This window comes from Budorcas taxicolor, chromosome 16 (assembly GCF_023091745.1).
Source record: "Budorcas taxicolor isolate Tak-1 chromosome 16, Takin1.1, whole genome shotgun sequence".
NCBI classification, from domain to species: domain Eukaryota; kingdom Metazoa; phylum Chordata; class Mammalia; order Artiodactyla; family Bovidae; genus Budorcas; species Budorcas taxicolor.
The window spans coordinates 17,100,678-17,172,766 of record NC_068925.1 but is presented as its reverse complement, the minus strand read 5'-3'; positions in this window follow the sequence as shown (position 1 = coordinate 17,172,766).

Below are 72,089 nucleotides of genomic sequence, written 5' to 3'. Positions count from 1 at the left end.
TCCAAGCATCAGGGTCTTTTCAAATGAGTAAGATTTTCACATCAGGTGGCCAAAGTATTAGAGTTTCAGATTCAACATCAATCCTTCCAATGAATATCCAGGACTGATCTCCTTTAGGATGAACTGGTTGGATTTCCTTGCAGTCCAAGGGACTCTCAAGAGTCTTCTCCAACACCACAGTTCAAAAGCATCAATTCTTTGGTGCTCAGCTTTCTATATAGTCCAACTCTCACATCCATACATGACTACTGGAAAAACCATAGCCTTGACTAGATGGATCTTTGTTGACAAAGTAACATCTCTACTTTTTAATATGCTGTCTAGGTTGGTCATAACTTTCCTTCCAAGGAGCAAGTGTTTTTTTTTTTTTTAATTTCATGGCTGCAGTCACCATCTGCAGTGATTTTGGAGCCCAGGAAAATAAAGTCTGACACTGTTTCCACTGTTTCCCCATCTATTTCCCATGAAGTGATGGGACCAGATGCCATGATCTTCGTTTTCTGAATGTTGAGCTTTAAGCCAGCTTTTTCACTCTCCTCTTTCACTTTCATCAGAGGCTCTTTAGTTCTTCTTCACTTTCTGCCATAAGGGTGGTGTCATCTGCATATCTGAGGTTATTGATATTTCTCCCAGCAATCTTGATTCCACTTGTATTTCATCCAGCCCAGCATTCCTCACGATGTACTCTACATATAAGTTAAATAAGCAGGGTGACAATATACAGCCTTGACATACTCCTTTTCCTATTTGGAACCAGGCTCTTGTTCCATGTCCAGTTCTAACCATTGTCTCCTGACCTGCATAAAGATTTCTCAACAGGCAGATCAAGTGGTCTGGTATTCCCATCTCTTTCAGAATTTTCCACAATTTATTGTGATCCACACAGTCAAAGGCTTTGGCATAGTCAATAAAGCAGAAATAGCGGTTTTTTTCTGGAACTCTCTTGCTTTTTTGATGATCCAGAGGATATTGGCAATTTGATCTTTGGTCCCTCTGCCTTTTCTAAAACCAGCTTGAACATCTGGAAGTTCACAGTTCATGTATTGCTTAAGCCTGGCTTGGAGAATTTTGAGCATTTGAGAATTTACTAGCATGTGAGATGAGTACTATTGTGCGTCAGTTTGAGCATTCTTTGGCATTGCCTTTCTTTGGGATTGGAATGAAAGCTGATCTTTTCCAATCCTGTGGCCGCTGCTCAGTTTTCCAAATTTTCTGACATATTGAGTGCAGCACTTTCACAGCTTTTGCTCCTTTAAGTCTATTCTTAGGATTGTTCTATGATCATTAATTGCCCCTGTTTTCTTGTATCATTTAGTGGGTTAGCAAACATTTATTGAAGCTTATCACAGGAAACAATATACTCAATTTTAAGGGAATGCCAGCTCTACCCTGATGAGTTTATTTCTTATTGAGAGAGAAATGTATACAAATAGCACTTTCAATGTAATGTTATAAGTATAGTGATCAAAACAGATATAGCATTAATGAGTAACAACAGGTAAGCTTGGCTAGTCAGGAAGTATTGTAAAAGAATCAACCAATTCAATCTAGATCTTGAGTAACAAGAATGTTGAGCAGGATAAGAAATTTGAAAATGGCATTCTAAATTTAAAGATTATGAAAAAATGCTTCAAAATACACCATGACTGTAATAAATAAAGTAGTTCAACAGATCTGAATTCATTTGAACAAGCTGATCAGTGAGCATGTCTTCTAACTATGACAATGAAGTTGAGTACCTACGGTGAAGTTAGTTTCCTCAGCATCTGCTTACCTTATTAAATTGATTTGTTATGTTGTCTTAGCAGAATTTTAGCATATTCTACCACTTTTGTCAACCAAACATTCAAACTTGTTGTCTATCATCACTTTCACTGTAGCACTTCCTATTTTAATTTCAAAGAAATTGAATAATTTTCTGCATATCCTAAACTTGCATCACATATCATATAAGAATCACCTGAGGGAGACAGGTTCAATACATATTCCTGATTTTCTTCTTTTGTAACTTTTGATCACATAAGCTTGAATTTGTGCCAATTTATATTTGTTTATTGTGTATGAATTTATAAGAATTTTGTATAAATCTAATAGAATTAAACAACAAAGCAAAGTAGGGCATCACTGATTTTTTTATACATATCTGGTGACATTTGGTATATATGGTAATTACAAAACAAATTGAAGAGAAACTGCTTGCAAAAATATTATAATATATTTTAGTGCTTCGTATACTTGTAGTTCAACTTTACACTTGGTCTCCAGAATACTTAGATTTGCAGTGTACAGAAATAGAAAACAAATGAATGAAGCATGAAAGGAGTGGTAGAGAAAGAATACTGACTGCTATCTTGTAACAAGAACAAAAGAGAAAGGAAGTGTCATAGTTTTGTAAATGTAGTTGGCTGTATCTAAATTATAATCACCAATGATATTTCTAAAAAAAGCAACAACACAACTTTTCACAGGGGACGTTGCCAGTATTAATTTAATGGGAAAGGGCAGTATATTCTATTTTGTTGCATACAGGGAAACAGGCAAGAATAGGGGCATTTTTTAAGAAAGATAACTTATTTCTGCTGGAATATTTTAATCCTCTACCAGATCAAGCTACCATGAAACAAATAGAAAATAAAAAGGCTGAAAAGTTCTTAGGTTGAAAACAAAGTCCTCTGCTTTTAGCAGTACATTCAGGAACCTCATATATTTATTATATATCCACCTAATTTATACTTCATTTTAATGTTATCTGTGTTACATATGCACATATACAATTACCAGCAAATGTGAAAGAACTTGAAAAATTCTCCTTTCACCATAAGTTATCTTCATTGAGTTTTTCTTGTTTTTGTTGTTTTCTTTGCTATAATTTTTATGATCACTCAGTTCTAAAGTACTAAAGAAAAATCTGTTCACTAATCATGCTAGAGCCCTGCATGTGACTGAACCTCCACCAACTGGCAGGAATATGTGTATGTATTTATAAAGTTTATGTGACAGAGCTCATTAGAAATGAGAGCTTAAACTGTACTTCTTGATCATGCACTAGGTAGCTAATCCTTGGCAATTTCCAACAATCCAATCAGCATTATTTATTTAAATCTCCACCTCCTCCCCCATGGGCGTCCCTGGTGGCTTAGAGGGTTAAGAACCCGCCTACAGTGAGGAAGACCTCCGTTCAGTTCCTGGTTTGAGAAGCTCCCCTGGAGAAGAGCATGGCAACCTACTCCAGTATTCTTGCCTGGAGAATCCTCATGGACAAAGGAGCCTGGCGAGCTACAGTTCATGGGGTCACAAAGAGTCGGACACGACTGAGCGACTAAGCACAAGTACCCCTCCCCCATGGTCCAGAGGGTTGCAAAGAGTCTGACAGGACTGAAGCAATTTACCAAGCAGTTACACACGTGACATACAGTACAGATTTTGCTGTTCCATAATACTATTCATGTGTGTGTGTACATGCTCAGTCACGTCTAACTCTTCTGTGACCCCCATGGACTGTGGCCTGTCAGGCTCCTCTGTCCATGGGATTCTCCAAGCCAGAATACTGGAATGAGTAACCTTTCCCTCCTCCAGTAGGTCCTCCCAACCCAGGTATCGAACCCAGGTCTCTCGCATACTGGGCAGATGCTTTATCAGCTTAGCCACAAAGAAAGCCCAAGAATACTGGACTGGGTAGCCTATTCCTTTGCCAGCAGATCTTCCTGACCCAGGAATGGAACCGGGGTCTCCTGAATTGTAGGCAGATTCTTTACCAACTGAGCTATAAGGGAAAGCTTGGTATATCCCAAATCTTAGAATATAGTCTTCCCTAAAATTTCAACAAATGTTGGAATTTTGTTTCACAATCTAAGATTTAAAACCAGAAAGTTACTTATAAGAGTCATGCATGTAGCCTTTGTAGATGCTATGTCATATAATGAAAGCTCCAAAAGTTAAGAAAAGTTTATAATATGGTAAATATTGCTTTAAAAATTTCTCAGAAAGTTTCAGTAATAAGTTTAAGTGGAGTGCAATGTTTAATATTTCCCCATTTTGCATTTGTATTATTTTAAGGGAAATAATTTTATTGAATAATAATTTTTAAAAATGAATTATTTTGATGTTAGCCACTCACATTCTTCACATACCCTAGAAGAAAGGAGAAAATTCTGTCATAATCCAAAGAAACCCAAAGTATGTTCTGTAGAAGGCATTCTTGCAATGTTATCCTTTAGAAGAAACAGGGAATGGAGTAGGAGCAGGGAACTGGAGGAGAGTAGGAAGGGAAAGAAGATGAAGATAGAACAAGAGGAGTGGGGGAGCAGCAGGGGAAAGAGAAGGGAGAAATAAGATAAGAAGAAAGGTAGCAAAGAAATTACATGGCTTAAATAATTGGGAAATGATGTAAATAATTTCTATATGACCTTATCAATTAATAATTCTCATTCATAAGCATATTAAATCATTGAAATAATACAACAAAAATGTGTCCATTTCCAGAAAAAATAAATGTTTCAAGTATACATTATTTTTGCATACATATAATTGTATTTATTTTCTTTGTTTTTTGCTGTGCAAAGATTTTCAGTCTTTAAGTAGTTTTCACTCTTGATGTTAGGAAAAAGTTGTCATTTGATATTTTTATACTGTATACTTTTGGTCCTTAGCATAGTGAGCTTGAAATTATTTCATTGACTCATAAGTGTAATCGCTCATTTTTAAATTCATTTTTATTTGCATATAGTTGGTTTAGAATGTTGTGTTGGTTTCCAAATATGCATTATTTTTATTTTTTTATTTTATTTTATTTTAAATAGGCAAAAGATTTGGAAGACATTCACCACAGAACATATTTAAATGCAAATAAGCACATGAAAAGGATATGCAGCATCATTAGTTACTAGGGAAATACAAATTAAAGTCTCAATAATTTACCATTCCACACTGATTGAATGGCTGAAGTTAGAGTAGCAATACTGGCAAGGATGGGACAGAACTGAAGTTATCATATTTTGTTTGTGTGGGTGTAAAATGACACAGTCACTCTGGATAATAGTTTTAGATTCTTACAAAGCTAAATAAACAAAAATCAATAAGAAGATTATATAATCTCATTCCTAGGTAATTGTTCAGAAGAAATGAAAATATTTATCCACATAGAAATTAGTACCTGAATACTCACCACAGCTTCATTCATAACACCAGAAATAAGAAACAACTTAAAGGTTAGTCAACTGATGAAAAGATTACCAAATTGTGGTTCATCTTTAGTATGTTGTTGTTCAATTACTCAGCCATGTCTGACTCTTTGCCACCCCATGGAATGCAGCATGCCAGGCTTTCCTTCATCTCCCAGACTTTGCTCAAACTCATACCCATTGAGTCAGTGATGCTATCTAACCATCTCTTTCTCTGTCACCCCCTTCTCTTCCTGCCCTCAATCTTTCCCAGCATCAGGGTCTTTTCTAATGAGTTGACTCTTTGCATCAGGTAACCAAAGTATTGGAGCTTCAGCTTCAGTACCAGTCCTTCCAATGAATATTCTGAGTTGATTTCCTTTGGGATTGACTGGTTTGATCTCCTTTCAGTTCAAGGAACTCTCACTATAAGAAAGTTCATTACACGGGGACCCGTAACTGCAAACAGACACTTGGGAACTTTTTCTCATAATGAAAATATTCTGATTCTTAAATTGTAATGATGATTAATGACTGTTAAAATTTTCCACAACTCACTTAATTTTACTCCAATAATTAGTGAAGATTTCTGTATGGAAATTGAAATTTAGAAAAGCAGTCATATTAAAAAAAATAAAGCCCTCATGATATTAGCTCTGCCCTCTCTCTCCCATCTAGCTTTTAATTCTCTCTGTCTCACGTTTTTCTGTCTGTCTCTCTCAGTCATACACACCCCACAAGTACACACACACACACAAACACACACTCACACACAGGTTTCAACATCTGGCATGTATGAAAGCTGTCATCCTTATCTTTAAAATGCAGTAATTCCAAACGGTGTTTTCAAATGAACCTCTCACCCTCACTACTCAATAACTATACTGTAGATACTTCCCTTATCAGTGCAAAAGTCTACTACAGAAATTTCTTGGGGGAAATAACAAGAATTATTATAAAATCTTATTTCAAGGGATCTTCAAAATTACTCAGTAGCCATATTCAATCCTCATTCAACATTCTGTCAGTGCCTTTCTTTCAAATGAGTCTACACACAGCAACCAAAGTATGCAGTAAAAATTCTAAATCGTATCTTGACACAAGAACACAACATACTTCAATGACTTTCCACTCAAAGCATCTAATTTAACTTACAAAATCCAGTGTCTAGACCCCTATTAATTCTTTAATCTTTACAATCCCTGCCATTCTTTTTGACCTTCTATGTTTCTCTCACATTAGGCTTAAGCTCCAAGAAAATGGACAACTTTGCACTGGTTTTATCTCCAGGTGTTAAATTCATCTGGCAGATGGTAAGGGCTCAGTAAGTATTTTCAAATAAGTGAATTATTTAAAATATTTTCGTATGGTTGTGTCACTTTACTGTACACCTAAAACTACCACAATATTGTTAGTTAGCTACAATCTAATATAAAACTAAAGTTTAAATACTTTTATTTTTTCTTTGAATGTATATTAAAGGGTTTTAAAACTCATTCCTTTTATTCAAGAAAAAAGTTTGGCTTAGAGAATCTTTTTTGTTTTGAGTTTATTGACTTTAATTACATTAGCTCTGCCAGAGTAAATATTAATGTAGGAAACTGTAAGCATTTTCTAAATTTTAAAATAAAATGCATGGTTGGAAGAATCAATATAGTGAAAATGAGTACACTACTCAAAGCAAACTATAGATTCAATGCTATCCCTATCAAGCTACCAACGGCGTTTTTCACAGAGCTAGAACAAATAATTTCACAATTTGTATAGAAATACAAAAAACCTTGAATAGCCAAAGCAATCTTGAGAAAGAAGAATAGAACTGGAGGAATCAACCTGCCTGATTTCAGGCTCTACTACAATGCCACAGTCATCAAGACAGTATGGTACTGGCACAAAGACAGAAATATAGATGAATGGAACAAAATAGCCCAGAGATAAATCCACACACCTATGGACACCTTATCTTTAAAAAAGGAGGCAAGAATATACAGTGGAGAAAAGACAATCTCTTTAACAAGTGGTGCTGGGAAAACTGGTCAACCACTTGTAAAAGAATGAAACTAGAACACTTTCTAACACCATACACAAAAATAAACTCAAGATGGATTAAAGATCTAAATGTAAGACCAGAAACTGTACAACCCCTAGAGGAGAACATAGGCAAAACACTCTCCGACATAAATCACAGCAGGATCCTCTATGACCCACCTCCCAGAATATTGGAAATAAAAGCAAAATAAATAAATGGGACCTAATTAAAATTAAAAGCTTCTGCACAACAAAGGAAACTATAAGCAAGGTTAAAAGACAGCCTTTCAGAATGGGAGAAAATGATAGCAAATGAAGCAACTGACAAACAACTAATCTCAAAAATATACAAGCAACTTATGCAGCTCAATTCCAGAAAAATAAATGACCCAATCAAAAAATGGGCCAAAGAACTAAATAGACATTTCTCCAAGGAAGACATACAGATGGCTAACACATGAAAAGATGCTCAACATCACTCATTATCAGAGAAATGCAAATCAAAACCACAGTGAGGTACCATTTCATGCCAGTCAGTATGGCTGCTATTCAAAAGTCTACAAGCAATAAATGCTGGAGAGGGTGTGGAGAAAAGGGAACCCCCTTACACTCTTGGTGGAAATGCAAACTAGTACAGCCACTATGGAGAACAGTGTGGAGATTCCTTTAAAAACTGGAAATAGAACTGCCTTATGACCCAGCAATCCCACTGCTGGGCATACACACCAAGGAAACCAGAATTGAAAGAGACACGTGTACCCCAATGTTCATTGCAGCACTGTTTATAATAGCCAGTACAATGGAAACAACCTAGATGTCCATCAGCAGATGAATGGAAAAGAAAGCTGTGGTACATATACACAATGGAGTATTACTCAGCCATTAAAAAGAATACATTTGAATCAGTTCTAATGAGATGGATGAAACTGGAGCCGATTATACAGAGTGAAGTAAGCCAGAAAGAAAAACACCAATACAGTATACTGACACATATATATGGAATTTAGAAAGATGGTAACTGTAACCCTGTATGCAAGACAGCAAAAGAGACACAGATGTATAGAACAATCTTTTGGACTCTGTGGGAGAGGGAGAGGGTGGGATGATTTGGGAGAATGGCATTGAAACATGTATAATGTCATACAAGAAACGAATTCCCAGTCTAGGTTTGATGTAGGATACAGGATGCTTGGGGCTGGTGCACTGGGATGACCAAGAGGGATGGTATGGGGAGGGAAGTGGGAGGGGGGTTCAGGATTGGGAACACGTGTACACCCATGGCAGATTCATGTTGAAGTATGGCAAAACCAATACAATATTATAAAGTAAAGAAATAAATAATTTTTTAAAAAGGCAAAAAATAAATAAATAAAATAAAATGCATGAGATTCAAACTGCTCTTTTTATTCAAAGAAACAAAAGAAAGACAAATGTATCTTCCATTTTTAATTCTGCTTATATACATAATATGGAGTCTAATTTTTTCCCTCAATCCCTAAACAGCTAATCCTGAACGTTTTCTAAAGTCATTCTTCACTTTTATACGATTTTTTAATGATTCACTTCAAAGACAAAATTTGTAAATATATTTGCAATTGCTTTTAGATTACCTTGTGTACCAACAAATAACTTGCAAAATAACATCAGCAGTATAATTTTTTCATAAAAAGTCATTAATTTGATTTGCTGAATTTATTGATTTCTGTCTCTAAATCCATAATTGCATTTAAGTATAATAAATTTATACCACATCCTGTGAATCTGATTTGTTGACCATTGAGTCAGGAGTTTATACATGTACTTTTATTTAAATGGGTCTACAGAATTCTTTTTTTGGTTTGATCCTGTTGTTATGTTTTCATTAGTTTAGCTCTACTGTGTATTTTGATGTTAGAGGCTTCACAAATTTTATAAATTTAAAAATAAAATTGATAGAATTTAAATATCTATTTCACAAAATTTGGACAAAATGAGCATTTTTTTAAAGTAATTTAAGGGTATTTTCAATTTCTTCTTTTTTTTTAACTTATTTTTTCATTGAGATAATTCTTGATAACAGGAGGAAAATATTTAATTTTTCATTTGCAATAAAGGTGGTTAAGTTGAAAAGAAATATAGTTACTATAGCTTGATCACTTTTAAATTAAAAAAAAATAATAATGTAGGAAAAATAATGCTTGAAAGAGAACTAACCATGGGCATCTAGTGCAGAGTGGGAAAGGTCACCTTGTTTTGCCTGGAATAACACAGGTTTATGGACTCAGATTATTCCACAAAGTTACTTTTGATATATTAATATGCAAACACAGAAGGAGCATAAAAATGGACTTGTCATTGTCACTTTTGGGGGATGTTACATCAGACATAAACTAGCACAAAGAAAGAGAGTGTGAGGAATAAAACCATCTGGCTTAGAGTGGACAGGGTTGCACAGTCTGAGAACAACCTTGTGATTGTGCATTTTATATTAATAACATGCTATTATTACTGCGGCTTAAAATTTGTTATATTTTAAACAAAAATAATCTCAAATTTTAAGTAAAGAATTATCTTAGACAATTAAATTTCAGCATACACCACCATATATATGTGTATGTATATAAGTGTACTCCCTGGCGGCCCAGATGGTATAGTCTTCCTGCAACGAGGGAAACCTAGGTTCAATCCCTGGATCAGGTAGATCCCCTGGAGAAGGGAATGGCAACCCACTCCAGTATTCTTGCCTGGAAAATCCCATGGACAGTGAATGGTGGACTACTGTTCATAGGGCTGCAAAGAGTTGGACACAACTGAGCAACTTCACTTTCTTTCTTTCTTTCTTTCATGTGTATAAATATAGTGAGCCTCCCAAGTGGCACAGTGGTAAGGAATCTGCCTGCAGGAGACACATGTTCCATCCCTGTGTTGGGAAGATCACCTGGAGAAGGAAATGGCAACCCACTCCAGTATTCTGCCTGTGAAATTCCTAGGACAAAGGAACCTAGTGGGCCACAGTCCATAAGGTTGTAAAGAGTTAGACACAATTATATATATACTTGAACACATATGTATATATGAATATGTGTGTGTTCAGTTATGTTCAGTTCAGTCGCTCAGTCATGTCTGACTCTTTGCAACCCCATGGACAACAGCAGGTCAGGCCTCCCTGTCCACACACAAGTGTGTGTGTGTATATATATAAACATATATGTATTGATATATGTATTTCTATTGTGTAAATACTTCCCTCAGACAACCTAGCATTCTTCTCATATTTGTCATATAAATTCTCTCTATATTTGTGCTTGACACTTCTGATATTAGGCTATATATATAAATAATAAATGAAAAGTATTATGGCTTTTCTATGTTAATAAGGATGATTTGAAACTTTTCAGATAAAATAATCAAATCACTGTAAAAAAATTCATTTACAAAATCAAGGGAAAATGGTTACGATAACTTCTTCATTACCTTAAAATTTCTGCTTTCCATTATTTTAAATAAGTTTCATTTACTGCAATATTTTATTGAGAGCATAACCGCTCAATATATGAGTTTATTGGCATGAAAATAGTGAAGATTATTGATGTTGATGTTAATGTCACATGAAGCTATTAAACAGAGGAACAAAAGCACCAGCTGCTTCAGGGTCTTCTAAATGTTACAAGATCGGGTGAAAGATTACACAGAGATGATAGAGACAGATATTAACAATATTTGGAAAATGATTTTCATTTATATTATTATGAACTATTAAGGTATTAGTGGGCTTAGATATTATTTTCCATGGAGGACCACACCTTTTTGTGCGAAAAACAGGTGAGCATAGGGGGCTGGGGAAAAAGCACTACTATTATTCTTGGATAATTTAACTAGAGAAATACAAAGAGGACCAGAGAATGACAGCACACAAGTCACTTTTGAGGAAACAATCTCATAAATTCAGTTGTATAGTTTCCCTAAAATTATAAAGTACTTGATCTAAAGTCAAATGTGATTATTATTCAGTATAGCTTATTTTTTGTCTTTTACCAAGTTATATAAATCATCTCTAATAAGTTTCCTGTTTTGTTTCAAGTTGTTATTCTCCTAATAGGAATTTGTTTTCTCAAATCCAAGAATTTCCCTATAGAAATGTAAAGAACATCCCAAGCTTATCTAATCTATCAAACATGCACATAAAATCAGAGGAGAGGAGATGGGCCATCAATGTCAAACATCAAGGAGGAAGATAAGGGTCACATTGACATATTTTACATCCAGTTTGTGAGCAAAGATGCCAGTAAATTCTGACAGGAAGCAGCAGTACCTTTCCTAAATTGCTATAATAAATTGTTAAGCTCTTTTAAAAGCTGGGAGGTGTCGTGGGTGAGGGGATGTGTAATCTTCAACTTTATAACTCGTGAAAATTAGCTATAAATTTAAGGAATGAAAGGAACAGCAAGAGCAAAGGGTGTCTTTTTAAAATTTTTTAAAAACTACATTTAGAAAATATTTAATCTTCATTCATAAGTCCTTTAAAATAACATGCAATTAGCATGCATTCCAATAAAGGACAGCAGTGGAGTCCAAATATTTTTATGTGAGGTAATGTAACTTAATTTTTTCTTTGGCTTCAGGCCATCTCTAAATTGTGAAATAAATGAATGAATAATATAAATATGAATATTCTCATAACTAAAGCATACTATGAATACCACCTCAAATTTGTCTCTTTCTGTATATAGAGACCTTTGTAAGAAAAGATAATATATCCTATGTATTTGAATATTTGCTTGTAAAGTAGGGCCTAATATCTCAACACATATTTTATTAATTATTTGTATTAGGCCATACCAAAGGAATGCATCTGGTTAATTGACTATATGTGAGTCATTAATTTACCACACATAATGAATAATGGAATTAAAGAATATGGCATTTATAGACAAGGAAACTAAGTACTAAGGAAATTAACTGACTTTCCTAGTATAAAACTGAGTATTCTGAGAGCATAATGCCCATTTTTTAACTCAGAATTTTATTCTCATCTTTTAAATGAAAATTTGAATAATTTGAGTGCTATTTGAAAATTCTGTCAGTTCAGTTCAGTTGCTCGGTTGTGTACAACTTTTTGTGACCCCATGGACTGCGGCATGCCAGGCTTGCTTATCCATCACTAACTCCTGGAGCTGGCTCAAATTCATGTCCATTGAGTTGGTGATGACATCCAACTATCTAATTCTCTGTTGTCCCCTTCTCCTCCTGCGTTCAATCTTTCCCAGCATCAGGGTCTTTTCAAATGAGTCAGCTCTTCACATCAGGTGGCCAAAGTATTGGAGTTTCAGCTTCAATATCAGTCCTTCTGATGAACACCCAGAACTGATCTCCTTTAGGATGGACTGGTTGGATCTCCTTTCAATCCAAGGGACTCTCAAGAGTCTTCTCCACTACCACAGTTCGAAAACATCAATTCTTTGGGGTTCAGCTTTCTTGATGATCCACCTTTCACATCTATACATCACTACTGGAAAAACCATAGCTTTGACTAGACAGACCTTTGTTGGCCAAGTATTGTCTCTACTTTTTAATATACTGTCTAGGTTGGTCATAGCTTTTCTTCCAAGGAACAAGTGTCTTTTAATTTCATGGCTACATTCACAATCTGCATTGATTTTGGAGCCCAAGAAAATAAAATCTGCCATTGTTTCCTCATTTATTTGCCATGAAATGATGGGACTGGATGCCATGTAAAATTCTATACTTTAATATAATTCTTTACTAACTTAAAAAGTCATGCTGTAAACATTTTATATCATTTACTGTTTAAACATCTGGGGATAAGAACTAACTAGAAAATGAAACCATGAGGAAAATCAGTGGGTCATGGTATGCTAAAATCAAAGGTGAAAAGGTGTCCTTAGAAGTGTACAATCAATAGCAATAAATCCTACTCTCAAGGTGAAGTAAGATGAGAATAGATTCATATATTTAGTTTACAAATGTCATTGTGATTTTGAAGAATGAAGTTTTGATTGAGTATGGACAATATTGAAATTGACTAAAGAGGATGGTGGGAAAAGAGGAAGTTGACTGAGTCTAGACAATCCTTTGGATGACTCTTTTTTCCTGAAAAGGGGAATTAGATGGAAACAAAATGTGAAATTAGGGTTGAAATGGATTTTTTTTTAAAATGCAATGGCATTAAACCACACACATTTAAAGTACATAAGTTTCAAAAGAAGTATGCTCCATGCAAGGGTTTCCCAAGTGACTCAGTGGTAAAGAATTTGCCTGCCATGGAGATACAGGTTTGATTCTTGGGTCTGGGAGATCCCCTGGAGAAGGAAATGGCAATGAACTCAAGTATTCTTGTCTGGGAAATCCTGTGGATAGAGAAGCCTGGCAGGCTATCATCCATGGAGTCACAAGAGAGTTTGACATGACTTCAGTTCAATCGCTCAGCCGTGTCCGACTCTTTGCAACCCCATGGACTGCAGCACACCAGGCCTCCCTGAGTTTCCTCAAACTCATGTCCATTGAGTCGGTGATGACATGACTTAGGGACTAAAATAACAGCAAACATACTCCATAAAACAAAAACATAATCAAGAAAAGGAATCTATCCATCACCCCAAATGTATCTTTATAACTCAGTAATCTGTTTCTCCTACTTCTCTCAGGCTCTCTTTCATATCCCAGGCAACCATTGTTCTGCTTTCTGTTGCTATAAATTTGCTGAAATTTCCTACAATTTTATATAATGAATCACATCATGTGTATTTGCTTTTGTCTGGCTTCCTTCTTTCAGCACAATTATTTGATATTCATCAACACTGTAGAAATAAACAGTTCTTTCCATAGTAATGTTGGTTAACAATATATGACATCTTGATTTTCCTTTTATAAATTGATAGTTGGTTGGGTTCTTTTAAAATTTTGACAATTGTGAATAAAACTTCTATGGACTTTTTTTATGCATGGACTTGTGCTTTCTTTCCTTATGCTTATTAAATGCCAAAAAGTAAGATGTCTGGTGATTCATATGATAAGTATATGATTAGCTTTTTAAGAAACTGCCCAAATATTTTCTGAAATGGTTATGCCATTTTACATATTGATAAGCAATGCATGAGAATTCTGATTATCATATGTAGTTGCCATCACTAGATATGATCAGCCTCTAAAATTTCACCCATTATGATAGATGGGTAACAATATTTCATTGTAGTTTTAATCTGAATTTCTCTAAAGGCAAATTGGACTTCCCTGGTGTCTCAGTCTGTGAAGAAACTGCCTGCAATGCAGGAGACCTGGTTCCAGTCCCTGGGGCAGAAAGATCCCCTGGAGAAGAGAATGGCAGCCCACTCCAGTATTCTTGCCTGGAGAATTCCATGAACAAAAGAGTCTGGCAGACTACAGTCCACATGGTCGCAAAGAATCAGACATGGCTGAGCACTAACACTTTTCAAAGACAAGTTACACTGCACATCTTTTCATGTAATTATCTGCTAACTGTGAGAGTGTACCCTGAGAGGACACTTGTCATCCTCACCTCTTGCCTTCATGCATTAAAAATAAAATGTTTGTAAAACTCCTAGAAGAAAACATAGGTAGCAAGCTCCTTGACAATGGTATTGACAATGATGGGCTACCTTGATGGCTCAGTTGGTAAGAATCTGACTGCAATGTAGGAGACATGGGTTCGATCCCTGAGTCAGGAAGATCCCCTGGGGAAGCAGATAGCAATTCACTCCAGTATTCTTGTCTGGGAAATACCATGGACAGAGTAGCCTGGAGGGCTACAGTCCATATGGTCACAAGAATCAGATAGGACTTAGCAACTAAAGGACACAGAAAGCAAAGGCAACAAAAGCAAAAATAAACACATGAGACTACATCAAACTAAAATGCTTTTGCATAGCAAAGGAACTCATCAACAAAATGAAGAGGCAACCTATTGACTGGAAAATAATATTGGTGAATCATACATGTGACAAGGAGTTAAATACAAACTACCTTACAAAGAAGAAAGAAAAAATCTCATACAATACAATAGCAGAAAGCAAACAACCTGATTTTAAAATAGCTGAGTCTCTGACATTTTTCCAAGGAAGACATACAAACAGCTAAGAGGCACATAAGAAAGATGCTTGATATCACTAATCACCAGAGAAATGCAAAACAAAATCACAATGAATCATCTCACACCTGTTAAAATGTTTATTATAAAAAAGGTAAGAGATAACAAGTGTCATTGAGGTGGTGGAGAAAAAGAAGCTCTCTGTATTGTTGCTGAGAATGTAAATTGATGCAGCCATTATACAAAGCACTATGGAGATTCTTTGGAAAATTCAAAACAGAACTATCATATGTTATAGCAATTCTACTTTGGGTATTTATCTGAAGAATGTGAAACCACTAATTGGAAAAGATTAGTGTGCTCCAATGTTCATGAAGTAGTATTAGTTGCTCTGAAAGTGAAAGCTGAAAGTCGCTCAGTCATGTCCAACTCTGCGACCCCTTGGATTATATATATACAGTCCATGGAATTCTCCAGGCCAGAATACTGGAGTGGGTAGCCATTCCCTTCTCCAGGGGATCTTCCCAATCCAGGGAGCAAACCCAGGTCTCCCTTATTGCAGGCAGATTCTTTACCAGTTGAACCACAAGGGAAGCCCAAGAACACTGGAGTGTGTAACCTATTCCTTTTCCAGGGAATCTTCCCAGCTCAGGAATCGAACTGGGGTCTCCTGCATTGCAGGCAGATTCTTTACCAACTGAGCTATCAGGGAAGCCCTGATAAGTTAAACAGAGAAAGATACATAGGATCTCACCTTTATATTGAATCTAAACAAACAAAAATGTTCATAGCAGAACACTTTACAATTTTTACAATTGTCAAGACATGGATAAACACAGCCTAACTCCATTGACAGATGAAAGGGTAAAGAAGATAGATGAATGGGTAAAGTTGTGGTTTATGTGTATATAAGCATATATACTTTCACTCAACAAAATGCAATTAGCCATAAAAATGAATGACATCTTGCCATTTGTGAAAGCCTGAATGGACCTTAAGGGCATTATGTTATGTGAGGTAAGTGCGACAGAGAAAGAGAAATATAGAATCTCACCTTTATGTTGAATCTAAATAAATAAATAAACAAACAAACAAAAAAACAAAACAAGCTCATAGTTAGAGATAACAGTTTGATAGTTGCTCTGGTGGGGCTGGAAGTAGGAGGATTGATGGGCAAAACTGGTGCAGGGAGTCAAAATGTACAGACATCCAGCTACAAAATAAATGTCATGGGGATGTAATGCATAGCATGAATTTAATAATACTAGTACTTAATAATAATCTACTGTGTATTTAAAAGCTGCTAAGAGAATAAATCTTAATATCCTTAAAAAAAAATTCTATAGCTATATATTGTGACAAAAATGTTAACTAGATTTGTGGTAAACATGCTGCAATATAAACAAATATTGAATGCCATTCTCCCAAATCATCCCACCCTCTCCCTCTCCCTCACCAGTCTATGTCTGACGCAGGATACAGCATGCTTGGGGCTGGTGCATGGGGATGACCCAGAGAGATGTTATGGGGAGGGAGATGGGAGGGGGGTTCATGTTTGGGAACGCATGTAAGAATTAAAGAGTTTAAAATTTAAAAAAAGTAATAAAAAAATTTAAAAAAAAAACAAATATTGAGCCATTATGGTGTACAACTGAAACTAACACAATGCTGTATGTCAATTATACTTCAATAAAATTAATAAATAATAAAATAACATGTTTGCTGTTACTGTTGTTTGAATAGAAGAGACTATGCTAAATGATTTATCTTTATGTTTTTATATATTTTATTACAATTTCAGCAAAAACATCCATTGTAGATAATATTGTGAAGGTAAAAAAGGGTTTAGATTTTAGTCTTGACTAAGGAATAATTTATAAATTATCCCCTAAAATTTTGATGACAAGTACGTTGAAATATCTGAATGAAAATTTTCTTTGAAATCCTACAAATCACCAAAAATCTACCCCACAGGTAATGTGATTTCAGCTTCAGATTTATGTAATTATGAGTAATTTTTAGTATATTATTAAGTAAGACTATTTCACTTCAGTTCAGTCGCTCAGTTGCACCCGACTCTTGGACTACAGCACACCAGGCTTCCCTGTCCATCACCAACTCCTGTAGCTTGCTCAATCTCATGTCCATCGAGTTGGTGATGCCATCCAACCATCTCATCCTCTGTCATCCCCTTCTCTTCCTGAAAAGAACTGACTCCTTGGAAAAGGCCTGATGCTGGGAAATACTATTTACATTATCTTTAAGTATTGAAATATTAACTATTCTACCTTGATTGATTTTCTGACAAGTAATACAATGTTTCCCACAAGTAGATATTATTTATGAATCTATTAGACTTTATTATAGAAAAATGTGTTTTAAAATGGAGAATTATTTTTACAAATCATAAAATGGAACTATGTGCTCAGAAAATAATATAGTCCTAAATGTACTAGCTAATTCTTAAAAAAAAGAAATAATAATTTGGGGAGTGTACTTCCCTTAAAATAGTAGATTTAAAAATTAAGAAGCTGGTTTCATGTAATTATCTGTAAGATCTAACATGTCATTAACACATCTAGAGGACTTTAAAGATGTAAATACATTTTTAGCTATGTAATGAGAAAATTTTCAGATGTGAGTCTAAGGAAACTGTGAATAAACTTGTCACAGTTTATTCTATCAAAAACAAAAAGGTACTGCACTTGAAATTTCAAGAACAATGCTAGCTAATGGTGTTACTCCGGAGATCACTTTATTCTTTGATTGCTGTTTTTTTGTAGTAGGTAACCCTGCAACTCAAACCTTAGCTGGATGAGCAGTGAGTGGAAATGGCACCAAAGCAGCTAACCTATATAGCTCAGCAGTGGCTAAACCATTTTCTGGTAACTTGTTCTTGTTCATTTGTTAAGTCGTGTCTGACTTCTTGCGACCCCATGGACTGCAGCACATCAGGCTTTCCTGCCCTTCACTATCTCCCAGAACTTGCTCAAACTTATGTCCCTTGAGTCGGTGATGCCATCCAACCTTCTCATGCTCTGTCACCCTCTTTTCCTCCTGCACTCAATCTTTCCCAGCATCAGGGTCTTTTCCAATGAGTCAGGTCTTCGCATCAGGTGGCCAAAGTGTTGGAGCTTCAGCTTTCACATCAGTCCTTCCAATGAATATTCAGGGTGGATTTCATTTAGGATTGACTGGTTTGGTCTCTTTGTAGTTTGGTCTTCTTGTAACTATTTGATTATAAAAGGGGCCTATAATAGAAAAGAATTATTTTTTTAAAAATCCAGTCATAAAAGAGTTCAAATCACAAATAGGGAAGCAAGTAGATGATGTAAGAATGTAGAAGTGGAGAGAAAAAGTTAGCTGAAACCATGACTCATCAGAATCCATGAAACAAGCAGAAATGTAAGAACTTTAAAGGACTGAGGGCTGAATTCACTTAATTTTGGATGGTGCTAGGGGTGGACTTGTGTCTGGAGGTTTGCTAAAGCTACATTTTTTCTTTTTTTTTTTCTATTAATCTTCAAGCTCTTGAGAAATGTGTTCTATGTCTGGATAAATAGTGATTCAGACTGTTTGAAGGGATAACATTTTTTTTTTTTTCAATTTTTCTGTATATTTTTAGAGCAACTCTAAAAATTAAAGTCATCTGAGTATGTATCTTCAGTGCAGCTCCCAAAATCCCAAGTGACTTAGCCATCTACTTTGGGAATTGTCATTAGTTAGGTTACAAAAGTTTACTTATTTAGGACATTACCATGTTAAATTTGGACAAAAAGGAGGCAGCAAAAGTGGCTGTGATGCCAGGCCACTAATCATAATTTCTAGGATTGTTCAACTATACACTTATTTTTATTGTTAAAGGGGGACTTGAGAAAAGTAGATTGCACTTTTTTGCAGCTTGATGAAAAATACACTGTGTGAGTTCCTCAGTGCACCCAGAAGGCATCCATCCAGTTTTGACATCCAGTCATCTTTGTGTTTTGTAGTTGCCTTATTTTTCTTTCATTGTGAAAGTAAAAGTGCTAGTAAGTTGTGTCTGACCCTTTGCAATCCTGTGAACTGTAACCCTTCAGGCTCCTCTGTCGATGGGAATTCTCTAGACAAGAGTATTGAAGTGGGTTGCCATTTCCTCCTCCAGCGGATCTTCCTGACCTGGGTCTCCTGCAATGCAGGCAGATTCTTTACCACCTGAGCCACCAGGGAAGCCCCAAAATCTTCATTTTTCTTCATAGAATATTCTGTATGTTTAATTTAAACACCCATCCCTAACTGTAGAAATTTTATAATTAAAGCAAAATTCTACTCAAATTGGACTTTCCTGGTGGCTCAGCTGGTAGAGAATCCACCTGCAATGCGGGAGGCCTGGTTTCCATCCCTGCTTTGGGAGGATCCTCTGGAGAAGGGAACAGCTACCCACTCCAGTATTCTGGCCTGGAGAATTCCATGGACTGTATAGTCCATGGGGTTGCAAGGAGTTGAACACGACTGAATGACTTTCACTTTCACTACTCAAATCATTTTTTAATTCATATTTTGGGGAATATGTCTTTCAACTTGGCAACAAGAACTTAAAAGAATCCTCAGAAAAAGTTGCATTTCCCATATTTCTTATAACAGCAATAGCAGCCACACTAACACACCTGCTCCTCTGAGCTATTACCTTCTGGCCACCTCTGTGCACTCTGTGCCAAGGGCTTTATCAACATCGTCTTGCTTAATCTACACAAGCATCTTTGAAGTTAGGCATTATTATCAACATTTTACAGATGATGAATCTGAAACTTAGAGCAGTTAAATAGTGTGTTCGGCATAGAACAATTATTAAATGGCAGTGCTATCATTGAGCCCAGACTGGTTTGACCTCCAAGCTCATGCTCTTAACCACCTCATTATCCTGACTTCATGCTTTGTAAAGCATGATACGCTATGATGTATGTGTTCCTTCAGTTGGCTAATTCAAAATTATATGGAGTAGGTCTTCCTAGTGTTATCAGCATCTTACAGATAATAAAATCAAAACATAGAGATTGCACTAAAAACCCAAGATTATTTATTCAACTATATCAAGGAGTTTAAGAAAAAAAACTTCCATTACAGTGGTTTGTCATTGTACTCAGGTCACTCAGTCGTTTCCAACTCTTTGCAATCCTGTGATGGCAGCCCTCCAGGGTCCTCTGTCCATGAAATTTTCCAGTAAGAATACTGGAGTGAGTTTCCATTTCCTCCTCCAAAGGATCTTCCTGATTCAGGGACTGAACTTGTATGTCCTGCATCTCTTGAATTGGCAGGTGGATTCTTTACCATTGAGCCACCTGGAAAGCCCAGTTTGCTGTTTTTTTTTTTTTTTTTTTAATAATGTTGTCTACTAAGATGTGTTGTAGGGTAAAAATGAGGGACAATTCCAAAGTTTAGAGATAATGTGGTGAACCACTGTTTCATCATAGATTAAAAATAATAAGAGTAATTCAAAAGCTTCTATAAATTATTTGATGTATCTAAATACAATGATTTTGGTCTAGATGTTCCCTACCTCCGAATACTTGCATGTGGCCACATGTGGCTATTTACATTAATTTCAATCAAATTAAATTTAAAAATCAATTATTCAGTCATATTTCAAGTCCTCAAAAGGCACATGTGGGTAGTAGTTAGCATATTTTAAAGCACAAATAGAGAACACTTTCAGCATTAGAAAAATCTGTACTGCAAAATATTAGTCTAGACACATAAGCATACACAGATGTGCTAAATTGGGTTAAGATGTTATCCAAAGCTAATCCTCAGATTGCTGTCAGACAAATACATATGTTATCAATGTCCTGCTGATATAAGAATTGAGAACAAAATGCATGCTCCTGACTTAGGGGAAATAAACAGTTGGATCAATGATTACAAACATATAAATCTAAATTTTTATATTCAGTGATTTGGGATTTATTTTGACTGACAATTGAAAAGGGTCTCATTTCTAATTTCTTTATTAAAGATTTTTAAATGCTAGATTTACACAAACATTTAAAATCTGCTTGCAGGTAGAAAGCCATAATAGCAATCATCTGAGTATGTATTTTATTCCAAAAACATAGTATTGAATGATGTCAGTGCATTGCATCATTTAAGCTTTACAATAAAGGAGTTTTATCCTCAAATCTTAAAAAATAAATAGTAAACAATTGTTGCTGAGGAAAATGTCCATCATCTAGTCGACAGCTTGCAGTTCTAATAGTAAGAAATTAGACTCAGATCTTAAATATACTAAATATATTCTGAACTACAAAAGTATATGTGATATAAATCTAAGCTAAAGTACAAAAAAAGACAATGTTGTTCTGTGAGTTTGTAAATTAAGGATTAACTCAGTTAATATAAAATTATTTTCAGTGTTAATAATTATAAAGAATTAATGGCTAATACCTGGAAAAATGCCACAATAAATAACTAAATATTTAATCTTTTTGTAATTTTAATAATAACCAGCCAAACTGATGTGGAAAGAAAAATTGACACAAGTCAAAACATCAAAATGAAATTGGAGTTGTAAAATCAGCCTCAGAGGAAATTAGAAAAACCACAATGTTATATTTTCCTTGATTCTAAATATATTAGAAAACCTGGATAGGTAATTTTAAAACTGAACAAATCTATAACTATAGAAGCTACATAAAAAAGTCTAAAAGTCTCCAAACTTCTGCAGAAAAAACTGTGAACCTAGATAGAGCAAAGGTGAATTATTTTTCACTACAAATATAATTGAAAAGTTATTTTAATTTTCAAGGAAAGTATCCCAAATCGTCAATCAAATCAACATGAAATAAATACTAAAACCTCAGAGAAAGCATGAAAAAAAAATGCTTCCTAAAAAAGTAAATTGCTTCAGAATGTAGTTTAGCCTCAATATACCCATAAAATATTCTACATAAAATATGTACAAATATAACTATTAAAATGAAATAACAAAAATTTCACTAAGCATGAGCCAATGAAATTTATTCAAAGAATACAAACACTTAGATATTGAGAAATTTAGTAATATAAGGTGCATATGAAAAAGGATAAACATATTTTTATATCACTGGACTATGAACAGAGATTAGATAAAATTTGTTGTTCACTCACCAAGTTATATTCGACTGTTTGCATCATACCAGGCCTCCCTGTCTCTCAGCATCTCCCTGAGTTTGCCCAAGTTCACTTCCATTGCATCAGTGATGCCATCAAACCATCTCATCCTCTGTCACCTTATTTTCCTTCTGCCTTCAATCTTTCCTAGCATCAAATTCTTTTCCAGTGAGTTGACTCTTTGTATCAGGTGGCTGATTCAGCTTCAGCATCAGTCCTTCCAATGAGTATTCAGCGTTGATTTCCGTTAGGATTGAGTGGTTTGATCTCTTGCTGTCCAAGGGACTCTCAAGAGTCTTCTCCAGTACAGTTCGAAAACATCAATTCTTCGGCCCTCTGTCTTCTCTATAGTACAGCTCTTACATCTGTACCTGACAAATGGAAAGACCATAGTCTTGACTATACAGACCTTTGTCAGCAATGTGATATCATGGCTTTTTACCACACTGACTAGGTTTGTCATAGTTTTTTGGCCAAGAAGCAGTAATCTAATTTGATGACTGCAGTCACCATCCACAGTGATTTTAGAGTCCAAGAAGAAGAAATCTGTTATTGATTTCACATTTCCCCCTTCCATTTGCAATGAAGTGATGGGACTGGATGCCATGAGCTTAGCTGGTTTTGTTTTTTGTTTTTTTAATTCTGAGCTTTAAACCAGCTTTTTCACTCTCCTCCTTCATTCTCATCAAGAGGTTCTTTAGTTCCTCTTCACTTTCTGCTGTTAGAGTGGTATCATCTGCATATTTGAGGTTGTTAACATTTCTCCCAGCAATCTTGACTCCAGCTTGTAACTCATCCAGCCAAGCATTTCACATGATGCAGCCTGCATATAAGTTAAATAAAGAGGGTGACAATAAACAGCCTTGTTGAACTCCTGTCTCAATCCTGAACTATTCAGTTGTTCCATACAAGGTTCTAAATATTGCTTCTTAACCTGCGTACAGGTTTCTCAGGAGACAAGTAAAGTCTAGTCTAGATTAAAAAATTATTCTTAATGAAAAAGAATCAAAACTGTTAATGTGAAGTGTCTTTTCACATGATACATATATTTAAATACATATACATATATCAATAGCTATGCTTATATTTTCTTCTATCTGTATCAATAAATAATAGATGTGTGTGCCTGTGTGTGTATGCATGTGTCCTTGTGTATGTATATGAAGCCAGTAGCCATCCATTAACTAAGTAAGAATGATGTGCCAGATTGTATTGTCATCAAAATATTTGCTCACCCTTCTTTTCAGACCCCTCCCTATCCATATGACCATATGGTCAAATAACTTGTATTGACTAATGATATATGAGTGGAAATAACTGTGCCATTTCCAAGTAAAATATAGTTTTTAGAATTATCTTACAGTTGTTTCCTGCATTGGCAAGCAGATTCCTTACCACTGATCCACTGGGGAACTCCTAGAATTATCCTACCATTGTTATTTTAATGTCCACTCTGCTATGAGACCAATTTGAGCCAGATTTCAGCCTGGAATACAGTAGACAAACAGGATTCTCAGCTAAACTGAGAGGGACATGAGTATAAGAAGTCAGCAGGTAGGTCACTGACATTTTGTCATTTGTTACCACAGCATGTGTGTGAAAGTGAGAGTGTTAGTCAGGCAGTCATGTCCAGTTGTTTGCAACTGCATAAACTATAGCCTGTCAGACTCCTCTGTCCATGGAATTCTCCAGGCAAGAATATTGGAGAGGGTTGCTATTCCCTCCTCCAGGCAATCTTCTCAACTCAGAGATTGAACCTGGGTCTCGCACATTGCTGGCAGACTGTTTGCCATCTGAGCCACCAGGGAAGCCCATACCACAGCAGAACTTATACTAAATTGGCTGAAATAGAAGCTGAATGTCACTATTTGACATTGTTCTAGGAGCTGTGGACACTGCAATTAGATAAGCAAATAAATGAAAGTAATAAGGCACAAATGTAAACATACAGAGGCAATATCTTCATTATTTACAAGAAATACTAAAAATTAACAAAAATAGTAAAAATGAAAATATTTTAAAAGTGATTAGGAAATCCATAAATGTGGCTACATGAAAATGTAGGAAATGCTTGAAAAGCCATGAGAAATTATTTGTTTTCTTTTGCTTAGTCAATTTTTCAAGGAAGAGGAAGAGGGTAGTAAGATCTCTGAACACTTACCACAGGAATAAAATTTTATTTTTCATGGGAATAAAAAAATGATAATTTCTTCACTTCTATAAAAATTCCACATGATCTGTGGGAATGCATTCCAAAATTTTTCACTTTTTCACATATTCCTGAAAAGCTTCAGTTAAAATAAAATCTCAAAGTGTCCGATATTTTGCTTACCTATATTTGCTATTGCCAATAAAGAATGCAGATAAGGTTTAGTATTGAAATGTCAAATTAAGTGATACTTTGGCCACCTGATGCAAAGAGCCAACTCACTGGAAAAGAATCCGACGCTGGGAAAGATTGAAGGCAGAAGGAGAAGTGGGCAGCAGAGGATGGATGAGATGGTTAGATAGCATTGTCAATTCAACTGACAGAAATTTGAGCAAACTCCAGGACACAGTGAAGAACAGAGGAGCCTGGCATGCTGCAGTCCATGGGGTCACAAAGAGTAGGATACAATTTAAAGACTGAACAATAACAAAAAGACTGGGTCACAACCTTGCCAATCATCTCTGATCTGTGTGGGATAAATCAGCCACTTTGTGATAGGTAAAACCTTCTATGCTACTCTCTACCCAAAGAAGTATCCACTGTCCATGAACCACTTTCAGCCCGACAGGCATATGTAGGAGTCATTTCTGTGAAACTGGGAATCTGAGGGAGAGAAGGCTTTGCTCTCCTTTGCTTGGTGACCCAACAGTGCCCCTTCTGCATCTCTCTTTCCCTGCCCTGACTAAAGGAAAAGTTGGCTAGCTCTGCTTCTTTAGCAGAAAGCCAACAGAGTGTCTCCAAAAATTGGATTTCATAATCACTATGTGTACATGCTAAGTTGCTTCAGTCATGTCCAACTCTTTTGACTCTATGGACTGTAGCCCACCAGGCTCCTCTCTCCATGGGATTCCCCAGACAACAAAGAGTAGTGGAGTGGATTGCCATGCCCTCCTCCAGGGGATCTCCTTAACCCAGAGATTAAACCCACATCTCTTGAGTCACCAGCATTGGCAGGCAGGTTCTTCACCATTAGCACCACCTGGGAAGCCCTCATAATCACTGGTTTCTTTCAAATTAATTTCTTCTCTCCCAAGTACCTCCTTATACAGTAAGTCCTCTACATACAAACCTTCAAGTTGCAAACGACCAAAGATGGCAATGTGTATTCCCATATATAATTATGTAAGTTAGTTCACGTGCCTGGTGTACATTGTCACATGTGTGCATTCTCTACAATGGGTTGTGTTTTTGTGTGTACTTTGCTGTACAGTACTGTACAGAGTACAGTAAAATAGTATTTTTGCCCAGGATGTCTGGAAGTAAGTGTAAAAGCAACAGCAATATAGTACTGTACTTTTAAAGTACTATTCTGTAAGATTAAAAATGTTTTATTATTTGTTTTTATGTATTATCCGTGTAGAAAATATGATAAACATATTACAGTAGAGTGCTATATTGCTGATTGTGTTTTTTGGGTATCTAGGCTGACTTTATTGGACTTACAAACAAACAAATTTGACTATAAACATGCTCTAAGAACAGAACTTGATCGCATGTAGGGGGTTTACTGTACAATTTAGGCAACGATGATGTTGCTGATGGATTATTATCTGAATTAAGTCCTCAGAGTAACTCTGGAGGATAGATGTTAATCATGAGTTTCACTTTATTTCTAAATTTAAGATAAGAATTCAGCCTTTTCCTACCTCAAATCTGAGCATTAGCTTTAATTTGGGGACTACTGGCAGAACTTCTACTATTTCCTATTCCACTTGTATAAACTGTGATTAAGTATTTTAAAAATTATCATAAGAAGATGCTTTGAGCATTTAGAACTGAACACAACACAGGAACCAAATTCCTTTTTCATGGTGTTTCCTGAATATATTGGAAACCAGATCTTAATATTAAAAAATTCAGTGAAAAAATTTGAGTATTTCCTTTGTTTTATAGGATTAAATTCCTTTTTATATCCATATTCTTTAAGCAAAACATTTAAGTGTGATTGTGGTTGCTTTAATACTTATTTCATGGTAATAATTCATAACTATAGTGACTATAACTGCCTATAAACGTATGGCTATTCAGAAGCTTTTGCTTAAATATAAATCACCACAAAAACATTACACTACATAATTATCTGGTCACATACATTTGAGAACACATAATTTTCAGTAGATGAAGGCATACGCTCAGTTTCTATGTAGTATAATTTTTTAAATGTGTTTAGAAGAGCAATTTGTTGTCTGCATTTTGGTTTAAAAAACCTAAAACACTGCTAATTTCCACTTGCTTTCTTTCCAAATTGCCTTAGATAACTTATTTGCAGAATATTTTTAACCACAGAAGCTTTAAAATGGTTTTCAAGCAACCTGTAAATAAAGAGCTTTTCAATATTCTGGCTAAAACATAATAGGAAGCAAGAGTTACAGTGTATTAACTGAGATGAATTCAAGATTTTGTTGCTTAAAAATTGGGCTATCTTTGTATTTCTTAGCCATTTGTGATATTTTCTATATCTTCATGTACTTGAGGTTGTTTATTGGATGGCAAATTTTCAAAATTAAGAAAAAAAGAAAAAGGCAAACAGAAATCCAAAAACGTCATCACTAACAACGACAAAGGTGGATTCAAATCTTTCAGTTAGTAAGATCCATAGATTTATTAGAAAATAAGCATTCCAACCAAACATCACAGGTTTTAAATTTTTATTATTTTTAAAATCTTGTGAAGCTTTACATCTTCCTGAGTTTAAGATTGTGGAATAGTATGAAGAAGACACAGTGTTAAAATTAAAAATTTGGAAGGGGCAGGCATAGAGACACAGACATAAGAGGACTGACATGTGGACGCAGTGGGGAAGGGGAGGGTGAGATGAATTGGGAGATTGGGGCCAACTTTTACACACTGTATATTCTACACTGCTGTGTAAAGTAGATAGCTGGTGGGAATCTGCTGTATATTGCAGGTAGCTCAGTTTAGTGTTCTATGATGACATAGATGGGTGGGATGAGGGGTGAATGGGAGGTCCAAGAGGGAGGGGATAAATATAGCTGATTCACTTCATTGTACAGCAGAAACCAACACAATACTGTAAAGCAACTATACTCAAATTAAAAACAAAAAGATGAACTTGTGAAGTAGCTAATGCAAACTCTGTATCTAGAAAGTGGCATAAAGTTCTAGGGGACAAAAGGGTTTTAAGTTTTAATAATTTGGTAATTAAGACATTAATGTGAAGGGAATGAGCAAGTGCACATTAATGTATCATTACTGTAAGCATACACACAACCTGACATCACTGCTGATGTTAATGTTAATAGGGTGGCTGAGCTAGTGTTTGCTAGATTTCTATACTGTAAGTTTTATTCCTCTTGACACTTGATATTCTTTAGTAGAAAATCCAAGCTGCACCCACACTCAAGCCATGGAGAGTTATGCATCATTTCCTTGAGAGTAGACCATCTACAAAAATATATGGAGTTTTTCTGCATGTAAGATTTATTATTTTCATTTATTTATGTATTTATTAAATGATTTATTTATATCAGCATGGACTGAGGGACTTGGGGCATTTTAGACGTTGTATATGATCCAATATTATTTTCTTTATTTGGTTGCTTAAGTTATTTCAGCTTTGCCTAGAGTTCATCAGGAACTCTATGCCTCCATGTTTTCATTTATTGGAAATATAAGAGGTTTCATGCTCATCTTGTATATTTCCCACCTCAGTACTATAATCGATAATTGGGCCAAGTAATCCAAGTTACTTTGTTGAAAAGTGATATTTGAAACTAAGATCCAGGTGAAAGGTACAATTTTGCTACCAGAGTATAATTGTTCCTCTGATCTCTCAGTGGACAGAGAAAGAGGGTACATGTTCACACTAACTCAGGTATAAATATACACACACCTACATATATGTATGTGTGTATATATATGTACACACACATATATATGGTAACCATCTCTATGCAAATCAAATAGATAAATAGTGACAATCAGGATTACTGGATTCTATGATAAGATTATATTTAACTTTGCAAGAAACTTCAAAGCTGTCTTCAAAGTGGTTACACCATTTTGTACTCCCACCACCAATGAATGAGAGTTTCTATAGTTCTGTATTCTCACCAGCAATTAGTAGTGTCAGTTTTTTGGGTATTGTCCCTTTTAATAGATATGCAGTAGTATCTCATTGTTGTTATTAATTTGTATTTCCATAATGACAAATGATGTTGAGCATCTTTCTTATGTTTATTTGCCATGGGCTTTGTTTATTTGTATGGGCTTCCTTGGTGACTTAGCAGTAAAGAATACACCTGCCAATGCACAAGATATGGGTCTGATCCTTGGGTCAGGAAGGTCCCCTGGAGAATGAAATGACAACCCACTCCAGTATACTTGCCTGGGAAATCCCATGGACAGAGGAGCCTGGAGGGCTGAAGTCCATGGGGTGCCAAAAGAGTCAAACATGACTTAGCAAGTAAACAACATCAATAATGTCTTCTTTGGTAGGCTGTGTCTGTTCAGATCTTTTGCCTAATTTTGTAATAATTGCATTGTTTTCTCTCTTCATGTTAGACTTAAAAATTCTCTCTAAAAAGTCCCTGTCAGTCCAGTGGTTAAGACTCCGTGCTTCTACTATGGGAACATCCTTCGATCCCTGGTCAGGGAACCAAGATCCCAAATGCTAGGTGGCACAGCCATAAAAGGAAAATAAAATTATTATTTTCAAAAATTATTTGTATATATTGGATCCAAAGCCTTTAACAGATGTGTTTCTCAAATATTGTCTCCTGTTGTGTGACTTGTTCAAGATCTTAACATGTCTTTTGAGAAGTAGAAGGTTTCCATTTTAGTGAAGTGCAAATTACCTGTGATTTCTTTCATGGATATTGTTCTAATGTTTTATTCAAAAACTCATCCTTCTTAAGGGGAACCTTCTTGAATCTTAACCTGGAGAACCCAGTATGTTTCCTGACGGCAAACCCCATGAAAGTAAGGCAACTCCCCCAAGACTGCAGTCCAGGAGTTTTCTAACTTACAAGTTGGTTCTCATAGGCTCCAGGAGTTTATCAGTTACCATTTGAGTACTTTAGCTTCCCTCGTGGCTCAGATGGTAAAGAATCTGCCTGCAATGAAGGAGATCCAGATTCAATCCCTGAGTCAGGAAGATCCTGTGGAGAAGGGAATGGCTAACCACTTCAGTATTCTTGCCTGGAGAATTCCAGGCAGAAAGAAGCCTAGTGGGATCCATGGCGTCACAATTCAGACATGACCGAGTGACTAATGCTTTCACTTTTTCACTTTCATTTGAGTTCTTACCACTATGCCTTCAGCAGCTTCTGCTCTAGAAACGCAGAATTTTCCTGTGACTCTCTAAAGTTGACCATCTTTCCAGATTTTATGGTGGCCATTTCTGTTATCTCATTTATCTAATGGGTATAAGAAAATCCATTGATCTTTATTTTGAAATTTTGTTGTTGTAAGAACCTGAGAGACATCTTCTAAGTTCTTTACATGTCTGGACTGAAAATAAAGTAATAGTATCTTTGTATATAAGTTGTATCTCAGTAAACTTTATTTAAAAAGAAAATTTTAAAATATATTTTAAAATATATTATTACTTAATGAAAAACTATTAATAATGTATATTAAATTACTGGGAAATAAGAATTCTGTTCCTAACATGCCATCAAATTGCCATTATATGCTTGGTCAATTTAGAAAATGCATCATGATATGCATGAATGTCATATTTAATTTATTCCTTTTGTCAGGGGATTCCTTTTTGATTGATCATCTTAACAATCACCTCAAAACAACAACTGTTGCATAAATATTTAATAAATGAACAAACACACACACCAAGTATAAATTTATTATGAACATAGTTAATCAAATTTTCAGAATTCATCTGTCAGTGATGTCAGCATTGGTAAATAGAACAAAACTCGCTAAGAAAAAGGTTTTGTTAGCTCAAAAGTTTAAAAGCAAATCTGGCTGAGTTAGTGAATTCTTTAAGCAATTAGGAAACTTTTACTTTTACTATCACTCAAAAATATTGAACAATTTGTATTAGGAAGAAAATATTTTTGAGTTGTATATTGCATAGATTTTTTGATATTTGTTATGCAGAGGGGTCATGGATGCATATGAGGTAAGATTATACAATGAAGATGAAAATAGGTTTTTTGGAGGAAAAACTTAAAGGGGAAAAAATAACACAGCTACTGTTTCTTTCACTCATATTTATATAGCATGGGAAATCTGGCAGGCCAATGGGTAGGACTGTATGCTTCCACTGAGAAGGCATGGGTTCAGACTCTGGTCTGGGAACTAAGATCCCATAGGCTGAGCTCTCAGCCAGTAAATAGATATATAGATAAATAGATAGATAGATAGATAAGTAAACAAATAGCATGGACTATCCATAGCTGTCAGTGAGTACAATAGTCAAGATTCCAACAGGGATGGGCCTTTCTGGATAAGCACATTCCAGAGAAAGTAACCTCACTCTCAGCTTATACAAGACATTTTTTAGTTGCTCTCTAGGCCCAAGAACAAGAGTAGGGAGACTGCAGAAGAGGACTAACAACTCTTTTGACATTGATAATTATTTTTGGTAGGTGCCTGTAGTTGTATTCTTGGACTGATTTTCACACTTGTAGAGTGTTTAAACAGGAAGTGGTAGCTCTAGCTTCGTACCCATACCCATAATGTAGAGGTATGGAGTTCGGCCTAGAAGCCCTCCTCTATGTCCTGTGGTTGGTCCTGGAATTCAGGCTGGTCCAGTAATTTGTTGGCACAATATTTACAGTCATCTGCCTCTTAGGAAAACACCTGTCCCTAGTGGACTCCATTCAGCATCCCAGGTCTGCCTTTGATTCTCTGGAGAAGAATCTGAACTAGGTCCTGCTTGGGAGTCACGAGCCCAAGGCTCATGGTCTCCTAATGTTGCCCATTAAGGACCCAGGGAGTGGAACAACTCTCTGTAAATGGTGGATTCAGGGGCCAAGCCTAAGGACGTCCAAGGCTGAAGTTCTCAGAAGCCAAGAGCCAGGATAGGAAGAAAAGTCTGAGCAAGAAGCTACTAAAGCGTATACCATATAATTTTGCTTATAAGAATTTATAAACTGAAAGAAACTTACCTAACCTAAGCTGTCAATATCAGGTTAAATTTTTTTAAAATTCAGTCAAAGTAAGTACTTTATTTACTTCAGTAAAGTAAGACTGAATTATCTTTCTATGGTCTCTATAGGGAATTACAAAGTTCTGTTATATTTAGAGACAAGAGTGCTCATTTGAAAAATAGAGGAAAACTATTATAGAGTTCTTTTAGACAGTTAATTAAAATAATAATTCTAATTCTAATTAAATTGTATATTCTTTGAGCAATAATAGTTGAGCAAATTGTATATATATATATATATGTTACTGAATGCCTCTACAATTCTCCATAAATTTGAGAATTCATCATCTCTCCAAACCTAGAACTAATCTTTTACATAAAGGATAATCTATAATTAAATTTCTCACTTTGTGTAATTTACCTTTATCCATAGGATTTACTAATATAATGGAGATCTGTTTTTTTAAAAATAGAATTGAACAGTTATAATAAATAATTTTTCACACAATGTGTAATTAAACTAATAACTTACTTTAAAGGAATGAGTGTTAATGACCAGTTATTCTCCAAGAATATTTTGGGAACATTAGAAGGAAGTATTAAGTGTTCAATAAACTTTGAAACAAGAATGAAATGGATCTGTCGCTTGAGATTTGCAGTCAGCAGAATGAGGAAATGGGCTGGGAAATGGTGTTTATGTTAATAGTTTTACCGATCAATATCTAGAAACTTCAGGTTTAAGACTTTAGGAAGAGTTGTCACTGTCACATTTGGTAATAATAAGGATGACCCTTAAATATATGCATAGAAATCATTAAAATATGTTATCTATACCTGCATAGATTTACCTATTAAAAAAACTAAACATAAAAAGTTTTACAGGAGAAAAATTAAACATTTAAAAATAAGTAAAAACTTCAGTTAATATACTTAACGGAATGGCCTATTTTCTGGCTTGAATTCTTGTTCTAGGACTCTCTGATCATCCTCTAGAAGTCTCAAAATGTCTTTCTGGAATATCTACCTCTTAATTTAGAGTCCAGGTTAATTTCAAGAAATCATTAGTCTTTTCTGATAAAATTGCTCTAAGTTCACATTAAGAAATAAATCCTTTTCCATAGACTCTACAAAGGCTTTGCTTCATTCCAGTAACTTTGGAGAAGCATTGACTGCCTGGTTTACAAGATAATGAGAATTTCTCCATTCTGTTGCTCTAACCTTAAAGTTCCAACCTACCTACCTGTCTGCGTTCTCTGTTCCAGATGCTTTATCTCTGCCTCTAGCTTTAACAGTAAGACTCACTTCCTGATTAGCTTCGAAGTTCAAAATTTATTACTTCTTTTCAGTGCCAAGATACATTGAGAATGACACTATTAAATAAATATCATGCGGTAACTAGAACCTAAGAGAATCGTTATCAAGCATTTTATTATCCAATCTCTAATGACTTTACAATGTACCTAGAGTACAAAAAATAACCAAAGGAAAATGAAAATATGTGCATATATATGTATCATTTATAACTGCTAACAGACTATATAGTATACTGTGCAAATCCCTGCATATTAACTCATTTAACTTTGGCATTGCTATTAAAAAGTTATTGTTAAGACTATTTAAACAAAGACAAACCCAAGGCCCAAAATGAATAATCCAGTTTTCCCTTGTTTCTTTTTTCTTCCTTAAATATGAGTATAATTGCTTTATAATGTTGTGTTATTTTCTGCTGAATGCTGAAGATAACATGATTCTGATTCTGCAGAATGCTGGTTTTACTGTTTTTCCTTTGTTGTGTGTCAAAGAGGGGGCATTGGGAGAATTATTTTCAAAATAGAAAACACAAATGAGAATAAAGTGCTCCAACTGAAACAAAGATAAATTAAAGGCTTGCATGGGGACCTCCCTGGTTGTCCATTGGTTAACAATCTGGGACTCAGTCCCTGGTCTAGGAACTAAGATCCCACCTGCCCAGAACAACTAAGCCTGCACACCTCGACACAAGATCCTGCGTGCTGCAACTAAGACCTGCTGCAGCCAAATAAATAATTTTTTTTAAAAAAATTAATAGAGGAGAAAAGATATATTCTAGGTAATTACAACATAAAGAAGTGTTGAGTGATGGAGGAGGCAGTCCATTTAGAATGACATGTGCTGTCAGACATGCCCTGCTGTAGACTCCTGTCTTCATGAGGAGTTGGGTGGCATGGAGCTGGATTGTGAATGTCAGATAAGCTTAGAACTTTTGGAGTTAAGGGAGATAGACTTTCCAGAAGGTGGGAGCAAGGTTTGGAGAGTGCAAGGCGGGGTTCTATGTCTAAGAATGTGTATGTTTATGTTCTTGAGCTGGAGGGTTAGAGAGTCAGAGAGGCAGCTAAGGCATGAATCATCATTCATGAATCAACCACAGGTATGCATATATTCCCTCCTTCTTGGACCTCCCTCCCACTCTCCATCCCACCCCTCTAGGTTGTCAGAGAGCACCTAGCAGAGCATAGTGTATATGTGTCAATTTTAATCTCCCAATTCTTGATAACACTTTACTTTTAATGTGGTATATTTGGCTTGTAAAACTCATAGAGTTATAAACTTTAAGCCATGTTCTTAATACATGACATCACTACCTATTAAATCTAACATGGTACAGATTTTTATGATTTACTCATTTTGAAGTTTATTTATTTTAGACATTAATCGTGTATCTACTATGCACTCAGTAGTAGATTGCAGTAATTTTCTAGCATTTGAAAACATTCACTAGGCTGCCATTTTGAAAACAAACTGATCACGATAAGGATAGAAGCAAGATAGATGCTAACAGTTCAGAAAGGAGATAACGATGCTAGGTAGTAAAACTAACCTTTGCTGGTGATGAGATATAGTCAGGTGGCTCAGAGGTAAAGAATCCACCTGCAATGCAGGGGACTCGGGTTTGGTCCCTGGGTCAGGAAGATTTCCTGGAGAAGGAAATGGCAACCTGCTCCATTATTCTTGCCTGGGAAATTCCATGGACAGAGGAGCCTGGCAGACTATAGCCCATGGGGTTGCAAAAGAGTCAGACACAACTTAGTGACTAAACAACAATAAATATTTATATATAACATAACAAATATTTTTATATAATAAATGTATATGTAATGATGATGTCTTATTTCTATACCTTAGGCCTGAGATATTGGAATGATGGACTTCATTTATGGAGTTTAGGGAAGACTGGGAAAGATATGAATAGGTAGAGATCAGAATGTTTGATTTTTATATGTATTGTTAAATACCCCTAATTTAATGTCTAAGTGGAGATATTTACCAACCAGTTAGACTGCAAGATGCCTTCAGAAGAGGTCAGAGATAGAGATACATATTTGGAAACCATCAGTTTATAATTAATTTTATATATCATTTTATTCCATGGTAAAATGAAGATAAATACAAAATAAAATCTCATACTATAATACTCTTGTGATGTTACAATAATATATTTGAATGATGACATCAGAAATAATGCATGTAAAATAACACATATAATTAATCAATTTAAAAATCTCTCATGATTACTATTTTTCAACTAGTTGTTCACTCTAAATTAAGGTTTTATTATTTCATTGCCTATTGTTAACAGTTATAATATGTTAAGATGATGAATATTGCCATTTCTTTTATCTGGCATCCTACCTTTTAGCCATAACATTTTAACTAGAAAATGTAAAACTAAGGGACCAGAACAACTTTTTTTTTAAGGAAAAGTTTTCATCCACTGAATGTAACCATGCATTTATGCAAAATAAGAACTGATTATAGTTATCAAAAATAGCTAAATCACTATATGGGCATTTACTATTAACAAGAAAATCTTTATTCTAGCCTTTTTATTTTTTTAAGCTTTTTAAAATTTGAGATATAATTTACAGTGTTGTGGTAGTATTAAGAGTATAGCAAAGTGATTCAGTTATATGTGGGCTCCATTGCCCATTCCTTTCAACTCTGCAACCCCATGGACTGTAGTCTGTCAGGCTTCTCTGTCCATGGGATTTTCCATGCAAGAATACAAGAGTGGGCTGTCATTTTCTTCTCCAGGAGATCTTCCGAGCCCAGGGATCAAACGTCCATCTCCTGTGTTTCCTGCATTGGCAGGAAGATTCTTTATCACTGAGCCCCTGGGAAACCCATATATATATACACACACACACACACACACATATATATAGTTATTGGAGAAGGCAATGGCAGCCCACTCCAGTATTCTTGCCTGGAAAATCCCATGGACGGAGGAACCTGGTAAGCTACGTACAGTCCATGGGGTCTCAGACTCGGCCATGACTGAGTGACTTCACTTTGACTTTGCACTTCCATGCATTGGAGAAGGGAATGGCAACCCACTCCAGTGTTCTTGCCTGGAGAACCCCAGGGGTGAAGGAGCCTGGTGGGCTGCCGTCTATGTGGTTGCACAGAGTCAGACACAACTGACGTGACTTAGCAGCAGTATATATAGTTATGTGTCTAAAATAGATTATTTTCCATTATAGATTATTGCAAGATATTTAATATAGTTCCCTGTACAATACAATAGGTTTCTGTTGTTTACCTATTTTATATATAGTAGGGTGGCATGCATGAATCCCAAACTCCTAATTTACCTCCCTGCCCTCACTCTGCTATCTCCTTTGGTCACCATAAGTCTGTTTTCTGTTTCTGCAAATCTATTTCTGTTTTGTAAATAAGTTAAATTCTGTAATTTTTATATGCTGCAAATAAGTGATGTCATGTGATATCTGTCTTTCTCTGACCGACTTCACTTAATGTGAGAGCATCTAGATCCATCTATATATCTGCAAATGGCAATATTTCTACAAATGGCAATACATCATTCTTTCTATTCTAGCCTCTTTCTAATAAAAATAGCTACAGTTTTTACCAAAACATGTAGAGAACTAGCTGCATGCAGCACCACAAAAGGGTGGGCAAATCGCCACCCCATCCCTCCAGTCCAACCTCTGCACACACCGTACCCTCACCTCATATTAGAAATGAGCTTGCCCCGCCTCAGGGAGCAAACCAGGAAACCTGTTACTTGTTTTCACTGCCTCCTACAGCTAGCACAGGAACCCAATAAAGCCTTGCCTGAAATAAATAAATAAATAAATAAATAAATAAAGCTATTTAATCAGTGATTTTGAATTCAAACCTTATAAAGACCCTGAAAAAAAAAAAAAAGCATTATCAAGTAATGATACCCTTAGCCATTCTGCATTCTGACCACATTTTATGTTATGCTGTCACCACAGGAGGATGTGATATACTAAGAACTCTCTAACTCACTCCTTTAGCCTGTTCATTTTGCATAATTAAGACAAGTGGAAAGTGTTAGTCACTCAGTTCTTTCCGACTCTTTGTGACTCCATGATCTGTAACCCACCAGGCTCCTCTGTCTGTGGGATTCTCCAGGCAAGAATACTAGAGTGGGTTGCCATTCCCTTTTCCAGGGGATCTTCCCAACCCAGGGACTGACACTGGGTCTCCTGCATTGCAGGCAGATTCTTTACCTTCTTGAGCCACCAGGGAAACCCCAGTTAAGATAAGATACCTCAGATCAACCAGTGTCCTATATGAAATGTATAGTTTTCCCCAACAGGGAAACTACCTAACATGTTTCCTATTTTAATAGGAAAACCACATTATTTACGAAAAAACACTTGAAAATGTTTATTTTCCTATCTGTAGCACAACTGGAGATTACTTAATTTGGAGTATTAACTTGAATGAAAAATGCTACCCTTTAGCATTTTTATATACTACAAATATTGCATATATTGTCATACATTGTGAAAGTCGCTCAGTCATGTCCAACTCTTTGTGACCCCACGAACTCTAGTCTGACAGGGTCCTCTGTCTGTGGAATTCTCTAGGCAAGAATACTGGAGTGGATTGCCATTCCCCTCTCCAGGGGATCTTCCTGACCTAGAGATTGAACCTGGGTCTTCTGCATTCCTGGCGGTTTCTTTACCATCTGAGTTACTAGGGATGCCCTGTCCTATATTACTTTACGTTAACATTATATTATGTCATTTGCATTGTGTTGTTTGACTATACAGACCTTTGTCGGCAAAGTGATGTCTCTAGGTTTAATATGCTGTATAGATTTGTCATAGCTTTCCTTGGAGGAGCAGTGTTAAAGTGTTAATCGCTCAGTCATATCCAGCTCTGCAACTCCATGGACTAGAGCCTGCTAGGGTCATCTGTCCACGGAATTTTCTAGGCAAAAATCCTGGAGTGGGTTGCTGTCCCCTTCTCCAGGTCTGAGGGGCAAGCACCTTTTAATTTCATGGTTGTAGTCACCATTCACAGTGATTATCGAGCCCAAGAAAATAAAATCTGTCACTCTTTCCACTTTTTCTTCATCTATTTGCCATGAAGTGATGGAACCAGATTCCATGATCATAGTTTGTTTGAATGTTGAATTCCAAACCAGCTTTTTCTCTCTCCTCTTTAACTCTCATCAAGAGATTCTTTAGTTCCTCTTCACTTTCTGCCACTAGAGTGTATCATCTGCTTATCTGAGGTTGTTGAGTGTGGATGTGAGGCTAAACCATAATGAAGGCTGAGTGCCGAATTGATGCCTTTGAACTGTGGTGCTGGTGAAGACTTCAGAGTCCCTTGGACTGCACGGAGATCAAACCAATCAATCCTAAAGGAAAGTGAAAGAAAGTGAAGTCACTCAGTCATGTCCGACTCTTTGCAAGCCCATGGGCTGTAGCCTACCAGGCTCCTCCCTCCATGGGATTCTCCAGGCAAGAGTACTGGAATGGGTTGCCATTTCCTTCTCCAGGGGATCTTCCAGACTCAGGGATCGAACCCAGGTTTCCCGCATTCCAGGCAGATGCTTTAGCCTCTGAGCCACCAGGGAAGCCCAAATCCACCTCAAATATTCATAGGAAGAACAGTTGCTTAAGCTGAAGCTCCAATACTTTGGTCACCTGATACCAAGAGCTGACTCATTGGAAAAGACATTGATGTTGGAAAAGATTGAAGGCAAAAGAAGAAGGGGGTAACTGGAGATGAGATGGTTAGATGGCATCTCTGCTTCAACGAACCTGAATTTGAGCAAACTCTACGAGATAGTAAAGGACAGAGGAGCCTGGCATGCTGCAGTCCATAGGGTCACAAAGTGTAGGATATGACTTAGCGACTGAATAAAATTACGTTGTTATATGTTATGTGCTATGTTGTACTATATTATTTTGTATTGCAATTAGATGGTTAGAATTAATGCTATCATGACAAGTTACAGGCTCTTTAAAACATTAAATTTCTATCATTGATATTCATTTAACTTATAGTGTTGCATTGCATCAACCACATGTAGGAAAGAGCTTGATTTATTATTAGGTAAACAAAATATAAATAAAAGCTATGTCTTATTCACCAATTGATTTGACATCAATGCAACTTTAATGTGGAGAGTACTGAAAAATTCATGTATCCATCTACACAGAAAGGATATGTCTCCATTTAAAGGATGTTGTCCAAAGAACTCTGCTAGAAATGGCACTGTCAAGTTTTGTTTTGGTAACTATTGTAGAAAATCTCAAGTTTCTTCATGTCCAAGCCTGGAACAGCATTATGCATTATTTATTTCAGATACACTACTTCCAGGAAAACTCCATGTGATAACTTTTCTGGCTTATATAACTGCATATTTTTGACCCAAAATACTAAATATTTAAAATAGAGATTCTCTCAAAGACCTGATTGTTTCCTCTTTTTCTAGATCCTTGACATCTCCATGTCCCAAGTGTCTATCAGCAAAACTGAAAATATAGCTAGCTTTCTTTTTGTTCAATCCTTGTATCATTGGGACACATGGCTATGCATAAAGTCATTGACCAAAACAAATGAATAATCTACTTACTCCTATTTGTAGTTGTAACTGATTGAGTTTATAGTATAAAATAACTTCAGTAGCTCATGTTCAGTTCATGTGTCTATTAGATTAAGTTCATGCCATACCAGAAATCTGTTACCTCTCAAAGTAAGGCAAAATTAATAGAATTACTTAATAGAATTAATCATTGAAAATAATTTTTAATGTTTAAAATATATTTAAATGTTTAAATATTAATTAATACAATTAAAAATTAAGAGAATATCCATATAAGGATATTGGTGATTAAGAAAGGTGATATAGACGATGTAATATGAAAAATCTTACAACAGCATTATTCTTATTATAGTTGTCTTTTTCTTTAATAAAGCTTTAAAAATGTACTCTGTAGAGATAGCCTATTTATCCTTACCCAACCTTGTAGGGGGAAAAGCGCTGTGAGGCGGGAATAGTTTTTTAGAAGCTATTAACAGTGTTTTCTGTAAAATAGCAACTTAAAGAGGCTTCCCATTGCTCTTTGAAGCCATTAAAAGGAATATCTGGACTTCTTATGCAAAATTAAATTTATCCTATGTGATGTGCATGTATGTGCATGCTAAGTCACTTCAGTTGCGTTCAACTCTTTGTGACCCTATGGGCTATAGCCCATCAGGCTCCTCAGTCCATAGTATTCTCCAGGCAGGAATACTGCCATGCCCTCCTCCAGGGGATCTTCCTGATCCAGGGGTCAAATCTGCGTCTCTTGCAGTTGCTGCATTGCAGGTGGATTCTTTACCACTGAGTCACCAAGGAAACCCTCTTCTGTGGTATAGTAATACAAAACTTAATTAAGTGTTCAGTTCAGTTCAGTTCAGTCACTCAGTTGTGTCTGACTCTTTGTGATCCCTTGAACCACAGCACACCATGCCTCCCTGTCCATCACCATAGTAGTGCAAAACTTAATTCAGAAAACTTTAAAAATTATTGTTTCAACTTTTGTAACATTTTTGGGAAGAAAATTATAGGTAGTTTTATAAAAATTACATTCACAAAAGCATACTGTCTTTATAAGAAAATGTTATACTTGTGAAAGTCATTTTAAATTGAAGTGTTTACATTGTGCAATAGGGATGGTAAACACCACTTACATGGTTTTATACCTTAATTAACCCTAACTGGTATTATTTGAGCAGAATTCTTGTTAAGTGGCATATTATGATTATGTAGTTTCACTAAAGTAAATATGCCTGATACTTCAGTTCTTCTCTTTTGCCTTTAGTATTCTTTCTCTGAGCAGTAATATTCCATATGCATGACATTTTAATGGTCTCTTTTCATAGAAATTGATGAAGTGTATATTCAAAAAGGATAACTGTCTTAAAATCAGGCAGTTTAGAATTGTGTTTAGAAAGATAAATGAGCAATGATCCTTACTTATTTTCTAAGATCAATATGAAAAGCCCTAAAATTTGAGTTTAGTTTGTATGAATATACTTAACAGAATATACAAGGAGTGCCATTATTGTAAGGATACATTTTGAAGGGTGACTTTTCAAAAAATAATGATAGAGAATAGAAAGAGTGGCAGGTAGATAGCACACTGACTGATACCATAATGCTATTTTTTATCAGCAGAGTCAATAAAAAATTCAGTCAACATTTGCTTATTTTTTGACATCTTGCCAACAGTAGGTTAGACTGAAATTTTTTGCACTGAATAAGCGAAAAGGAATATTTTGTGCCACTGTCTATAGGGAAAGCATGATCTCTGTTATGACTCTTGCAAATTGAAAAAGGAAAGGGGAAGGCTAGTTTGAATAAGCTTTATTGATTGATTTTTTGATTGATTGATTTTATATGAGGCTGACTGCTATAATCATGTCTTTCAGATAGGCTGTAGACCCAAAATAGCTTCAGAAAATCATTTCTTCCCCTACAGCAATGAGAAAATATAGACAACCAGGGGTTCCTGTGTGTTGAGGTGACCCAGGTGACAACCTGGCAGAAGGCAGATATACCTCCAGCTACACTCTTGTTTCGGTGTCTAATTCCTCCTAAAAGAGCAGACCTTTAAGGAAGAAAGAGAGGTTTTGACATGGATTCTGAATGTCATATCACATGTTTCCAAATTTATTGAGGGAAAAGCATCTAGCTGAGACTCATTTCTTATATGTTTGAGAATTTAAGCATAAGACCGTGATTTGAGAATTTTCCCTTTGAAATAAAATTAACTTGACATGGTTTTGTTTGGTGTGTTTTATCTGTTTCATTTTTGACAAAGAGTGTTCCAGGAATGAAATTTCAGTCATAAAAATTCTTCTTTGAACGCTGAAAAAAGAGCATAATTCCTCTTGCCATGATTATTTGTAAAGTCCCATGGTCAAAGATGTCTTTGTTGTTGTTCAGTTGGTAAGTTACATCCAACTCTTTGGACTGCAGCATGCCAGGTTCCTCTGTCCTCCACTATCTCCCAGAGTTTGCTGAAATTCATGTGTACTGAGTCTGTGATACTGTCTATTAATAACCATCTCAAAGATGTCGAGCAGGTCAGAATCAAGGATTTTGTGACTGTCTTAATGAAGTCTCCCAGCAGAGGAATACTCATTTCTTCTTGTCCTCTCCCCATGTTTATCTAGGGGCCTGAGTGTCTGTGTACATGTGGGTGGGTAGGAATTTAACAGAGTATTTCCCTGTGTCCTGATCACATTTATGAAATCATCTCTAAGCTGAGATTGTCAATGAGCAGCAACAAGATGGCCATTCTTGAGCTGAGTAGAAAATCATTTTATTTGATATTCAACTAACGGGCTATGGTCTTTGAAAATAAGTTTTCAATAGATGAGGAAATGAGGAAATATTAAAAGCACTATGTTTTGCTCAAATTATTGCATCCAGCTGCAATGGGTCATAAATATCAATTCAGTAAATACAATATCATTGTATTCATGTGTGCATTCCCTTCCGATTTTCTTCATTCTAATAAATAAATATGAATAATTACATGAACATAATCTGATATTGTTTGAAAACATTTTAATAGGTTTCATTGGAAAAAATGTATAATGAGGAGATGAAATATGTTTGCTCTGTTCAATACTGAATTTCCAATTCTAAACATTGTGCCTGACATGTGAAAAAATTGTTTTGCCTTGTTTTAAATTTTATTGCTTTTTAAAATAAATTGTTAGCAAATGAGGGTAAAAATTAGAGAGATTCTTATGTTATATTTTAGACATATGAAATAGAAATTTTGGAAGAGATTTTGTTTTGCAAGTGCTGCAGATTTTATTTAGAATCTATAGAAAAAGACAAATGAAGTAAATCTTTATTAAATAGAATAGTCTGTTTTGAGAACACGGCTGGATGTCTTTTTGAGTGTTTTCTAATCCAAAATGATTTACTTTTGAGAAGCGATTTAAATTAGATAGATGAGGAATATAAAATTTGCAATGCAGTAAAATCAAGTGAGTATAAGACAAAACTCTGTTTATATAGATGAATTAAGCTAAATATGTCAATGTATCATAGATATCAACTAGGAATAGATGAATACATGTACTTTCATAGGCTCATGGCTTCTGCTTATTAACTTTAAAGGATCATAAAAGAAAGAATAACTCATTTGGCAGGTCAATATGAGGATTTTGTTGATCTCATAATGTCATGTCATAGATCTCCAAAACTGTCCATATATGTTCTGCTTATGAATCTTGGAAAAATATGCATTTACTGTCAACATTAGCTATCTTAAAGGTGAAATTGTATTTCATACCTAGTTTCCTTCTTTTCCCTTAGCATGCTAGATTAATTCCCCTAGGGTGGCTCAGGACTAAAAGAACCCACCTGCCAATGCAGGAAATTCAGGTTTAATCCCTGTGTCAGGAAGATCCCCTGGAGAAGAAAACGGCAACCAACTTCAGTATTCTTAGCTAGGAAATCCCATGGACAGAGAAGCCTGGAAAGCTACAGTCCATGGGGTCGCAAGAGTCGGACACAACTAGGTGACTGAGAATATGAGCACAAGTCACAACTTCTAAGTCACTTCAGTCGTGTCCAACTCTGTGCGACCCCATAGACGGCAGCCCACCAGGCTCCCCCGTCCCTGAGATTCTCCAGGCAAGAACACTGGAGTGGGTTGCCATTGCCTTCTCCAATGCATGAAAGTGAAAAGTGAAAGTGAAGTCGCTCAGTCGTGTCCGACCCTCAGCGATCCCATGGACTGCAGCCCACCAGGCTCCTCTGTCCATGGGATTTGCCAGGCAAGAGTACTGCTGGAGTGGGGTGCCATTGCCTTCTCCGACGAGCCACAACAAATGACCACAAAGTGAGTGGCTTAAGACGGTAGACATTTGTTCTCTCACAGTTCAAGACGCCAGAGTCCAAAGTCAAGGTGACAGCACGATTGGTTTCCTCTGGAAATTCTTGTCGAGAAACCTCCTAATTAATTGTCTCCTCCCTAGCTTCTGGTGGTTTCTAGGCATCTTTTGTATCCTTGACTTCAGGCAGCATAACCCCAAACTCTGCATCTTGGAAAGGTCTTTGAAACACACTTTAAAGATTTAAGATTTTGGCAAAAATCATTACTGTAAGCATAGCAATCCTTGTATAGGGGAGTGTATATTACTTTTAAAAGATCCAATAAATTGATATGTGTATAAATTGAGAATTTTCTTTAATTCAATTAACTAAATTAATTCAGTTTAACTAACCCATACAAATTTAGATATCCTTAGTAGAAAGCACAAAGAAGCTTAAGCTGTATTTTTCGTTTTGTTTTTTAGTACAATTTTAAGTTTATAGCCAGAACTTATAGATAATGCAATGTTTTGCTTCATTTCCTTTTATGTAAAATATATATGAAATTTAAAATTTGCTTCCTTATTTTGGTATTTAGAAATTCACAGAAATTTGCATGTACTAATATGTATACTTGACTTTGCCATAAAATCTCAATTTATGGATAATAACACATATATTATTGTATATGTGCTTAAACATATATATATATAAATTGAGAATATAAATTCACCTTGTACTAACATTGTCATACAGTCTTTCAGCCTTTTCTTGTTTTATACTCTAATTTCAAATCCTGGAATATTTATTGATATCTAATTTCCTGATGACAAGAATGCAGACTATTATATAGAATTTCCAAGCAGATGTCTGTATAGAACATAAGATAAATACAGAAATTAAGCAAAAAAAAAAAAAAATGTATCTTACTCTACTAAATTGAAAGCTCTCTTTACACTTGGAAAGCAAAATGAAGATTTGATGCACTCACATAGAAAACAAGTTTCTTCATTTCTGAAAGGGTTTGCTTACAGCACACATTCATTCATTCTGTCATATAGTTGGTTAACATGTTTTAGCAGCTTCTATGAGGCAGGCACCAAAATCAGTACACTTACTTCAGATTGCCCAAACTCTTCACATCTGCTATGCTGAGGGATACAGATAATTTCATGCACTTCATATTTTGAATTTAATATTGCATACTATCATTCACCTTCTCAAATATACTTGTTAACATTGCTCTTAAATACTATCAACTGGATGTTTACTACACTTACTCAGCGTGTAAATGTCTGTAAATATTAATGTATTATCCATATGTAATACATATACTAACTTTGTAGCCCAGTTTAACAGTTGCTAAGTATTTTTATGTTTCACATAGTTGTTTTTGTTTGAAATAAAAAGTTACAATGCATCAGAGGCTTGGGGTTGTTTTTTTTTTTTTTTTGTATCATTTTTACTGCTAAATGGATAAAGATTCTAGAAGGATGAATATGCATTACTTCTCTGATGAAACAGTAAAGGAAACTCTAATTTCCAGCTTCTGATTTACAAGCTATGGTTATTTAATCATCAGGCAGCAGTAATTTTTTGGAACATTAAACAGGAAGTTGTATTTCAAGTCATCTTTAGTCACTGATGGTCCATATGTGCAATTTAACAGTGTATGCCCCTATGTAAGGGGCTTCCCAGGTGGCTCAGTGTTAAAGAATCCATTTGCCAATGCAGGAGACGCAGGAGGTAGAAGTTTGATACCTGGATTGGGAAGATCCCCAGGAGAAGGAACTGGCAACCCACTTCAGTATTCTTGTCTAGAAAATTCCATGGACACAAGAGCCTGTAGGGCTATCATCTGTGGGGTCGCAAAGAGTCGGACACAGTGGAGAAAATGAGCACTCACTCATCCCTGTATAAGCAGAATGGTGATATTTGGATTGGGTTTTCAAGACAAATTATACCATTTTGCACTCTGCAGGCAAAAAAAAAAAAGAAAACTATAGAATATCTCTATATTCTATACATGCTGTTGTTTCAGCCGGTAAGTCATGTCTGACCCTTTTGTGACCTCATGGACTGTAGCCTACCAGACTCCTCTGTCGATGGGATTTCCCAGGCAAGTATACTGGAGTGGGTTGCCATTTCCTTCTCTGGTATTCTCTATATATAAACTATCTATAATAGCTTCAGGGAACAATGCTTCGTAAAAAGAAAATGAAGGAAGAACCGTTTTATATATATATATATACATATATAGTTGTTATGGAAACAATGTCACATAAAAATGATGACAGGAAATCTGTATCAACATGAAATGAGATCTTTTGAGGGATATTGAATACTTCATTATCATAGAAACAGGACAAGGTTATTTAGCACAGGTGTTTCTGTAATTGTGATGCATTAGCAAAATTAGTCGTGTTCAATGGCCCTCACACTTCCTTTGCCACCTGTACTTGAGTTGGTGTACTGTTACTACCAAGAGATTGAAACATGTACTGTAGAACTAAGTTCATAACTACAAAAATAACCTATTTGTGGTTTTATCACCTTCTTTTGGTAAATAAAACTGTTTTTCCAACATTATCTTCTTTTGTATTTCTGAAAGAGGAGAAAATAGAAAAAACAAACAACCTTGGAAAATGAGCACAGTGTGATAAATTCTGAACCAAGTTGGAGAGAGAAAACTCCCAGGAAAAACAAAGCACTTGTGTAGGTCACAATGAAAGTTGAAGAGTTTTTTCATGCTGAACAATGACCAAGAATTTAAAGTTGCTTTCATATTGAGATACTACTTATCCATTAATCTCTGAGGATGCTAGATAAAAATTTGAAGACCCTGGGCCCAGCCCAGCCTATTAAATGAGACTCTGACAGTATCCCAGCGATTTGGCTTCACAATCAACTTTTCCAACCATTGATCAGATGGTTAAGATGCATGAAAGATACATGATTCTTTTAAAGCAAGATAATATTTGATATACCAGTGTACCATGCTTGCATTTGCAGGGAACATAAATATTAGATGATACAGAGAACATTCCTTAATAATTAGTAGCTGTAAATGCATTATTGTTTTCCCAATTTTGAAAAAAAAATGTAGAAGGTGCTGTGAAGTCATGAATATTTTACCTAAACTTGTTTCCAAACCACTGAATTCAAAAGCAGGACTGCCAAAGTCATTGGCGTTTGATGCTTTGGGATTGACAGCCTTGAATTTTTATAAATCAAATGAATGCATAGTGTAAACTACTATATTCATTTATTTCATTAGAAATTAAATGCATATACAAGCAATATTTGAAATATTATTTCCCAATTAAATGCTTTGTCATCATTAAGATAAATCTTAATGATGAATTTGACTGCTTTTTTAAAATTTCAGGTATGATATAATTTGCATGTAATGAAACTGATAATTATAATTTGATTTTTATAGAAATAGCCTAAATGATTATAGGAAACTGTTTTAATATGTCAAATTAGTTCAATGATAACAACAGTTACATAAATTATATATTAGTACTTGGGCATGTGTCTGTGGCCTCTTTTTTAAATGTCAAGCTCCAGTTGATCATTGGCAAATAGTCAGTTAATTCTGATTCCTTTCATTGGGACCACAGGAATGTATTGGAAGCACAAATTTCATTCCTGTTTCTATTACTGGATAAACCTAGGAAAACCTCCCATAGTAACTGAGTCTTTTGCCAGCTCATATATTAATATTTCAGGGAAACAGCTGCCCTGATAGGTATATCTTATTTGGAGTTGTGATATTATATCTTGTTATCTGAGTCATTTTGTAAATCAGCAGTGTTATGGAAATGTGACTTCATATTTTATTTTAAACTTATTCAATTCAAAAAATAAATAGCAAGTATTATTTGCTGTTGACTTAAGAATCCAAGATAGTTGACATATCTGACATAATAAATACTGTGCAAGCCCTTCATAAAACATGATACTCTTCTTCTAGACTCCAAAATGCATGTGTCTTTGACCAAATAATGACTCTATTCTATGAACAGATGTCCTGGACAATCACAACCTGCTTACTCAGAACATTAAGCCTCCTACATCCATGAAATTTTCGAATTGTATTTGTCCAGTTCTTTTGGGTTCTTCTACCTCACTGTGGGCTTCTAGAAGCAAACATTATGGATCATAAGAGTTAACTTTAAGCTATTTTGGCCCCTGATACTACCTGAAAAGTCTTTTATCTCTGCATTATTGCATCATCTTTTATCTGAGGATTAAGTGACCCCATATTATTAGCCATAAATCAGTCACCATAGTTCATACCTTGAAGTAACCTTTAAAGCATCTCTTGATTTCTTAATATCAAGGATACAACTTTGTTATTACAGTTTCCATCATATTCATTATCTTCTTATCTTCATTAAGTAACATTTATATCATCAATTCTATGTTTGGTGTAAAGTAGGGACTAAACATGTATAATGAGCAATTCAGTAAAGAATGAATGTGTCAGTCTCTACATCCAGACCACTTTTTCAAGTCTTTTTACTGGAGTGAGAGTACCCTGCCCGACCTAGACTAATAACTCTTTCTCCCTAAGCTTGTAATGATAAGAGAATAACATCACAGTCTGAGTTGTTTCCAAGATGTCTGAAATAGCCAGAACTACATTTAACAATTTCTGAAGATATCGGAGTTTATATGTATTAGATCCCACTTCCTTTCCTTTTTTTTTACATAACTCTTTTCTTTTATGAAAAAAAAAAAGTCAAGGCTTCATGTGTATAAATATGCTGCTGCTAAGTCGCTTCAGTCGTGTCCAACTCTGTACGACACCATAGACGGCAGCCCATCAGGCTCCACCGTCCCTGGGATTCTCCAGGCAAGAACACTGGAGTGGGTTGCCATTTCCTTCTCCAATGCATGAAAGTGAAAAGTGAAAGTGAAGTTGCTCAGTCATGTCCGACTCTTAGCGACCCCATGGATTGCAGCCTACCAGGCTCCTTGCAGTATATAATACATTCAGCATCTAATTTGAATGTGTATCTTATATGCAGTATATAATACATTCAAATTAGATGCTGGGATATACATACAGACAAATATTACAATTTTTCTTTTACCACATGGATACTCAGCACTACTTTGTAATGTGGATATAAGATACTTTTTAATTCCTTTTATCTAACAGATAAAAGTTTCAAGAGTGACACAAAGAAACAAATGTTTTTTCCTTGTTCTAATGAAATGATATTGTCAGACATAATCAAGCACATTTTAAAAGATGTTTTTATGAGGTTGTCAGGAGTTTGGCTAGTCTGCTCTATGGAATTATGGCCTTGGCATTCTTTTCATTGACTGAGCAAGCAGCCTGGAGTGACTTTAAGCTGACATGATCCCCTCAAATAAGCAAATATCTTAGATAGCATTCTACAGAGTCACAAGAAAATGTAATTTCCTGATACGTTTGCTTCAATAGCCCTTGTGATCAACAATTTCTCTTGTCTCCCAGACCCCATTCTTTTAGTTTGAATTAAAGAGCTCTGCCTTAACCCATGAACCCCAAAGCACTTAACCCACCAAACCTAGTAAAGGCATGTTTTCTATGTCCTGTCTTTCTCTGCCTTGATGTCCCCATGTGGCCACTCAAGACATGCTGGCTACATCTTCCAGGGAATGTAAATGATCAATTTCTTGATTTCCATGTCTTTTGTGGTCTGTTGTTGAACTGCAGCTCACTATTGGGCACCCTGTGTTCCACTTAACAAGCATCACTTTAACAAATTCAAAACAGGTCAAGGACAAAAGAATTCACAAAGGAGAAGAAGTCTCAAGTAGCATTTTGTGTGGTGAATAAAGGTCATTCTTACATTTCTCATCATGGCAGAGTACATATTTTAGAATAATCAAACTAGATTTCACATATAATTGAAAAGAAAGTCCAAAATTGCCAGGCTATGATCTAGGAGAGAAATAAAATCTAGCGACAAGGGCTGCAAACGCCCGGGAGCATTTGTTATTCAGGATGGGAGCAACCAGCTAGTTGGTACAATTTTGCTGATCTTGAAGGATTCAGTTCAGTTCAGTTCAGTCGCTCAGTCGTGTCCGACTCTTTGAGACCCCATGAATCGCAGCACGCCAGGCCTCCCTCTCCATCATCAAATCCCGGAGTTCACTCAGACTCGCGTCTATCCAGTCAGTGATGTCATCCAGCCATCTCATCCTCTGTCGTCCCCTTCTCCTCCTGCCCCCAATCCCTCCCAGCATCAAAGTCTTTTCCAAGGAGTCACCTCTTCGCAGGAGGTGGCCAAAGTACTGGAGCTTCAGCTTTAGCATCACTCCTTCCAAAGAAATCCCAGAGCTGATCTCCTTCAGAATGGACTGGTTGGATCTCCTTGCATTCCAAGGGACTCTCAAGAGTCTTCTTCAACACCACAGTTCAAAAGCATCAGTTCTTCAGCGCTCAGCTTTCTTCACCTTCCAACTCTCACATCCATACATGACCACTGGAAAAACCATAGCCTTAACTAAATGGACCTTTGTTGGCAAAGTAATATCTCTGCTTTTCAATATGCTATCTAGGTTGGATTAATGTCTTGAAGGATTAATGAAGCAAAATTTGGCAATTAGGACCCACAAATTCCGAGAATCTATTTTGGACCTGGACAATAATGGCTGTTGATATACTAAAGTAGTAAAAAGGAAACAGAATTAAACCACAGGAGACACGGGTTCAATCCCTGGGTCAGGAACACCCCCTGGAGGAGGGAATAGCAACTCATTTCTGTAGCCTCACCTAGAAATTCCCTTGGACAGCAGAACCTGGAAGACTAGAGTCAATGGGGTCTCAAAGAGTCAGACACGACTGAGAGACTAAGTATCAACATGAAGTGGCAGTGTGAAAGGGGATCAGCAGACACAAGATTAAAAACACTTTTAAAAAGAAATCAAAGTATATTTACTATATCTGAGGAGATGAAGTAAGCTTGGAAAATTCAACAAGAAAGTGATATCTATAAAAAGTGACATGTGACAAATTAAAAACACAGAGAAACTCAAAGACAAAAATGTGAAGCAACCCCTCAATAGTTTCCTGTAATAGCAGTTAGACATAGTGAGGTAAAGAAGTGGAGATTTACAAGTGGTACCATAAAAAAACAACCAGAAAGTAGCACTCCAATGGGCAGAAACAGTCTGTTTTGTTTCTGATTAAAACTTGTAGCTGCATTCAAATTTAATCTAGCACATAATAAATACGTTGTACGTTTTAGAAGTTTTTGTTGGCGTATAGTTGCTTTAAATTGCTGTTTGTTTCTGCTGTACAGCAAAGTGAATCAGTAATACATATACATATATCCCCTCTTCTTTGGATTTCCTTCCCAGTTAGGTCATCACAGAGCATTGAGTAGAGTTGCCTGTGCTTTACAGTGGGTTCTCATTAGTTGTTTATTTTATGCATAGTATCAGTAGTGTAAATATGTCCATTCCAATCTCTCAATTCACCTCATTTTCCCCCTTTGTTGTCCATATGTTTATTTCCTTCCTCTGTGTCTCCATTCCTGCTTCACAAATGGGTTCATCTATACCTTTTTCTAACTCCACATATATGCACTAATAAATATTTTTTTTTCTCTTTTCTGACTTGCTTCACTCTGTATGACTGGCTCTAGATCCATCCATGTCTCTGCAAATGGTGTAATTTCCTTTCTTTTCACAGCTGAGTAATCTTTCATTTTACTCAAGGAGGCCTATAGTGCTGCCGTCCATGGGATTGAAAAGAGTCAGACACAACTTCGTGCCTGAACAACAAATATTTCATTTTTGTGTGCTTTGTAAACACTATTTAAATGACTAGCTAGATGAATGGAGGATTTATTTTCTCCAAAAACTGTGATTCAGATACATTAAGTAACTTAAAGAAGTGTTTCATGAAAGTCAGAAGTTTAAGGGGGCTTGCCAGGTGGCGCTAGTGATAAAGAACCTGCCTACCAATGCAGGAGATGTAAGAGAGGTGGGTTCAATCCCTGGGTTGGGACCATCCCCTGGAGGAGGGCATGGCCACCCACTCCAGTACTCTTGCCTGGAAAATCCCATGGACAGAGTAACCTGGCAGGCTACAGTCCATAGTGTCCCACAGAGTTAAACATGACTGAAGTGACTTACCCTGCATGCATGCAGGAGTTTAAGCTCTTCAGAGAGAAAACGTGGATTTAAATCTAGATTTTGCTTCTTACATATGTCATTAGGTATATTTCTTAAGTACTCAGTAACCATTTCAATTTCATTTTTGTTAAATATTTATTAGTAGACCCTTGAACCAAGTGATTTTGATAGTTCTATATTTTAGAAGCAAATACCAATAAGCTAATCAATAGTCCTAGAGAAATATTATTGATATAAAAATTTTAAAAACAGAAAAACATTACTGGTGTCCACTGTTACACAGGGAAAATAAAGGTATTGTGCAATTATCTCTTTAATTCAAATTACATGTGTATGTGCCAGTAGAAAGTGTTCTCAAGTACTAAATTATAGCTACAAACAGATTAATTAAAGAATGACTATATTCAGTGTGAAACAATCCCTCAAAAAATTAATTTAGTTGAAATTCCCCTTTTATTTTAAATTATCTATTTACTAGCAAGTAAATCCTAAAAAAAAAAGACTAAGACAAAAATACTGAAACACATTTATGTGTTAGCTACATTTGTAAAAATAAATACAACTAAGATTATACCCTAAGTTCATGGTATACATGTACTGGTGATTACAAAAATTAGTATTAACCTAGGAAATCTCTAAACATGAGGGCACAAACACGGATCTGTTTTATTTTTCTAATTTGATTTCCTGATGATGCTATGGAGAATCTTTGTTTTTTCTCATTCAATAGAATGTCTAATAACAAGTGGATATTCCTTTATAAGTTTACAGTTAATTTTAATAGAACAGTTTTATTTCATGATCAAAGTTTCAGTTTGATTTGTCTTAAAGCATTCTCAAATTCTACTCAAAATTTAGCTCACTTGCTTCTATTTCAGTGGGCTTGTAGTGGAGGAGAAAAGTTTCTCCATGTGTTTCAGCTCTGGTGTTGGAAAAGAAAAAAGAGAGAGGAGGTGGATCTCTGTAAGGGGATTTGTGGTGACCAGCTGTCTTATCTAAGGGTGCCTTACTGACACACTCTCTTCAGCTTCACAGTTGACTTTTGTGATGGGGTGTACTGAGGAGATTCTCCTGAACTCTAGGGGAGTCACCCCTCCTGCTGTTCCCTGATATGATAAAAGGAATTCTATCTAGACTCTGTGTTCCTCTTCTCTTCGTTGTCCTCTTCTCACCAAATAACATGCACTTCATTTGCTTATCTGTACACCACATACAATAAGTTATACCCCCCTTGTGAGTGCCTCTTCTGGAAGTGACAACAAGGTAGCTCAAGCCCAGCTACTGACTTGGTGAGCCCTCACACCTTGAGGGACTGAAAACATGGAAGAGTATGGGTTTTGACTGCAGCAAAATCTCTGACTGCTTTTCCTCTGCACAGGTTGGTACAGGTACTGAAGAGCAGAGACCACTGTGCAGACACGCATGAGCTCAGGGATTTGACCTTTCCTACTTTAGAGAGACTCTTCTGGAGTCTCTATCTGTTGGCTTTGGGAAAGAGAAGAATCCCTCCTTTACAAAGAGGAGAAAATAACCTCTTTACAAGGCATTCCAATCGATTCAAAGATCAATATAATTTCTGCTCTCTTCTCTGGCTGTTGATGAGAACAGTGATCATGAAACTTGGGAAAATGGATTGTTCAGAGAGAGTGCTGTAAGGAGGGGGCAGATCTTGACTGTTAAAAGTTTAGTTGCTCAGTTGTGTCCAACTCTTTGCAACCCCATGTAAACTACCAGGCTCTTCCCTCCATGGAATTTTTCAGGCAAGAGTGCTAGAGTGGGTTGCTATTTCCTTCTCCAGGGGATCTTCCCAGCCCAAGAATCAAACCTGGGTCTCCCACATTGCGGGCAGATGCTTTACCATCTGAGCAACAAGGGAAGCCGTTCAAAATGACGGTTAGAAATAGGTCTTATCACTTAAAAGGTAGGTTAAATTGAGGTTCAGGTCTCAATTCCAGAATTACAGGAAAATTTCATCTCTCTTTCTCTGTCTCTTCATGAAATATTTAGTTTTAATTATTACTCCATTAGATCGTTAGATCTGTATCTGTACCTATAATAGCTATATTTGTCATCTGGCCTATTTGAATATATAAGTGTGTGTATATGAATATATATACACACACACATATAGTTTTACTAGAAGACAGCAGACAACTATGGAATTAGTACACCTAGTAATAATTTTAATGAAAGAAGCAACATTCTGATCTCCATCTTCAGGAATTCAAAAATAGATTATTTTATTTTTTTAGAGTATAATTGCTTTACAATTTTGTGTTAATTTCTGCTGTATAACAAAGTGAATCAATTATACATATACATTATCCCCTCCTTCTTGGATTTCCCTCCCCCTACCCCATCCCATTGTTGCAGATCATCACAGAGCACTAAGCTGACCTCCCTGTGCTATATAACAGATTCCCACTAGCTATCTATTTTACATATGGTAGTGTATATATGTCAATCCCCATCTTCCAATTTATCCTACTCAACTTTCCCTCCATGGTGTCTATACAGTTGTTCTCTAGGTCTGTCTCTCTATTTCTGTTTTGGAGATAAGAGCATCTATATCATTTTTCTAGGTTCCACCTATATGTGTTAACGTATGATATTCGCTTTTATCTTCTGATTTCCTTCATTCCGTATGACAGAAAGAACAAGAGACAGGAGTCCCTTAGCTCAATATTCTCTCATGCTTTTGATAATATTCCCCTTTGCTGGTGGTTGACAACAAAGCAGCTTCAGAAATATTTATTTTAATAGTTACCATCAGTGAAAATAACTCTTTATAGGTGCACAGTTTCTCTGGTTATCATTTTTAGATAATTCACCACAAATTCCAGGAGCAGTAGTTTTCAGCACAAAAATGAGAAGGCTAATTACACTGGCTGACAGAAATCAAATTCATTTAGAATATCTTGTGACTCTAAACAGTAACTGAAGCTTTCACTTAGCATCTTTGGAAACACTGTCTCCTTTTTTAAAAATATACTTAATATATGTTTAATTTCAATAGCACAGAAAACTAAGAAGTAGGAACTTTTGACATAGAAAACACATGGTTGGCTTGATTTTTTAATTTTACAAGCTTTCTGGAAATTTGCCTTAAATCTATTTAAACTTTCAAATATTTGTGTATTATTAAATGCAAAATGTGATTTTTTCCATGTGTACTAATAAAACAATATTTTCTGGAATGAAAGAACATATGTTAGAAATGACTACTAATGGTTAAAATTAGCATAAATCTTACTGTTTTAAATGTACTCAAATAGTTGCATATAATTTTTAAGAGTAGGAAATATATTAATATAAAATTATGTGTAATATGTGAACTGTCTTTTGAACTAAACACTTTGAACTTCAAAACAGAAAGGGCAGTGTGTCTACTCATTTTATTTTATTTCATATACATCCACTATTAGTAATAATGTTAATTTCATAAATATCACAAAGTAATAAAAAGCCAAATATTAATCTATGTTCAAAAAGCAAGATAATCTACATTTAGTATATAGAAAGATCTTGGTTGGGAAATTTGTAATTGCCTATAAAAAATAGCCTAATGATCTTTCTGTCAATAAAGAAGCTTAAAAAGGGAAAGCCAAAAGAGAACTAGAAAAGCTCAGATAATCACTTTGATTACTTAAGTGAATTTTGATTAAATGGACATTTGATTAGGCATATTGAATGGGACATTGAATGGATATTTGATTACTTAAATGGATATGAAATACAAGTGTGTAGAAATGGAAAAAGTATAGATTTGTGGAAAATAGTTTCATGATATCCTTCATGATCTGATACCTCTGCAGCAGCTACAATCTCAAGGCACTTGGTTTTGCCATGTAATTTGCAATACTGTCTTATTTACTGACACTAAATCTCTATACGGTGAGGATGAGATGAGAGTTTAGGGGATATTGAACTTGGTGACTTTTTCAATGAATGTCAATTGGAGAAACACCTGTGGTCAGGGGCTTTGGGCCAGTCTCCTGGGAGACTGGGGGATAAATCACTCCAATTCAAGACAGGCTTTTATTTTGTTTTGCACATGGCATCTAAGTCTTACAGATTCAAAAGATTTTTTTTTTGTATGTTCAATACAACCTCAAACATTTAATATACTAGATATCTATATGTGTGTGTCTTCTAATATTAAACTATAATTTTAAATATAAAACTGAATATACTAAACTTTATAAAATAATTCATCACATACAAAACATGGACTACTGAATATTAATAGGAGTTCTTCCAAATGAAGGGAAGTATAGCCAGGTTTAACTTAAATTCAAAGGAAAGTATGAAAATTGTGGGTAACTATGAAAAGAACAGAATGGGAAAGACTAGAGATCTCTTCAAGAAAATTAGAGATACCAAGGGAAAATTTCATGCAAAGATAGGCTCAATAAAGGACAGAAATGGTATGGACCTAACAGAAGCAGAAGATATTAAGAAGAGGTGGCAAGAATACACAGAAGAACTGTACAAAAAAGATCTTCATGACCCAGATAATCACGATGGTGTGATCACTCACCTAGAGCCAGACATCCTGGAATGTGAAGTCAAGTGGGCCTTAGAAAGCATCACTATGAACAAAGCTAGTGGAGTGATGGAATTCCAATAAAGCTATTTCAAATCCTGAAAGATGATGCTGTGAAAGTGCTGCACTCACTATGCCAGCAAATTTGAAAAACTCAGCAGTGGCCACAGGTCTGCAAAAGGTCAGTTTTCATTCCAATCCCAAAGAAAGGCAATGCCAAAGAATAATCAAACTACCGCACAATTGCACTCACCTCACACGCTAGTAAAGTAATGCTCAAAATTCTTCAAGTCAGGCTTCAGCAGTACGGGAACTGTGAACTTCCAGATGTTCAAGCTGGTTTTAGAAAAGGCAGAGGAACCGGAGATCAAATTACCAACATCCGCTGAATCATTGAAAAAGCAAGAGAGTTCCAGAGAAACATCTATTTCTGCTTTCTTGACTATGACAAAGCCTTTGACTGTGTGGATCACAATAAACTGTGGAAAATTCTGAAAGAGATGGGGATACCAGACCACCTGACCTGCCTCTTGAGAAATCTGTATGCAGGTCAGGAAGCAACAGTTAGAACTGGACATGGAACAGCAGACTGGTTTCAAATAGGAAAAGGAGTACGTCAAGGCTGTATATTGTCACCCTGCTTATTTAACTTATATGCAGAGTACATCATGAGAAACACTGGACTGGAAGAAACACAAGCTGGAATCAAGATTGCCAGGAGAAATATCAATTACCTCAGATATGCAGATGACACCACCCTTATGGCAGAAAGTGAAGAGGAATTAAAAAGCCTCTTGATGAAAGTGAAAGAGGAGAGTGAAAAAGTTGACTTTAAGCTCAACATTCAGATAACGAAGATCATGGCATCTGGTCCCATTACTTCATGGGAAATAGATGGGGAAACAGTGGAAACAGTGTCGGACTTTATTTTTGGGGGGCTCCAAAGTCACTGCAGATGGTGATTACAGCCATGAAATTAAAAGACGCTTACTCCTTGGAACAAAAGTTATGAGCAACCTAGATAGTATATTCAAAAGCAGAGACATTACTTTGCCGACTAAAGTCCGTCTAGTCAAGGCTATGGTTTTCCCAGGAGTCATGTATGGATGTGAGAGTTGGACTGTGAAGAAGGCTGAGTGCCGAAGAATTGATGCTTTTGAACTGTGGTGTTGGAGAAGACTCTTGAGAGTCCCTTGGACTGCTAGGAGATCTAATCACTCCATTCGAAAGAGATCAGCCCTGGGATTTCTTTGGAAGGAATGATGCTGAAGCTGAAACTCCAGTACTTTGGCCACCTCAATGGAAGAGTTGACTCATTGGAAAAGACTTTGATGCTGGGAGGGATTGGGGACAGGAGAAGAAGGGGACGACAGAGGATGAGATGGCTGGATGGCATCATTGACTGGATAAACGCGAGTCTGAGTGAACTCCAGGATTTGATGATGGACAGGGAGGCCTGGTGTGCTGCGATTCATGGGGTCGCAAAGAGTCGGGCACGACTGAGCGACTGAGCGACTGAACTGAACTGAACTGAACTGAACTGAACTGATGAAAACCAGTATCTCATAACAACAATGGATTGTAGGAAAATTTGTAATATTGCATCAAGGGGGAATGCTACATATAAATGTAAAATATATAATAAAAATAGTGAAAGAATAAAAGCTAAAGGGATTATATTGTAGCTGTGTACTTATAGGGCTTCCCTGGTAGCTCAGTCAGTAATTATTAATAAAAGCGGGGTTGCTTGCTGTTCAAAAGCCGATAAATAATCAAGGTGGGTGGAAAGGAAAGTTTGCTTTATTTTGCATGTGGGCCACTGAGGATGGGGTGGGCTCCTGTCCAAAGGCTTGTTCCCCCAAATTACAATCAGTGGGAAAGAGCGGTTATAGACAAAGAGAGGGAATTGCATGTAGAAACAGCTACATGTAGCTGACAGTCATCTTGAAATTGGTCATGCAGTGGTCTGATACAGTGCTTTAAGTAAAGTTAACCTTCCATTACAGGGTCACTTTGTTCCCATATCTTTGAAGCCAGTTCTCAGAATTGTGGATGCTTATGTTTCAGCTATAGTTTGGTTATCATGTAGTTAACTTCTTCCACCAGTGGGGGTTTTAGCAGCTACAAGACAACTCATAGGATATAACTCGGAATATTATCTATAGCCCTTGAAGAGGAAATAATGGTCCCTGACTTTGCTTAATAACTGAACTTTTATTTGGATCTGTTTAACTGTTTTCCTTTGCTTCTGCATCTTCTCACTTCTCTGCTTAAATTTATTCTCTGACTAAAGTTGTTTGCTTGTTTTTTTTTTTTTTAATAGACAGAAGGCAGGCAGAGGTCATTGATGGGGATGGATGATAGTGCCCTGTTCTGTTTCATAATTCATGTATATTAAATCACCTGACATTGTCTTACATGTTGAAATCTCTGTTTATTATTGTTACTTTGAAGTCCACTGTCACTTACACACCCAGCTCCAACATATGTTGGATGGTACCAATATCAACATTGGTCACTGTTGATTATTTTTCATTATTCTCTGGCCACGCGTCAATTTCTCCTTCTTAATACATTCATGTTGCATATTACTTTTTAAAAATCTGCTATCTTGATATCCATTACAGCTTATTTAAGTTTCTACAAAAATGTTGAAAGAATCTTGTTTCTTAATACATTTTACAAGAACATACAGGGAAATCATTAATGGCATTTACTTAAGTTTTTTACCCTCTAAATATGTGAAGATCTTTTACAAAATATAGAAGTATCTGTAACTGCATTTTTGTAGTCTTGTATATAAAACTTGTTGATCAGAATTTTTCAAATGTATAAGGGTAAAGAAACAATTCATTCCTACAAAGAGATTAAGTGGGCAATATAATTATTCAGTGTTACTCTCTCAATGAGTTCTCCGGGAGTTAAAAGAATTAATTTCACTCCCATTATCACTCTTACTTCAACCCTGCCACTGACACATATAGCTTCCAGCCACAATTTTCTGCTGCAGATATATATTATATATGTACATATATATGTCTATGTATGCACATACATACTGGATATATGATATCTACTCTGAATATATGTAAATATATAATATATAAGGTTCTTAGTATATATGATCCATACAGTACAAGAATTCAGCTTATACTACTTCAGTATTGCTACCATAATTATATTATGTAGCATTACATATATTTTACAAAGCCAAGAAGGGATAATACATACAAAATCTGCAAAGTCAGTTTGTCTCTTACAATTAAAGCAGAAACTTAATTGAACAATTGAATCTTTCTCAGGACTAAAATTCCAAGACATATTTGCCTTACTCAGGCTAGAAAGAAAATATTACATTGAGTGTTTTAGTGTAACATCATCATGATATAATTTTAAACTGTAAATTTTCATTGATCATAATAGCTATAATTATTAGTCACAACTCAGACATTTAATCACAAGTTCCTATTTCTGAAAATTTCATAATACTTTGAAATATTTGAAGATATGCTTGTGCATATCTCTTTAAGCAAATAGCCCTAATTATGAGCAATGCTTTAAAATTCTTAAGAAACCCAGCACATTAGATTGCTGTACCAGGAAAATGAACCAGGAAAATCATTAGCTAGAATTTAAGTAGTAAAAGGGTATAAAAAAGACTCTTATGGAGATATTTCATGACAATGAAGTGGCTGTTTATGATATAAGTGAAATTTGAAGAAGAAGTTCTAGAAAATTAACATTCATAAGATTAAGGATAATCATATCAATTTTCTCTCAATGCTTTTTCCTTTGGGAAAAATAAATGCTGTGACAAAATTAAAAAGAAAAGAATTGTGTTAAAAAAAACCCTTGGTTTTGTGTTTTTTATTTTAGAGGCAGATGCTTTTCTCATGGAAGGAATAGATCATTGATTTATTAAGGCACATTGAGCAATAACTGTCAAATATGCCATCCAAAATTAATTTAATTAAATATTTGACTCATTAATTTTATAACTTGTAGTTTTGAGTTGACATGAAACTCATCCAACATTCTTAATTGAACAGTCATATCAGGCCACTGCAAGGATAATTTGAACTGAACAAATCTACCATACGTGACTTAGTATTAAATATAATCCAATACGAATTTTCTTACTTTTGAGTATACTTTGTCTTGTGCAATAATCAAAATCAATACTGTGAATAATTACTCTAAAGGTGATATTTTATGTCCTATATGTACATAAGGTGGATGGAAGCTTAGACATTAGGTTTATATTAGAATTGATCTCTGCAAAGTAATTAGCAATCCTAGGGCCCATATTGATAATTAGGAGTATGACCCTTTAAAGTCTACATGTAAAATATTTCTGTTATCCTAGACATTTTCTTTTCCAATAGATCTTTATATTTTAGATGAAGCTTTTAGTCTCCAAAAATAGTAGTCATTTTCATAGAAATTCTACTGAAGCAAATGAAAAATCATTAGTGTCTTCATGTTCAAATAACAGATATGCAGATTATTAGAAATTCCAATTAAGAGGGAATCCCTGGTGGCTTAGCAGTAAAGAATCCGTCTGCCAGTCCCTGGGATTGGAAGATTCCCTGGAGAAAGAAATGACAACTCACTTCAGTGTTCTTGTCTGGGAAATCCCATGGACAGAGGAGCCTGGTGGGCTACAGTTCATGTGGTCCCAAGGGTTAAACACGACTTAGGTACTAAATCACCACCACCTATTATTAAGAATGAATATGCATATTGAATACCTTTAATTTCAGTTATTTTCATTAATTAATGCATTGAAATATTTATTTAGTATCTCTTGCATATTGATCAATTAAAGTACCAAAATTCATATGTCTGCTATCTTTATAATACATATATGAAATGCATCTCTTATTCCAATCATCTTCTAGAAATATCGTGATATGTTACACTTAATGCTGGCTTTCCATGATATATATAGCCCTTACAGTCTGATGGTTCCAGTGTAGTTGGATTTCTAATATGGAGTTTTTGTTTAAAAGTGTTCAAAAGATTCAAGTGTCCAAAAACGGTCTAAAGGATTTCCAACTGTTCAAAAGCTCCAGGCAGAAACAGTTTGACTTTTTCTGACTTTCTATTGTAAGTCACACAGCACCAGTTCTGCCTATGTAATTGATTGAAGCAGTCATAAGTCAATACAGATAAAGAAATTAAAGAAGAACTAGACACTATTTCTGTTTGGAAAGTGGTAAGTTCACAATGTAGATTATGGAGGATGAAGAATATTGTTGAAACCTCTTTGGAAAATACAACCAGCCTCATGAAATCAGTATAAAAGAAGAGTTGTTTGTGAAAGTCTGTAGCACAATTCTTTTCATTTAACTAGATGAGATGAGAGAGATGATGGATAGACAAAAGCTTATCAAGTGAGATAATTTTCATTAATATGGAGGTGGTTGAACTGCAATGTTCAGCCTCACTTTATAAATTAACTCTCATGGCTGTTCACAAGGATGATTGGGCTGCATATGAACTTGACAAGTTTGTAAGAATGAATACAACTTTACTTTTGTTTCAAGTTCTAAAGATTTAAGTAACAGGAATTTTGATGGACATAATATACTTTAAAATTCTTAAAACTACATTAGAAAAGCATAAAAGGAGTGAAAAATTAGACAGCATGCAGGGATATTTCAATTATACCCTTCTGTTTTGAAGAAATACATTAATACTATATTCATCATCACAGACAGCAACTGTCTTTGAAAACAGAGATTATGAGGATAATACTGGTGAATTCTAGTTTTAAGCAAAAGGATTGGTAAAATGCATACCTCATAAACATAAAGAAAGTAAGAAAAATTATCTTTTAGAATCACGATTTAGCAGCAACCAAAAAATTACAATAAATATTGGATGAATGTTTACCAGGCTCAACTATACAAACTTTTAACTTTCTCAAAAAAACGCTATTTTAATTTTAAACTATTGACTGCATGCATTAAGAATGCTTGATCATACATTCAATCTAAGAGCTAGACTCAAGAAATTTAAACTGAAATCTTTATCCCAAACAAAACAAAACATTATAGATAATATAAATACTTGGACTGCAGGGCATATAAAGTTAAAACAGCATATGTAAATAGAGGAAGAAGAGACAGGAGCAGGGCAGGGTGATACTCATTCTGAGTCTCTTGCAGACCGACATACATCCTTTAATATTGGACCCCTTAAAAGTGGCTGTAACTCTGAATGTTTTTCCAAAGGGAACATGGTTTGTTATCTATCTTACGTGAGATTTCCTACAAAATAGGATCTGAGAAAATTTGCTTACAAGAATCAACAGGCAGGTTTTCAAACCACACCAGTAAGGAAATGAAAGAAAAAAGACTGAACAGAGTGAGAAGCTAATAGAATTTACTTGCTACATATACTGGAATACACAGGAACTGTGCCCTTTCAAGTGAATTCTAGGTGTGTGTATGTGGTGTGTGTGTGTGTGTGTGTGTGTGTGTGTGTGTGTGTGTGTTCAGTTGCTCAGTCATGTCTGAGTCTTTGCAACCCGATGGACTATAATCCACCAGGATACTCTGTCCATGGGCTTTTCAATAATACTAGAGTGGGTTTGTCATTTCCTTCTCCAGGGGATATTCCTAACCCAGGGATCAAATCGGTGTCTTCTGTAAGTCTCCTACATTGCAGGTGAATTCTTTACCATTAAAATACATGGGAAGCCCAACTTTGAAGCTTTATAATACATTTAAGATTTTCTTAGGAGTTTCATAATATGGGGCTTCCAAGGTGGCTTAAAGAGTGGTAGATAATATTTCCTGGAGTTAATCTGCATGTATATATTTTCCAGTATGTTCACTATATTATTTCTATTGAATTCCAATAAAATCTTCTCTTCTCCAGTGAGCCTGAGTCAGTGAAAATAGAAACAAATATTAAAACCTGACTAGGACATAAAGATTAAAATTCACACTTTTCAAGGGGAAGAGAGAAAAAAGAAATATTTTGAGGAGGAAATCCAGAAGATCTGAGTAGAAGCCAATTCAGCACTGAGGATTGGAACCTGTTATTGGCAGGCAGAAACACATTGATCAGCCTTCTGATCATCTAACCACTTGAATAGGAGCAGTGTATCAGCGTTTTAAAGATTTTGTCTTCCTCTCTTCTTGTGACTAAGCAGTGAATTTTCACAGTTCTGTAGTGGAGAAGCCCTCAGCACTCTTGAGCCCTTAGGACAAAAGATGAGAGAATGGTAAGTTGAGTGTATCTCTAAGGAAAAATCGTTAGTTGTGATAATGGAAAGACTATATTAAATTACTTTAAAACTACTTTAAAATTGCTCACTTAGACGGAAGAGTAGTAAACACATCATATCTATTGCAATGATGTTAGGCCAGAAATCATAAAATTGTAATAATTTGCAAAAGTCTTACATTTTGAAATCAGACAGAATATTAATGCACTACAAATCTTGTATAACATGCAAAATGCAACCAAGAGCTTTGTTAAATGGAAAAAGAATATTAAGAGACAACATGGCAAAACAAAAATTCTGCCTATTTTGGAAAGAAAAAAGTACTATCAATGACAAATTTGTGCTTGCTAAGGGAAGCATCTGCCATCTGCCTCTGTGGAGACTGGAACCTGTGATGCTGCAGCTATTGATCTTCTGCATGCCCCGAAGGGAGTTCCCGTGGAGAATGAAGCACTCTGCTCAGGGGAAACTGGTGGAATGAGTCTTTAGACAGTTAGATATTTTCAGGAACTGATTTCGAGATCCTAGTCCTTGCATCTCCTCTTATCTAGAAAAGCACTAAATCCCTTCATGGTGACATTAGTTCCCCATGACTAGCAGAAAAACCTTTGTAAAACGAGTGCTTGATTGTGTAAACTCCTACTTCACCAAACCATATATATTAACCTCCCCCTACTGCTTCTTTGGAGTAGTCTCTCAGAGTTATCTGAGGTGCTGTCTCCCAGGCTGCAGTCCTCATTTTTTGCCCCAAATAAAGTTTAACTCGCAATCCTCACATTGTGCATCATTTTTAAAGTGGATAGTATAGATGGCTTCCTCATTTTAATTTTTTAATTATAAGTTTTCCAAATGACTATTTTGGTTAATAAATTTGTCAAGTGGACCAATTAATAATTGCTCAAATGAGTTTGTACTTTCCTGCCTAAATATAATTTTTAAAACATGCAATTAAGTTCTTGAGCTTCTTCATTTGGGTCCCCCTTTTTCCCTGAGTACTTCTGCTCAAAAAGCCTTAAGACAGACCCCTGAGAAAGCCAAAGATTTTGATTCTTTCTGAGTGTTACTTATTTTCTTCTGAGATGAGCTTTCAACATTTGGATTTCCATAGATATTAAAAAAGAATTTTCCTGTTTGAAAAAATCTATATGTGTGTGCTCATATGGCAGCACTCAGATATTAAGATCCTGGCTAATTTGTTTTTCTTTTATTTCCTTGACTCATGCACCTCATCTCTCTACAAGGCCCCAAGGCTTTGCAAAACAAAGCTATCTCAGAAAAAATAGTTAGAATGAAACAGTCATTAAAATTTTCCCAACAAAGAGAAACCATTATGAGTGAATTATACCAGTCAAAAAAGAATATTAACCCCCTTGGAATGTAGAAAAAGCAGTAGTAAGAAGTAAAGCTCAATGCTGTAAAGAGCAATATTGCATAGGAACCTGAAATGTTAGGTCCATGAACCAAGGCAAATTGGAAGTGGTCAAACAGGAAATGGCAAGAGTGAACATCAACAGTATAGGAATCAGTGAATTAAAATGACTGTAATGGGTGAATTTAGCTCAGATTACCATTATATCTACTGCTACTGCTGCTGCTAAGTCGCTTCAGTTGTGTCCGACTCTGTGCGACCCCATAGATGGCAGCCCACCAGGCTCCACCATCCTTGGGATTCTCCAGGCAAGAATACTGGAGTGGGTTGCCATTCCCTTCTTCAATGCATGAAAGTAAAAAGTGAAAGTGAAAGTTAAATCGCTCAGTCGTGTCCAACTCTTCACGACCCCATGGACCTCAGCCTACCAGGCTCCTTCGCCCATGGGATTTTCCAGGCAAGAGTACTGGAGTGGGTTGTAAGTTTCTTCTGTGGGAAAGAATCCCTTAGAAGAAATGGAGTAGTCATCACAGTCAACAAAAAAGTCTGAAATGCAGTACTTGGATGCAATCTCAAAAATGACAGAATGATCTCTGTTCATTTCCAAGGCAAAATATTCAATATTACAGTAATCCAAATCTATGCCCTGACCAGTAATGCTGAAGAAGCTGAAGTTGAATGTCTCTATAAAGACCTACAAGACCTTCTAGAACTAAAAGCCAAAAAAGATATCCTTTTCATTTCAGGGAGCTGGAATACCAAAATAGGAAGTCAAGAAACACCCTGGAGTAATAGGCAAATTTTGCTGTGGAGTACAGAATGAAGCAGGGGAAAGGCTCGTAGAGTTTTGCCAAGAGAATGCATTGATCATAGCAAACATCGTCTTCCAACAACACAAGAGAAAACTACACATGGACATCACCAGAAGGTCAATACGAAAATCAGATTGATTATATCCTTTGCAGTCAAAGATGGAGAAACTCTCTATAGAGTCAGCAAAAACAAGACTGGGAGATGACTGTGGCTCAGATCATGAACTCCTTATTTCCAAATTCAGACTTGAGTTGAATGAAGTAGAGAAAACCACTAGACCATTCAGGTATGGCCTAAATCAAATCTCTTACATTATACAATAGAAGTGAGAAATAGAGTCAAGGGATTAGATCTGATAGACAGAGTGCCTGAAGAACTATGGATGGAGGTTTATGATATTGTACAGGAGGCAGGGATCAAGACCATCCCAAAGGTGGTCTTGAAAAAGAAGTGCAAAAAGGCCAAATGGTTGTCTGAGGAGGTTTTACAAATAGTCATGAAAACAAGAGATGCGAAAGGCAAAGGGGAAAAGGAAAACTATATCCATTTGAATGTAGGGTTCCAAAGAATAGCAAAGAAAGATAAGAAAGTGTATGATGGACTTTTGGACTCAGAGGGAGAGGGAGAGGGTGGGATGATTTGGGAGAATGGCATTGTAACATGTATACTATCATGTAAGAATCGAATCGCCAGACTATGTCCGACACAGGATACAGCATGCTTGGGGCTGGTGCGTGGTGATGACCCAGAGAGATGTTATGGGGACGGAGGTGGGAGGGGGGTTCATGTTTGGGAACACATGTACACCCATGGTGGATTCATGTCAATGTATGGCAAAAATAATACAGTATTGTAAAGTAAAATAAAGTAAAAATAAAAATTAAAAAAAAGAAAAAGAAAAAAAAAAAATGTACAGAAAAAAAAAAAAAAGAAAGCCTTCAACAGAGATCAATGCATAGAGGAAAACAATAAAATGGGAAAGACTAGAGATCTCTTCAAGAAAATTACAGATACCAAGGAATCATTTCATGCAAAGATGGGCACAATAAAGGACAGAAATGGTATGTATCTAACAGAAGCAGAAGATATTAAGAAGTGGCAAGAATACACAGATGAACTATACAAAAATGATTTTAATGACTCAGATAATACCAATGGTGTGATCACTCACCTAGAGCCAGGCATCCTGAAATGTGAAGTCAAATGGGCCTTAGGAAGCATCACTATGATCAAAGCTAGCAGAGGTGGTGGAATTCCAATTGAGCTATTTCAAGTCCTAAAAGATGATGCTGTGAAAGTGCTGCACTCAATATACCAGCAAATTTGGAAAACTCAACAGTGGCCATAGGACTGGAGAATGTCAGTTTTCATTCCAATCCCAAAGAAAGGCAATGACAAAAAATGTTCAAACTGCCACACAGTTGCACTCATCTCACATGCTAGTAAAGTAATGGTCAAAATTCGATATTCAAGCTGGGTTTAGAAAAGGAACAGGAACCAGAGATCAAATTGCCAACATCCGTTGGATCATCGAAAAAGGAAGAGAGTTCGTGTAAGACATCTACTTTTGCTTTATTGACCATGCCAATGCCTTTCACTGTGTGGATCACAACAAACTGTAGAATCTTCAAGAGATGGGAATACCAGACCACCTGACCTGCCTCCTGAGAAATCTGTACGCAGGTCAAGAAGCAACAGTTGGACATGACACGCAAATTCGTGAAGTGTTCCATATTTTTAAGCAAGGTGAAAAGACAGCCTTCTGAATGGGAGAAAATAATAGCAAATGAAGCAAATGACAACTAATCTCAAAAATATACAAGCAACTTATGCAGCTCAATTCCAGAAAGATAAGCTACCCAATCAAAAAATGGGCCAAAGAACTAAATAGACATTTCTCCAATGAAGACATACAGATGGCTAACAAACACATGAAAAGATGCTCAACACCACTCATTATCAGAGAAATGCAAATCAAGACCACAATGAGGTACCACTTCATACCAGTCAGAATGGCTGCGATCCAATAGTCTGCAAGCAATAAATGCTGGAGAGGGAGTGGAGAAAAGGGAACCCTCCTACACTGTTGGTGGGAATCCAAACTAGTACAGCCACTATGGACAACAGTGTGGAGATTCCTTAAAAAATTGCAAATAGAACTGCCTTATGACCCAGCAATCCCACTGCTGGGCATACACCGAGGAAACCAGAATTGAAAGAGACACGTGTACCCCAGTGTTCATCGCAGCACTGTTTATAATAGCCAGGACATGGAAACAACCTAGATGTCCATCAGCAGATGAGTGGATAGGAAAGCTGTGGTACATATACACAATGGAGTATTACTCAGCCATTAAAAAGAACACATTTGAATCAGTTCTAATGAGATGGATGAAACTGGATCCGATTATACAGAGTGAAGTAAGCCAGGGAGAAAAACACCAATACAGTATACTAACATATATATATGGAATTTAGAAAGATGGTAATGATAACCCTGTATGCGAGACAGCAAAAGAGACACCAGATGTGTATAGCGGACTTTTGGACTCAGAGGGAGAGAGAGAGGGTGGGATGATTTGGGAGAATGGCATTGAAACAAGTATACTATCATGTAAGAAATGAACCACCAGTCTATGTTTGATGCAGGATACAGGATGCTTGGGGCTGATGCACGGGGATGATCCAGAGAGATGATATGGGGTGGGAGGTGGGAGGGGGGTTCATGTTTGGGAACTCATGTACACCCGTGGTGGATTCATGTCAATGTATGGCAAAACCAATACAGTATTGTAAAGTGAAATAAAGTAAAAATAAAAATTTAAAAAAAAAAAAAAAACTGGACATGGAACAACAGACTGGTTCCAAATCCAGAAAGGAGTACTTCAAGGCTATATATCGTCACTCTGTTTATTTAATTTATATGCAGAGTACATCATGAAAAGTGCTGGGCTGGAGGAAGCACAAGCTGGAATCAAGATTGCTGGGAGAAACACCAACAACCTCAGCTATGCAGTGACACCACCCTATGGCAGAAAGAGAAGAAGAATTAAAGCATCTTAATGAAAGTGAAACAGGAGAGTGAAAAAGTTGCTTTAAAATTGAACATTGAAAACTAAGATCATGGCATCTGGTCCCATCACTTCATGGCAAGTAGATCGGGAAACAGTGGAAACAGTGACACACTTTATTTAGGGGGGCTCCAAAATCACTGCAGATGGTGCCTGCAGCCATGAAATTAAAAGACGATTGCTCCTTGGAAGAAAAGTTAAGGCCAACCTAGATAACATCTTAAAAAGCAGAGACATTACTTTGCCAACAAAGGTGCATCTAGTCAAAGCTATGGTTTTTTTGGTAGTCATCTATGGATGAGAGAGTTGGATGGTAAAGAAAGCTGAGTGCTGATGAATTAATGCTTTTGAACTGTGGTGTTAGAGAAGACTGTTAAAAGGCCCTTGGACAGCAGGGAGATCCAACCTGTCCATCCTAAAGGAAATAAGTCCTGAATATTCATTGGAAGGACCGATGCTGAAGCTGAAACTCCAGTACTTTTGCCACCTGATGCTAAGAACTGACTCATTGGAAAAGACCCTGATGCTGGGAAGGATTGAAGGTAGGAGAAGAAAGGGAAAACGGAGGATGAGATGGTTGGATGGCATCACTGACTCAGTGGACAGGAGTTTGAGTAAATCCAGTAAGCTAGCGATGGACAGAGAGAAGGCAATGGCAGCCCACTCCAGTACTCTCTCCTGGAAAATCCAATGGACAGAGTAGCCCGGTAGGCTGCAGTCCATGGGGTCGCAAAGAGTCGGACATGACTGAGCGACTTCACTTTCACTTTTCACTTTCATGATTGGAGAATGAAATGGCGACCCACTCCAGTGTTCTTTCCTGGAGAATCCCAGGGATGGGGGAGCCTGGTAGGTTGCCGTCTGTGGGGTCGCACAGAGTCGGACATGACTGACGTGACTTAGCAGCAGCAGCAGTGATGGACAGGGAGGCCGGGCATGCTGCAATCCATGGGGTTGCCAAGCGTCAGACAGGACTAAATGACTGAACTGAACTAAGGAGAAAAAAGGGAAGAAGAGTGAAGAATCATAAGTCCAAAATCAGGACCTTGGCGCCAAGGTCCTGATTCTTCAAGACATATACGTAACAGTGCTTCCTGTGTAGCTCAGTGGTTATAAAACCTGCCTGTATATAGTCCACTTTGATTTGATCTTCCACTGGAGAAGGAAATGGCAAATCACTCCAGTATGCTGGAAAATCCCAATGATAGAGGACCCTGGCAGGCTACAGTCCATGGGGCTGCCAAGAGTCAGACATGACTTAGGGACTAAACCTCCAAAGCCCTCACCCAGGTGGAGCATGGGGTAATCATGTCTTATTCATGCATGTCTCTTATATTTTCTGCATTGGCAGGTGGGTTCCTTACCACTAGTGCCAACTGGGAAGTTGAATATGCATCCACACTTAGCTTAAAACTTACCCAATTTTGTTACTGGGGGGACAATTCTTTGGGAGAGATTTCTAGTATTCTCCTTACATGCTGCAAGTAAAAGCAAATCTTTCCTTCTCCCAATTTTCGGCTTAATTGTGTCTATTGGGTCTACATTCACGAAGAAGGGAACCCAGTTTTCAGGTAACAATAGTGCTTTATTCACTGTCATCAAAATTATCTTGGCATTTTACCTTTTTCTTTTTTTTAATACATTTTAGGACAAACTATTGATGTTATCTGAAAAGATTTTTGGAGTTGTAACTGCAAATGCATTGATTTATTTGCAAAGATTGGTTTCTCTCTCTCTCTCTCTAAGAAGCCTTTTATCAAAGAACATGTTGGATCAACTTATGAATTGAAGAGTTCTAAATAGAATACTTTTTAAAATGATTAATAGCATTTTATTCATTATGATGAAGTTGATTTTCCTTTACTATATTTGAGTACATATTCTTTTGTATATGCTTTACTGTGTATGTGAAAATGTTTCTGAATATAAAATTTTTCATGGATATATTCTTTGTAAGCATAAGGATCAATTAATGAATTTTGCTTTTTCCTTATAAAACTTAACTTTCACCTTTGTCTGTTTGTCTCTCCCTTCAGTATTTTTCAGCTCTGAACTTGCTGCCCACTCATACACAATAAATTCTTCCTTTGCTTCCTTTTTTCTGCCTCAGCACCTTTCAGCTATAGTAGCAGAGGCCTAGGGAAGAAACATTTTGTATAGTCATTAGAATGAACTGCTGGAAGAAATGCAAATTGTTACACTGAATCTAAAAGTTAAGAGGAAAAAAAAGTAAATTAGTTTAATTTTTCTCTCAAGAAAACATCATTTAAAAAGAAATGTGTGGCAAATATGTTGAAAAAAACAAAAAGGCAAACAACCCTAAATTGTGAGTTCACCTGTCTCTTATACTCTCTAATTTTTCACATATTTTAAACACTATATGATAAAATTGTGTTAGCATTATACCCTACCTTAGAACTTAAATTGGATTCCTGGTGCCACCATTGAACATGGTGTGAAAATCGTCTGATTATTTAATTGCTTCATTATTCAAATTCTACATCTGTAAAGGGGCATAACAATGAAACTCCTTTAAGAGGTCCTGTTGAAAAACAAATGGGTTGGGGACGGGATAAAGATGGCGGAGGAATAGGACGGGAAGACCACTTTCTCCCTCACAAATTCCTCAAAAGAACATTTCAACTCCGAGCAAACTCCACAAAACAACTTCTGTAGGCTGGCAGAGGTTATCAGGCATCCAGAAAAGCAGACCATTGTCTTCAAAAACAGGTAGGAAAAAATATAAAAGACGAAAAAGGAGACAAAGGAGGTGGGGAGGGAGCTCCGTCCCGGGAAGGGAAGCCCGTTCCGGGAAGGGAATTTTAAGAAGAGAGGTTTCCAAACACCAGGAAACACTCTCCCTGCCGAGTCGGTGGCGAATCTTGGAAACACAGAGGGCAACATAACAGGAAGGAAAAATAAAGAAATAATTAAGACCAAGAGATTACAAGCCCAACAGTAACTCCCCCAGCGGAAAAGCGGCACAGACGCCTGCATCCACCATTGGGAAGTGGGGGCAGGGCAGGGACGCGCGGGAGGCGCGGGCTGCAGTGCTTTGTAAGAATCGGGCAGGAACACCCCACGCGCAACCAGAACGATCTAACTTGCACTAGCAAA